Source organism: Bidens hawaiensis, unplaced genomic scaffold (genome assembly GCF_021521415.1).
Source record: "Bidens hawaiensis isolate Kalapana, Puna unplaced genomic scaffold, B.hawaiensis_p1.1 tig00024618_1, whole genome shotgun sequence".
Classification (NCBI taxonomy): domain Eukaryota; kingdom Viridiplantae; phylum Streptophyta; class Magnoliopsida; order Asterales; family Asteraceae; genus Bidens; species Bidens hawaiensis.
This window is the reverse complement of record NW_027493885.1, coordinates 269,240-341,328: the sequence shown is the minus strand read 5'-3', so window position 1 is coordinate 341,328 and position 72,089 is coordinate 269,240. Positions and strand designations below refer to the sequence as shown.

At 38.8% G+C, this 72,089-nt stretch overlaps 3 protein-coding genes across 3 annotated transcripts; 1 reads left to right on the top strand and 2 right to left on the bottom strand.

Moving 5' to 3' along the window:
• Nucleotides 1-30,108: 30,108 nt before the first annotated feature.
• On the bottom strand, nt 30,109-30,900 carry LOC143569572 (uncharacterized). The gene has a single exon (XM_077055449.1). It carries the CDS (start codon nt 30,898-30,900, stop codon nt 30,109-30,111), a length of 792 nt encoding a protein of 263 aa, XP_076911564.1.
• A 6,897-nt stretch (nt 30,901-37,797) lies between these two features.
• On the top strand, nt 37,798-46,753 carry LOC143569573 (calcium-transporting ATPase 3, endoplasmic reticulum-type-like). The gene is made up of 34 exons (XM_077055450.1): nt 37,798-37,873; nt 37,943-37,993; nt 38,066-38,099; nt 38,242-38,259; nt 38,327-38,463; nt 39,049-39,123; nt 39,394-39,439; nt 39,566-39,625; nt 39,743-39,823; nt 40,615-40,700; nt 40,977-41,078; nt 41,214-41,267; nt 41,464-41,565; nt 41,806-41,864; nt 42,031-42,175; nt 42,398-42,505; nt 42,654-42,806; nt 42,894-42,998; nt 43,104-43,300; nt 43,447-43,558; nt 43,670-43,768; nt 43,839-43,984; nt 44,058-44,115; nt 44,199-44,291; nt 45,063-45,113; nt 45,188-45,319; nt 45,403-45,504; nt 45,573-45,627; nt 45,726-45,811; nt 45,897-46,045; nt 46,128-46,233; nt 46,318-46,371; nt 46,462-46,510; nt 46,603-46,753. The coding sequence occupies exons 1-34, from the start codon at nt 37,841-37,843 to the stop codon at nt 46,653-46,655; spliced, it is 2,991 nt and encodes a 996-aa protein (XP_076911565.1). The 5' UTR covers nt 37,798-37,840; the 3' UTR covers nt 46,656-46,753.
• Nucleotides 46,754-61,520: 14,767 nt separating this feature from the next.
• Nucleotides 61,521-62,132, bottom strand: LOC143569571 (uncharacterized). Its single transcript, XM_077055448.1, has one exon. It carries the CDS (start codon nt 62,130-62,132, stop codon nt 61,521-61,523), a length of 612 nt encoding a protein of 203 aa, XP_076911563.1.
• Between the last annotated feature and the right edge of the window lie 9,957 nt (nt 62,133-72,089).

Here is a 72,089-nt window from a genome sequence, read left to right as displayed (position 1 = left end):
GAGTCCTCATCTCAGCCCGAGCCGATGGCTCCACCTGTCTGGGGCCTTCCTAGACAGGAGCGGGATGCGGCAGCCTGGCTACGAGTGCTCACAGAGCAAGTAAATGAGCACTCAGCCGCCCTGACCGTGGGGTACAGAGACGGGTGTACCTTGGGGACCGCATACTGGATTGCCAGTATGCAATCGACCGGTTGACAAGGGAGTGCTCGTACTCCCTATTGATGGTTCAGCGGTTAGAGGCGTGGCTCCGGGGGGTGATGGCAGTAGTGGTGGCGTTGGTGGCAGTGATGATGTGGTGGGCATACCACCGTGTTTAGTAGTTATGTTTGGATGGGGATAGTCAGGGACCATTTTTTTTTGATACTCTGTGTAAGTAGTTAGTGGTGATACTAACACGGAGTGAATCTTGTTTAGTTATGATACAACCACTAGCCCCTAGGGTGGGTCTCTTTGGGGCATATCTTTATAGATACTTTTGGGTATCATTCAAGCACTGACCCTTTTACTGGTTATGTCGAGATGATACCGACATAGGGCCCTTGTATTAAAACTTAGTTGTGTAATGTTGACTGGAAAGTATGTAAACTGATGTTTGTGTAATATGTATCAATGTTTACTAATGAATGAAATATGTATTGTGTTTTATAATTTGAGATGGTATTGATTATATGTATTTCTTGATGTTGTGTAGAATGGCACCGAAACGATCAACGAAAATATCGGAAGTAGATGTGAGCCGTTTGATTGCTCAACAGTTGGAGGCGGCGATACCGGATATAGTATCGCGCATCGCCGCCAGTATTAATAACTCGACCAATCCAACCCCTCCGAGCAATCAAACGCCCATAAATAATGATGGGGAACAAAATGCTAATCCTCCAAGGAATGATAACACTATTCCGAGTAATGACGCACCGCCTAGGGTGGTCGTTACTGACAGCAATGGCCCTATACCTACGGTAGAGACAAACCGTACTGAACCAATTCGTGCATCCAGGGGATGTTCGATCAAGGATTTTATGTTGTGCAAGCCATTAGAGTTTAGCGGGTCTGAAGGACCGAATGGGTTAGTTAAATGGATAGAGAAAATAGAATCAGTGGTGAATATCAGCAACTGTCCCGAGGATTGTGTCGTTAAGTACGCCACCTGTACATTCACCGACCATGCCTTGACATGGTGGAACAGCATAGTACAGACACGAGGTCAGGCGGCGACAAACCACATGACCTGGACGGAGCTTAAGGCTCTTGTGTTGGAACATTTCTGCCCAAAGAATGAATTGCAGAAACTGGAAAATGAGTTGTGGAATCTGGAGATGAAGGGGGCAGACCACTTGGGTTATACCAATCGGTTTAATGAACTGTCACGATTAGTACCGTGGTTGGTCACCCCGGAGACGAAGAGGGTGGAACGTTATATTTGGGGACTTACTCCAGTAGTGAGGAGTATAGTCAACGCGGGTGGACACCAGACGTATGAAAGGGCAGTGACACAGGCTGGCATTGTCACGTATGATTTCTTACGGAGCGGATCACTAAAGGTGACAGGAGAATCCGCTGGGGGAAAACGGGGTACACATGATCATAGAATCCAGGAAAAGCAGCAAAGCAAACGAGCTAGGCCCGCTGCCCAGAGCTATGCCATGACTAGTTCGGCGGAAGGCAAGAACCGCAGAAAGGAACGTTTCCTAAGTGCGGGAAATGTGGTTACCACCATGGTGGCGTGTGCAAAGAGGTGGTGTGCCACCGGTGTGGCAGGATTGGACACTACGCACCAAATTGTAAGACAAATCTGAACAACCTGAACCGGCAACCGCAACCTATTCGTGCGCAACCATTTAGAACTCAACAAGCCCGACAGCAGAACCCGCAAGGAAATCAGATGGTGACCACTAGCCGTGCTTGCTACGAATGCGGCAGCACGGATCACTTCAAAAGGAACTGCCCGAAACTGAACCAGGGAGGAAACGGGAGACAACTAACGGGTCAGGCATCGTCGTCCAATCCGGCGCGAGGCGAGCATTCGTGATGGGGGCGAACGAGGCACGCCAGGACCCCAGCGTAGTGACAGGTACCTTCCTCGTCTCTGATCATTACGCTTCTGTATTATTTGATACAGGCGCCGATAGAAGTTTTGTCTCCGTTAGATTCCTTTCGATAGCAAACCTTCCTATTGGTGAAACCATAGAACCTTACACCGTAGAAGTCGCTAACGGTAAAACCATGATAGTTAATCGGATAGTTCGGAATTGCCCTTTTATTCTGAACGAACAATCCTTTCTGATTGACTTGTTACCGGTAGAATTGGGTAGTTTTGACGTGATAGTGGGAATGGATTGGTTGGCACGTAACAGGGTAGAAATAAACTGTGAAAAGAAAACCGTCAAGATCCGGGTGTCGGATGACGAGGAGGTATTAGTGCAGGGAGAAAAATCCGGCACCATGATACCATTTATATCCCACCTCAAGGTGTTGAAATATATACGTCAGGGATGTGTGGCGTATCTAGCGAGCCTGACGGCCGCTGATTCTGAGGAAAAACGGGTGGACGATATTCCCGTGGTACGCGAATTTCCACAAGTTTTTCCAGAGGAACTTCCTGGATTACCGCCAACCCGACAGGTCGAATTCAGAATCGATCTGTTACCACAAGCGGGCCCTGTTGCTAAGGCGCCCTACCGACTTGCACCATCCGAGATGCAATAATTATCCAACCACTTGCAGGAATTGTTGGATAAAGGATTTATACGTCCCAGTTATTCCCCGTGGGGTGCACCTGTTTTATTCGTGAAAAAGAAGGACGGGAGCCTTAGAATGTGCATTGATTACAGGGAATTGAACAAGTTGACAATCAAAAATAGGTATCCTCTCCCCCGAATCGATGATCTGTTCGACCAACTTCAAGGTGCGAGCTACTTTTCAAAAATAGATCTTAGATCGGGATACCATCAGGTTAGAATTCAGGAGGAGGATATCCCAAAAACTGCATTCCGAACTCGCTACGGCCATTACGAGTTCTTAGTTATGCCTTTTGGGCTAACAAATGCGCCAGCAGTATTCATGGATCTCATGAATCGAGTCTGTAAACCCTATCTTGACAAATTCGTCATTGTATTTATTGACGATATTTTGATATACTCGAAGAGTAAAGAAGAGCACGAGCAACACTTAAAGTTAGTTTTAGAGCTCCTGGATCAGGAGAAATTATTTGCAAAATTCTCCAAGTGTAACTTCTGGTTACAAGAGGTGTAATTCCTCGGTCACGTTATAAACCACCAAGGAATACACGTTGATCCGAGTAAGGTTGAAGCAATTAAGAATTGGCAAGCGCCTAAATCTCCAAAGGAAATCCGCCAATTCTTAGGCTTAGCTGGATACTATCGTCGATTTATAGAGAACTTTTCCAGCATCGCCCAACCTTTAACCCTCCTGACTCAAAAGGATCGGAAGTATGAATGGGGTGAAGAGCAGGAAACGGCGTTTCAAACGCTAAAACAAAGATTGTGCCAAGCGCCAATCTTAAGTCTCCCCGACGGAGACGATGGTTTTGTCGTGTATTGTGACGCATCTCGGAGAGGGTTAGGATGCTTATTGATGCAAAATAGTAAGGTTATAGCCTATGCTTCTCGACAATTAAAAGTTCACGAGAAAAATTACACTACTCATGACCTGGAACTGGGAGCGGTCATCTTCGCACTTAAAATCTGGAGGCACTATCTCTACGGTACAAAGTGCACCATCTTCACTGATCATAAAAGTTTGCAACACATATTCGATCAGAAAGAACTGAATATGAGACAACGAAGATGGGTCGAATTATTAAGCGACTATGACTGTGACATCCGTTATCACCCCGGCAAGGCTAACGTCGTAGCCGATGCCTTGAGTAGGAAGGATCGGGTTAAGCCATTGCGAGTGCGAGCGCTGGGGATGATAGTCCAGTCGAGCCTTTCGGATGTGATTCGAGCTGCTCAACGCGAGGCGTTGAAAGAGGAACAATTGGAAAAAGAGGGACTTTACGGTAACGAAAAGAATTTCGAACAGCGTGTGGACGAAATTCTCTATTTCAAAAATCGGATTTGGATTCCGACCCTCCACGACCTTCGTAATTTGATCATGGACGAAGCACATAAATCAAAATATTCCATACATCCGGGATCAGATAAAATGTACAAGGATGTGAAAGAATTTTACTGGTGGCCAGGTATGAAAAAGGATGTAGCCACATACGTCGGCAAGTGTACGACGTGTGCGAGAGTTAAGGCGGAGCACTAGAAACCCTCGGGAATGTTACAACAACCGGAAATTCCCGAATGGAAATGGGAGCAAATCACGATGGATTTCGTGACACACCTCCCTAAGACACCCCGGGGACATGATGCAATTTGGGTAGTCGTGGATCGATTAACCAAATCGGCACATTTTATCCCGATTAGAAATAATTATAACACAGAGAGACTTGCGCAGATTTATATAAGTGAAATAGTGTCTCGTCATGGCATCCCCATCTCGATCATCTCCGATAGGGATAGCCATTTCACCTCCAAACTTTGGCAAGCTGTCCAAGAAGCATTGGGAACACGTATTGACCTAAGCACAGCTTACCACCCTCAGACCGATGGTCAGTCTGAGAGGACCATTCAAACTTTGGAGGATTTGCTTCGTGCCTGCGTACTGTACTTTAAGGGAAACTGGGATCAACATCTCCTACTCGTTGAATTTTCCTATAATAACAGTTACCATAGCAGTATAAAGGCAGCACCTTATGAAGCATTATATGGACGAAAGTGCCGATCACCACTCTGCTGGTCTGAAGTGGGTGACTCGCAGGTCATTAGATCGGATCTAGTCCAGGAGACGACTAGCAAGATTATTGAAATCAAGAACAACCTGAAAGCCGCGCGGGATCGGTAGAAGAGTTATGCCGATACCCGTCGAAAACCGTTGTCATTTGAGAAGGGTGAAAAGGTATATTTGAAAGTATCACCGTGGAAGGGTGTGGTTAGATTTGGAAAGGCGGGGAAGTTAGCCCCGAGATACATTGGACCATTCGACATCACTGCAAGAATCGGTCCGGTAGCTTACCAATTAGAACTGCCTGAGGAACTAAGTGCAGTTCATAACGTGTTCCATGTGTCAAATTTGAAAAGATGTCTGGCGGATGAGACATCGGTGTTACCCTTAGAGGGTGTTCAAATAAATGATAAGCTCAACTTCGTAGAAAAGCCCATTGAAATAGTGGACGGTAAGATCAAGCAACTTAGACACAATAAGATCTCGTTGGTCAAAGTTAGATGGAATTCGCAACGAGGCCCAGAATTTACTTGGGAACGAAAGGATGAATTTCGGAAGAAATACCCCCACCTATTTCCTCAAAAGGGAGTAGTTGACGTGTAAAATTTCGAGGACGAAATTTTTATAACGGGGGGAGAATGTAACGATTCCGGCAAATCCAGGTATACCCTAGCCGGTATATACTACTTACGTGTCATTTAATATTGATTATATGAGTTATAGTACGTTTATACGAGTATATATGATTCATAGTACGAATCATACTCGATTATATAGTGAATCGTATTGGAATTACAATTAACCAATGAACGATTATTGAAACCCGAACGAATCGGGAATTACATTATAGACGAAGTATATAATGTTTAGTGATGTTTACGAAGTATTAGTGCTTCGGGATAAGTGAATTATGGCACAGAGAAAGGATTTCGATTTATTAGTACATCGGTACAATAAACGAAACCTTTAACATCAAACCAAGCAAGAGACGATCGATCAAACCGAAAAAGATGCACAATGACCGACAATATGATGTTTTAAGTCAATAAATGTCATGGTTTAAGTTTTTTTAAAGTTTTTAAGTCGGTTTTATGTAAATTTTATTCTAACCCGAAAAACAACCATTTTAGGCTCGTTTTAAGCCGAATTACGAGTTTAAACGAGAAACAAACTGAACCAGATTATCCACAACATTATCCGGATTGCGTAATCCGAATGTGTGGCCTAGAATGGATGTGTGGGTCCCACCCCACCCATAAGGTGGACCGATCGGCCACCCTATCCCCATTATCAATTCATTTTCTTTTTTTTACCACATCAAACTCTCTCAAATTCTTCAAACACTTCAAGTGTGCATCCAAATCCATCCTTTTTATCCAAGAACACAAGGTATAACACATGTTTTGATGCTTGAATCTTGTTTCTAACTTCATGATCTTGAGAAAAGGAGGTTTCAAATGTAAAAATGGGTGAAAACCCGGGTTGAAACCGATTCTCGCATGATCAAGTGATGTATACAAGTTAAACAAAGGATCTTGATCCAAGTGATGAGTTAAAAGAGTTTAGAATGAAATTTTACGGTTGAAATCTTGTAAAATGAGTTTCTATGTGAAAGACGGGTGAAAACCCGAGATGAAACCGACTCTTGCATGATCAAGAGATGTATACAAGTTATACAAGGGATCTTGGTCCAAGAAATGAGTAAAAAGAGTCGAGAACGGATTTTTACGGTTAAAACATTTGTTTTTATATCAAAACCGACACTATGAAAGAAATGGTTTGATTGTTGGTGTAACTTGCTTGGTATAGTGTTATTGTGCTTGTAAGTGTTGTATCTAGTGGCTAGCAAAGGCTAGAAACCAAGATCCTTGCGATCTAACGCTAGAAAACACAAGATAGTTCGGTTTTCGTGTGATTTAGTGATTTTGGACAGATTGTAGTGTGCTTAGAGTCGGGTCATGAAATTTCACAGAGATGATCTACACATGAAAATATGAGATCTGTGAATTTTGGTAATTTTTGGATAAAAGATGAATATTTGGTGAATTTAATGCTCGGTTTTGGCCAAAAATGGTGAAAAATAGCTAAACTTGATGAAAAATTCTGAAAAATTTAGGATAAGCTTTTTATAACATATAAAAGTCACACACAAAATTTGAGCTCAGTTGGAGAAGTCTAAGGGGGCTTTTCGGTAAAACGAGTTCTAGAGCTTTCTAGCTCGGTTTTTGTGAAAATGGCTTGAAAAATGAGTTTTGGGTTCTGGAAAAATTCCAGGGAGTTATGAGGATGGCAGGGATCATCCCAGAAAAATTTGGGATTTTTCTAAAGTCTTTTGGTATTTTTTACATATTTAGTGTTTTAATAAGGTTTAAAAATAGATAAATAAATGTAAATATAAGAAATTAAATCTGGAAAAATTTTATAAAATTTCTTACTGTCAAAATAAGTTTTGTGCAAAATTTCAAGACCCGAGACTAAACGGGTAATTATTTGTGCTAAAAAGAACATAAAAACAAATTTTTAAAGCTTAAAACGTGTAAACCGGCAAAACTCGCATAAGCGAGCTGACTGGTATATGAAAACCCTAAAAATGGACCATTTCCATAAAACTAAGTAAATTAAGTAAAAATGAATCATCCGAAAATAATCCGGATGATTTGGGTAATTTTACCCGATTTTACTGTTTCCGGCACCTAAATGACGGAAACGGGCCCCGCGGCCAAACGGGGTGTCCAAACCGAGCTCTAATTTCATCACTTTAACTAAATTAACAGTCAAACACCATTTTTGGGTCGGGAGTGACCAAACTCATTTTTGAAACTAAAAACGGATAACCGTGCTAGGCACGCAAATCAAGGAAATCATAAAAATGATAATTTTGACCGTCAGACTCTAAGCAATGTCACAATCTGAGTCCTTAGAAGTGTCACGGGGTTAACATTGTCCCCGAATCGAGTACAGTACTGGGCTAACAATGTCCCCAGATGTACCGAATGATACGTATTTAATTTATGGGAATTATATAGTAACGACTAGATATTATATTACAGATCCAGGCTTATAGCAGTTCATTGTATCACGTCCCGACTCACAGAAAGGTGAGTTTTCACGAGCCCCTTTTACTGAACTGTTTTAAAAATTTCCCGGGGCGGAAAGCATGTCTTTATTAAAGTATTTAAGTACATACCGATCGTATGGAAACACTTGTATATTTAAATATATATATGGTTTGATGGATAGAATATATAAATTGTTTATCGTGTGGGATTGTTCTGGGGTAACATAGTTCCCAGAGGTTATTATTATTGTTCTGGGGTAACATAGTTCCCAGAGGTTATTATTGTTCTGGGGTAACATAGTTCCCAGAGGTTATTATTGTTCTGGGGTAACATAGTTCCCAGAGGTTATTATTATTGTTCTGGGGTAACATAGTTCCCAGAGGTTATTATTGTTCTTGGGTAACATAGTTCCCAGAGGTTATTATTGTTCTGGGGTAACATAGTTCCCAGATGTTATTATTGTTCTGGGGTAACATAGTTCCCAGAGGTTATTATTATTCTGGGGTAACATAGTTCCCAGAGGTTATTATTGTTCTGGGGTAACTTAGTTCCCAGAGGTTATAAATGTTCTGGGGAAACATAGTTCCCCGCATAATTACATTGTTTAATAATGATTATTAAAATGATCTGTCAGTGTTTATTTAAATTAGTGAAACTCACCAACTATTCGTAGTTGACCCGTTTTCTTTACATGTTTTCTAGGTATGCCCAAGTTGGAATGATTGATATGTGCTTAATGATCTGTGCTACTTGTTGAAAGCTGGCTGATCTATATTTTGTAATGAACATATTAATGTCTTATCGGTAAATTTTGTGTGTAACACCTAGACAGTAACGAAACTAGCAACAATGTAATATGATATAAATTAATATAGTGGTATTTTCTTTATAAGCAATGCTGTTGATATCAGATGTGTCTGTTGCATCCCCGTGTACGTTTCCGCTGCGGTTACGGGGTGTTACATTGGGGCAGGTCCGTGGGCGGGGATATGCCACGGGGGTTGTGTGTGATAGTCAGAGGTTTCACTTGTGGGCTCAGCATAATTACATCGTGTTTCTGGGTTAACATTGCCCCCGGAATGAGTACGGTACTGGGTTAACAGTGTCCCCAGATAATATTATTTTATGATAATGATTTATCATGGTTTACTCGAATTGTGAAACTCACCAACTATTCGTAGTTGACCCGTTTTCTCACATGCTTTTCAGGTACAACTAAGATGAAGCGATTGCTTACGTGCTAAGTGCTTGATGTGTGTAAGATTTGCGTGCTGGATGTTAGGATACATTATAATAAATAGAATTATGTATCATATTGTATGTTGTGTGTAACACCTAGACGGTAATGAAATAAGAGATAATGTAATTTGAAGTATATTAATGTATTCAGTTTTCTTTATAAACAATGTGGTTGATATCAGAGGTGTCTGTCGCATCCCGTTTACGTTTCCGCTGCGGTTTCGGGGTGTTACACGAATCCTTCATTGTAAGTGGGTATATGTATTGTATTCGAGTCTCTTTATTGTAATCGAGTTATATAAATGTAATCGAGTTTACACCTTGTATTCGAATCTATCCGTTGTATTCGAGTACGCCATTGTAATCTAACATTAGTTGTATTCGAGTGTCCATTGTAATCGAGTCTGGGTATGTATTCAAATCTATGATGTATTCGAACATGCATAGGGTATTTGAATTGATCAGTGTATTGAACCTAACTTGTATTCGAATATATATAGTGTATTCGAATGACCTGCTGTTACTTGTTCTTTTATCATCATTTCATTACATGTTTTAACATTTATACCCTCATTAAGGTATGGTATCAACCCATAAACGTTCCCACATCCCTTTTCGGCTAAGACCTAGCCCGTTTATCCATAAAACGTTCAAAGGCTATATCTAGGGTTTCTTTACGAGCAGTATACATACTAGATTTCATTAAGTACATTACAAACATCAAGTTTACATTTTTATGTTATAACTACACCCGATTTACTATCCTACTAAGTTTCATGCAAAAACCGACTTTGTTTACCCGTCCTTTACACAAACCGAACACTACTCTTTTTACCCGAAATGAAACAACTAACCCGTATGCTATCAAGTTCATTACTTTATCAATAATCATGACCCGATCTATCATCCTACAAATTTTCATGTAAATCCATTTATGAAAAGTAAGCCTTTTTAACAAAAACGTACCTTTGAGGTTTCTATCTGAAATCACTCGAGAAGCCCAAAACCGTTTCAAACGAACTCCGATTTAAGTGATTCAAGCGGCCATGGAACCTTCTTGTCCCGATCTACAAACCCATTAGCTCGCCTTCGCCGAAAACCGCTGCTATAGTCACCGGAACAGCTGAACAATCGCCAAAATCTTCACTTTTGAGCTACTATGGTTTTGCTAATTAAAACCAGATTTCCCGAGTTCTGATCGAAGATCTAATCGGTGGAAATCTTCATTTATATACCATGAACACTTATTTAAAATTTGAGACCGATCCGACTGTTAAATATCCGGAATATTTGTGTCTATGTGGGTGGTTTTCTAAAAACGGGAATTGGAGAAGTGTGTGTTTTTTATGGTGTAGGTTATGGTGTAGAAATGTATGAAAATGGAAGGGATTAGGGTTTTAAGGGGTATTTATATTCCTTTAAGCCCATGGACCTTAGGCCCATCTTTCCTCTTTGTTCCATAGTTAATTACATCTACTTAGCCTAATTATCCTTCCATCTTTATTATTTTATTACTTCTCTACTAACTCAAGTAATTTTTTCCACCATAATTAAATAATATATTAAATATTATTCTTAAAAATTTCGGGATTTTACAAGTCTACCCAACTTATAAGAGGTTTCGTACTCGAAACCTGCTTAGTCCTTGTAAAAGAACATACTTCTTGTATTCACATAATTTATTTAGCTTCTGACTTACCGGTTTATCCTTAGCCTTACAATCAACGAGTGATGTTAATTAATTTTAGCTTTCTTAGGTAGATTGTCTTGAAGTTCTCGATGATATGTTTCCTTATCCAGACTTTGCAAGTCTCCATCATTTCCTTACGCATGATTTTCTTTCTTGTCCTTCAAACGGAAACGTTACAATTACTATCACAACACTTAGCTCTGGATGACCCTTCCATCCAATTACAACTTTTATCAAACATACCGATTTGCAATATGGTTAAAACATATTAATTCTAAAAGGAAACTTTTCCAGTTTCTCCTGAAGGATTACTTCTTAAAATCCCCTTTATCTATTCCTTGAGATAGAACACTCCTTGCCATTCTTGAGCACATCCATTGTATAACTTGTCGGAAAACTCCTTAAGTTACCACTTAAACCTTCTTTCGTTCTCAGCTCTGTATCAACACGTAGGGTTCATGAGTTATAAGTGAGCAACTTTCTTTAAATGGTCCACGATCACCCAGGTAGTATCATGTAACACCCCGTAACCGCAGCGGAAACGTAAACGGGATGCAACAGACACATCTGATATCAACAGCATTGCTTATAAAGAAAACACCACTACATTAATTCACATCATATTACATTGTTCCGAGTTTAGTTACCGTCTAGGCGATAGCACATAAGTTTTACCAACATTACATTAACATAATTAATACAAAATGATCACTAAGCTTCCACAAAAAGCACGCATCATCAAGTATGTAGCACTTATTCCAGTTTGGGAGTACCGAGAAAGCATGGAAAGAAAACTGGTCAACTACGAATAGTTGGTGAGTTTCACTAATGTAAATAAACATTGACAAATCACTATGATAAATCATATATTAGCGATGTAATTATGCTGAGCCCACAAGTGAAACCTCTGACTATCACACACAACCCCGTGGCATACTCCGCCCACGAACCTGCCCCAAACCGCTATGCCTAACATTACATAGCAAAATAAATATAACACCCAATATAGACATGTGCAACTGGCTGGGATACATCAGCAATTCCATGCCGGACCAGTTGGGTTTGTCAGACCAATAGTACTATCCACACTCTACCGGCTTTCAGTTAATCACTCGTGTTCCGGGGCCTTAGAATGTTAGCAACTCAGACAATTACCATCTTAGTACATTTCCGTACGATTCCCGTACAATAAAATATATATAAATCCACGCAAATCCATGCGTTCAGTATGTACTTAAACATTTCAGTAGTAACATGCCTCCGCCCCGGGAAAATATTTAAAAACAATTCAGAAAAAGGGGCTCGTGAAACTCACCTTATCGCAACAAGTAGGTATCACAGTACACCAGCTATTAGCCCGGATCTGTAATACGATCCCTAAGCTCGTTACTATACAATCACTATTAATACAACTTTAACCCAGAAACAATTTTCCAGACTCAGATTGTGATTCGTTTAGAGTTTAACAGTCAAAATTACTATTATTTTGTTTTCCCCGATTTGCGTGCCTAGCACGGTTGTCCGTTTTTACGTTTCAAAAATGAGTTTGGTCACACACGACCCGAAAATAGTGGTTGACTGATATTTTATTTAAAGTTGTGAAATTAGAGCTCGGTTTAGGCGCCCCGATTGGCCGCGGGACCCGTTTCCGTCTTTAGCGCACCGGAAACTGTTAAATCGGGTAAAAATTACTCAAATCATCCGAATTATTTTCGGATGATTTATTTTTACTTGTTTAGCTTAGTTATATGAAAATAGTCCATTTTTAGGGTTTTTATACACCAGTCAGCTCGCTTATGCGAACTTTACCGGTTTACGCGTTTTTAGCTTTAAAAGTTTGTTTTTATCTTCTTTTTAGCACAAATAATTATCCGTTTAGACTCGGATCTTGAAATTTTGCAAAAATCACTTTTTGACAGTGGGGATTTTTATAAAAATATTTCCAGAATTAATTTTTATATTTAAAATTTATTTATCTATTTTTAAACACCATTTAAACACTAAATATGTCGTAAATACCAAACGATCTTAGAAAAATCCCAAATTTTTCCTGGATGACCCCTCCCATTGACATAGTCCCCTGTAATTTTTCCAGAACCAAAATCTCGTTTTACATGCCATTTTCACTAAAACCGAGCTAGAAAACCCTAGAACTCGTTTAACCGAAAAGCCTACTTAGACTTCTCCAACTGACCCCAAATTTTGTGTGTGACTTATACATGTTATAAAAAGCTTATCTGAAATTTTCCAGAATTTTTCATGATATTTAACTATTTTTCACCATTTTTGGCCAAAACCGAGCATTAATATTCATCCTTTGTCCAAAAATTACCAAAAATTCACAGAACTCATATTTTCATATATCTAACACCTCTGTAAAATTTCATGACCTAACTCTAAACGAGTCACAATCTGTCCAAAACTTAATCATCACACAAAAACCGAACTACCTTGTGTTTCTAGCTTCTAATCGCAAGGATCTCGCTTTCTAGCCTTTGCTATCAACTAGATACAACACCTTCAAGCACAATAACACCACACCAAGCAAGTTACACCCACAATCAAGCCATTTCTTTCATGGTTTCGGTTATGATATAAAAACAAAGATTTAACCGTAAAAATTCGTTTTTGGTTCGTTTAACTCCTTTCTTGGACCAAGATCCCTTGTATAACCCGTATACATCACTTGATCATGCAAGAATCGGTTTCATCTCGGGTTTTCACCCTTTTTTCACTTGAAACCTCATTTTCTTGAAATTAAACTCAAGAAACGAAGATAAACACGTACATAACACGATCTTTACCTCGGTTTTCTTGCTAGGATCTCGGGTTTTAGTTCAAAGGTTGAGAGAGAGTTGAAAGATTGATGAATGTGTTGGATGAAAAAAAGAAAATAATAAGGGTATGGAAACCCTTGTTTCCGATCGGACCATTTGGAGGGTGGGGTGGGACCCACATCTCCATATTAAGCCACATATTCAGATTCTCGTAATCCGGATAATGTTTTGGATAATCTGGTTCAGTTCGTTTTTCGGTTAAATGTTTAATTCGGCTTAAAACGAGGTTAAAACGGTCGTTTTTCGGCTTAAAAATGAAATTTATATAAAACCGATTTAAAAACTTCAAAAACTTAAACCATGACTTTCATTAACTTAGAACATCATATTATTAATAATTACGCATCTTTTTCGGCTTGATCGATCGTCTCTTGCTCGGTTTGGTATTAAAGGTTTCGTTTAACGTACCGACGTACCGTTAAATTGAAAATTCTTTTCTGTGCTTTAATTCACTTATCCCGAAGCTTTAATACTTCGTAAACATCACTATATATTATATATCTCGTCTATAATGTATCCCCGATTCGTTCGGGCTTCAATAACCGTTAATCGGTTGATCGTATTTCCAATACGATTAACTGTATAATCGAGTATAATCCGTACTGTGAATCATACATACTCGTATAAACACATTATAACTCATATATTCATTATTAAATAACACATAAATAGTATATTCCGGTTAGGGTATACCTGATTCTGCCGGAATCGTTACATTCTCCCCCCGTAAAAGAAATTTCGTCCTCGAAATTTTTACGCGTCGACTACTTCCTTTTGAGGAAATAGATAGGGGTATTTCTTCCGGAATTCCTCCTTTCGTTCCCATGTATATTCTGGGCCTCGTTGCAAATTCCATATAACTTTGACCAACGAAATCTTATTGTGTCTAAGTTGCTTGATTTTCCCGTCTACTACTTCTATAGGTTCCTCTACGAAATTGAGCTTATCACTTATTTGGACACCCTCTAGAGGTAACACCGATGTCTCATCCGCCAGACATCTTTTCAAGTTCGATACGTGAAACACGTTGTGAACTGCACTCAGTTCATCGGGTAGCTCTAATCGGTATGCTACGGGACCGATTTTTGCAGTAATATTAAATGGTCCAATATATCTCGGGGCTAACTTCCCTGCCTTCCCAAATCTGACTACACCCTTCCAAGGCGATACTTTCAAGTACACTTTATCACCCTTCTCAAATGAAAACGGTTTTCTACGGGTATCGGCATAACTCTTCTGCCGATCCCGCGCGGCCTTCAAATTGTTCCTAATTTCAAGGATTTTGCTGGTCGTTTCCTGGACCAGGTCCGATCTAATAACCTGAGTGTCGCCCACTTCTGTCCAGCAGAGTGGTGATCGGCACTTCCGACCATACAATGCTTCGTAAGGCGCTGCCTTTATACTGCTATGGTAACTGTTATTATAGGAAAATTCAACGAGTGGGAGATGTTGATCCCAATTTCCCTTAAAATCCAGTACGCATGCATGAAGCAAATCCTCTAGGGTTTGGATGGTCCTCTCAGACTGACCATCGGTCTGAGGGTGGTAAGCTGTGCTTAGATCCATACGCGTTCCCAGCGCTTCTTGCACCGCTTGCCAAAGATTGGAGGTGAAATGACTATCCCGATCGGAGATGATTGAGATGGGTATCCTATGATGAGACACAATTTCATTTATATAAATCTGCGCGAGCCTCTCAATGTTATAATTATTACTAATCGGGATAAAATGTGCCGATTTGGTTAATCGATCCACGATTACCCAAATTGCATCATGTCCTCGGGACGTTTTAGGAAGATGTGTTACAAAATCCATCGTGATTTGTTCCCACTTCCATTCGGGAATTCCCGGTTGTTGTAACATCCCTGAGGGTTTTTGGTGCTCCGCCTTAACTCTCGCACAAGTTGTACACTTACCGACATACGTTGCAATATCATTTTTCATACCCGGCCACCAGTAGAACTCCTTCACATCTTTGTACATCTTATCCGATCCCGGATGTATGGAATATTTCGATCTATGTGCTTCGTCCATGATTAATTCACGAAGGTCATGGAGGGTCGGGATCCAAATCCGATTTTTGAAATAAAGAATTTCGTCCACGCGCTGTTCGAAATTCTTCTCATTGCCGTAAAGTCCCTCCTTCTCCAATTGTTCCTCTTTCAACGCCTCACGTTGAGCGACTCGGATCGGGTCCGAAAGGTTCGACTGGACTATCATCCCCAGTGCTCGCACTCGCAATGGCTTAATTCGATCTTTCCTACTCAAGGCATCGGCTACGACGTTAGCCTTGCCTGGGTGATAACGGATGTCACAGTTATAATCGCTTAACAACTCGACCCATCTTCGTTGCCTCATATTCAGTTCTTTCTGATCGAATATGTGCTGCAAACTTTTATGATCGGTGAAGATGGTGCACTTCGTACCATAGAGATAATGTCTCCAGATTTTAAGTGCGAAGATAACCGCTCCCAGTTCTAAGTCGTGAGTAGTGTAATTTTTCTCGTGTACTTTTAACTGTCGGGAAGCATAGACTATAACCTTATTATTCTGCATCAACACGCATCCTAACCCTCTACGCGATGCGTCGCAATACGCGACAAAACCATCGTTTCCATCGGGGAGACTTAAATCGGCGCTTGGCACAATTTTTGCTTTAACGTTTGAAACGCCATCTCCTGCTCTTCTCCCCATTCATACTTTCGATCCTTTTGAGTCAGGAGAGTTAATGGTTGGGCGATGCTGGAAAAGTTCTCTATGAATCGCCGATAATATCCAGCTAAGCCTAAGAATTGGCGGATTTCCTTTGGCGTTTTAGGCGCTTGCCAATTCTTAATTGCTTCAATTTTACTCGGATCAACGTGTATTCCTTGATGGTTTACAACGTGACCGAGGAACTGCACTTCCTGTAACCAGAAGTTACACTTGGAGAATTTTGCATACAACTTCTCCTGATCCAGAAGCTCTAAAATTATTCTTAAGTGTTGCTCGTGCTCTTCTTACTTTTCGAGTAAATCAGAATGTCGTCAATAAACACGATGACGAATTTGTCGAGGTAGGGTTTACAGACTCGATCCATGAGGTCCATGAACACTGCCGGCGCATTTGTTAGCCCGAAAGGCATAACTAAGAACTCGTAATGGCCGTAGCGAGTCCGGAATACGGTTTTTGGGATATCCTCTTCCTGAATTCTAATCTGATGGTATCCCGATCTAAGATCGATTTTTGAGAAATAGCTCGCCCCTTGCAGCTGGTCAAACAGGTCATCAATTCGAGGAAGAGGGTACCTATTTTTGATTGTTAACTTGTTCAACTCCCTGTAATCAATGCACATTCTAAGGCTCCCGTCCTTCTTTTTCACGAATAATACAGGTGCACCCCACGGGGAATGACTAGGACGTATAAATCCTTTATCCAACAATTCTTGCAACTGATTGGATAATTCTTGCATCTCGGACGGTGCAAGTCGGTAGGGTGCTTTAGCAACAGGGCCAGCTTGAGGTAATAAATCGATTCTGAATTCGACCTGTCGGGTTGGCGGTAATCCAGGAAGTTCTTCTGGGAAAACTTGTTGAAATTCGCGTACCACCGGGATATCATCCACCCGTTTCTCCTCAGAATCTGTGGCTATCAAACTCGCTAGATACGCCACGCATCCCTGTCGTATATATTTTAACACTTTGAGGGGGGATATAAATGGTATCATTGTGCCCGACTTCTCTCCTTGCACTAACACCTCTTCGTCACCCGACACCCGGATCTTGACGATTTTCTTTTCACAGTTTATTTCTACTTTGTTACGTGCTAACCAATCCATTCCCATTATCACGTCAAAACTACCTAATTCTACCGGTAATAAGTCAATCAGGAAGGATTGATCGTTCAGAATAAAAGGGCAATTCTGAACTATCTGATTAACTATCATGGTTTTACCGTTAGCGACTTCTACGGTATAAGGTTCTATGGGTTCACTAATCGGAAGGTTTGCTATCGATAGGAATTTAGCAAAAACAAAACTTCTATCGACGCCTGTATCAAATAATACAGAAGCGTAATGATCAGAGACGAGGAATGTACCTGTCACTACGCTGGGGTCCTGGCGTGCTTCGTTCGCCCCCATCACGAATGCTCGGCCTCTCGACGGATTGGACGACGATGCCTGACCCACGGTTTGTCTCCCATTTCCTCCCTGGTTCAGTTTCGGACAGTTTCTTTTGAAGTGATCTGTGCTGCCGCATTCAAAGCAAGCACGGCTGGTGGTCATCATTTGGTTTCCTTGTGGGTATTGTTGTCGGGCTGGTTGGGTCCTAAATGGCTGCGCACGGATAGGTTGCGGTTGTCGGTTCAGATTGTTCAGGTTCCTCCTACAACTCGGTGCGTAGTGCCCATTCTTGCCACACCGGTGGCACACTACCTCCTTGCACACGCCACCATGCTGGTAACTGCATTTCCCACACTTAGGGAACGTCCCTTTCTGCGATTCCTGCCTTCCGCCTGAACTAGTCATGGCGTAGTTCTGGGCAGCGGGCCTAGCACGTTTATTTTACTGCTTCTCCTGGGTCCTATTATCATACGTACCTCGCTTTCCCCCAGCAGACTCTCCTGCCACCTTCAGTGACCCACTCCTCAAGAAATCGTACGTGACGATACCAGCTTGCGTCACCACACCCTCAAACGTCTTGTGTCCCCCAGAGTTGACTATACTCCTTACTATTGGAGTTAGTCCCCATATATAACGCTCAACCCTCTTTGACTCTGGGGTGACCAACCATGGCACCAATCGTGACAACTCATTAAATCGGTTCGTAACCCAAGTGGTCTGCCCCCTGCATCTCCAGGTTCCACAATTCGTTTTCTAATTTCTGCAGTTCGTTTTTCGGACAGAAATGTTCCAGTACAAGGGCCTTGAGCTCTGCCCAGGTCATGCGATTTGTCGCTGCCTGACCGCGAGTTTGCACTATTGTGTTCCACCATGTCAAGGCATGGTCCGTGAACGTGCAAGTAGCATACTTAACAACGTAATCCTCAGGGCAGTTGCTGATGTTTACAACGGCCTCTAATTTCTCAATTCACTTAACCAACCCATTTGGTCCCTCCGACCCGCTAAATTCTAGGGGCTTGCACAACATAAAATCTTTGATTGAACACACCTTTGCGGCAGGAGTCGGCTCAGTGCGGTTTGTTTCTACACTAGGTATAGGACCATTACTGTCTGTAACGACCACCCTAGGCGGTGCGTCATTACTTGGAATCGGGTTATTGTTCTGTGGAGGATTAACATTTTGTCCCCCATCATTATTGGTGGTCGTTTGATTGCTCGCAGGGTCTGGATTGGTCGTATTATTAATACTGGCAGCGATGCGCGATACTATATCCGGTATCGCCGCCTCTAACTGCCGAGCAATCAGACGACTCACATCCACTTCTGACATTTGAGCTGACCGTTTTGGTGCCATTCTACACAACATTAAGAAAATACATATAATTAATACAATTTCCAATCTCAATACACAACACATATTCTATTCATTAATAAACATTAGTACATATTACATAAGCATCAGTACACATTTCCTAAACATCAGCCCATAGATCAAGTTTTCATACATCGGTCCTACATCGGCATCATTTCGACATAACCCGCTATGGGTCAGTGCTTGAATGATACACCAAAAGTATCTACAATGATATTCCCAAAAAAAAGACCCCCTATGGGCTAGTGGCTGTACTATAACTACCCAAGATTCACTCTATGTTAGCATCGCCACTAACTGCTTACACAGAGTATCAAAAAGTGGACCTTGACTACTGCCACCCTAACATGACTAAACATGGTGGTATACCAACCACACCATCACTGCCACCATCACCACTAACACCGCCATCAAACCCCGGATCCGTGTCTCCATCCGGTCAATCATCCACTGGGAGTATGCACCCTCCCTCCTCAGCTGGCCAATCGCGTACTGGCTGTCCAGTACGCAGTCCGCCAAGTGATTCCTCCTCTAAATTCCCACCGTCAAAGCGACGGTGTGATCAACCACCTGCTCATGGAGCACTCGAAGCCATGCAGCCTCGGAGGAGGGACGCTCATCCCTCTCCGGCCTAGGGGTACCCCACACAAGTTAGCAAACATATAGCTCCTTCTATAATGTAAATCATCATTAAATTAATATACACACACTTATAAAACCTTGTCACATAAAAATATTATCATATACTTACACATATGTTGCCGATTTTACCTATTAATGTTCCCCGTGACTTCCCCTGAATTCCCTCGTGCGGACAAGTCTGTTATTATGTTCCGGACCATAATAACTCACTTGTCCATCCAAGTTCATCCAGATCTCGTCACTATATATTATTAGTTGATATTCAGATCCTATAATACTTGAGCTACTGGTTATATTTTAGGTATCTTTTAAAGACATCCTAATTCTTTATAACCAATGGCTCTGATACCAAGTTCTGTAACACCCCGTAACCGCAGCGGAAACGTAAACGGGATGCAACAGACACATCTGATATCAACAGCATTGCTTATAAAGAAAACACCACTACATTAATTCACATCATATTACATTGTTCCGAGTTTAGTTACCGTCTAGGCGATAGCACATAAGTTTTACCAACATTACATTAACATAATTAATACAAAATGATCACTAAGCTTCCACAAAAAGCACGCATCATCAAGTATGTAGCACTTATTCCAGTTTGGGAGTACCTAGAAAGCATGGAAAGAAAACGGGTCAACTACGAATAGTTGGTGAGTTTCACTAATGTAAATAAACATTGACAAATCACTATGATAAATCATATATTAGCGATGTAATTATGCTGAGCCCACAAGTGAAACCTCTGACTATCACACACAACCCCGTGGCATACTCCGCCCACGAACCTGCCCCAAACCGCTATGCCTAACATTACATAGCAAAATAAATATAACACCCAATATAGACATGTGCAACTGGCTGGGATACATCAGCAATTCCATGCCGGACCAGTTGGGTTTGTCAGACCAATAGTACTATCCACACTTTACCGGCTTTCAGTTAATCACTCGTGTTCCGGGGCCTTAGAATGTTAGCAACTCAGACAATTACCATCTTAGTACATTTCCGTACGATTCCCGTACAATAAAATATATATAAATCCACGCAAATCCATGCGTTCAGTATGTACTTAAACATTTCAGTAGTAACATGCTTCCGCCCCGGGAAAATATTTAAAAACAATTCAGAAAAAGGGGCTCGTGAAACTCACCTTATCGCAACAAGTAGGTATCACAGTACACCAGCTATTAGCCCGGATCTGTAATACGATCCCTAAATTCGTTACTATACAATCACTATTAATACAAATTTAACCCAGAAACAATTTTCTGGACTCAGATTGTGATTCGTTTAGAGTTTAACAGTCAAAATTACTATTATTTTGTTTTCCCCGATTTGCGTGTCTAGCACGGTTGTCCGTTTTTACGTTTCAAAAATGAGTTTGGTCACACACGACCCGAAAATAGTGGTTGACTGATATTTTATTTAAAGTTGTGAAATTAGAGCTCGGTTTAGGCGCCCCGATTGGCCGCGGGACCCGTTTCCGTCTTTAGCGCACCGGAAACTGTTAAATCGGGTAAAAATTACTCAAATCATCCGAATTATTTTCGGATGATTTATTTTTACTTGTTTAGCTTAGTTATATGAAAATAGTCCATTTTTAGGGTTTTTATACACCAGTCAGCTCGCTTATGCGAACTTTACCGGTTTACGCGTTTTAAGCTTTAAAAGTTTGTTTTTATCTTCTTTTTAGCACAAATAATTATCCGTTTAGACTCGGATCTTGAAATTTTGCAAAAATCACTTTTTGACAGTGGGGATTTTTATAAAAATATTTCCAGAATTAATTTTTATATTTAAAATTTATTTATCTATTTTTAAACACCATTTAAACACTAAATATGTCGTAAATACCAAACAATCTTAGAAAAATCCCAAATTTTTCCTGGATGACCCCTCCCATTGACATAGTCCCCTGTAATTTTTCCAGAACCAAAATCTCGTTTTACATGCCATTTTCACTAAAACCGAGCTAGAAAATCCTAGAACTCGTTTAACCGAAAAGCCTACTTAGACTTCTCCAACTGACCCCAAATTTTGTGTGTGACTTATACATGTTATAAAAAGCTTATCTGAAATTTTCCAGAATTTTTCATGATATTTAACTATTTTTCACCATTTTTGGCCAAAACCGAGCATTAATATTCATCCTTTGTCCAAAAATTACCAAAAATTCACAGAACTCATATTTTCATATATCTAACACCTCTGTAAAATTTCATGACCTAACTCTAAACGAGTCACAATCTGTCCAAAACTTAATCATCACACAAAAACCGAACTACCTTGTGTTTCTAGCTTCTAATCGCAAGGATCTCGCTTTCTAGCCTTTGCTATCAACTAGATACAACACCTTCAAGCACAATAACACCACACCAAGCAAGTTACACCCACAATCAAGCCATTTCTTTCATGGTTTCGGTTATGATATAAAAACAAAGATTTAACCGTAAAAATTCGTTTTTGGTTCGTTTAACTCCTTTCTTGGACCAAGATCCCTTGTATAACCCGTATACATCACTTGATCATGCAAGAATCGGTTTCATCTCGGGTTTTCACCCTTTTTTCACTTGAAACCTCATTTTCTTGAAATTAAACTCAAGAAACGAAGATAAACACGTACATAACACGATCTTTACCTCGGTTTTCTTGCTAGGATCTCGGGTTTTAGTTCAAAGGTTGAGAGAGAGTTGAAAGATTGATGAATGTGTTGGATGAAAAAAAGAAAATAATAAGGGTATGGAAACCCTTGTTTCCGATCGGACCATTTGGAGGGTGGGGTGGGACCCACATCTCCATATTAAGCCACATATTCAGATTCTCGTAATCCGGATAATGTTTTGGATAATCTGGTTCAGTTCGTTTTTCGGTTAAATGTTTAATTCGGCTTAAAACGAGGTTAAAACGGTCGTTTTTCGGCTTAAAAATGAAATTTATATAAAACCGATTTAAAAACTTCAAAAACTTAAACCATGACTTTCCATGCAACTTCTAATGTTCTTCCTTGACTTGCAAGCAAGTCAAACGCATACTGATATATCCTATCACTGCGCTTTCCATACTAAGCCACTAGTATTCTATCCACAAGTCTTGATACATCTTGGTGGATCTCGCACGTCTAACGAATCCACATGCAACCAAATCTGATTCTCACATCATAAGTATTATCTTTCAAATCTCTATATAACCCGATAATTCATTCCTTTTCTTTTTTATTTTGCTCTCATTCTTTATAAGTTCTATTGCGTACCGCGGATCTCGCTCATGAAATCTGAAGTTCTAACTAATTTATACGACTTAATCGTGATAACCTCTTCAACTTTGTGACTTAGCGCGTCAGCGACCACGTTAGCCTCACCGGGATTATACTTGTTTTCACAATCATAATCCTTTATCAGCCTTACCCATCTTCTTGCCTCATATTCCTTTCTTTTAGCTTGAAGAGATATCCAAACTCTTAGGACATGTATTAATGGTACACCTTGAAAATCTAGCATACGAATACTCTTTCTTCAGCGTTTCCAACACTTCTCTCAAATGTTCAGCATGGTTGGACTTCTCACTATCGTCTGTGAAGGCAATGACATATTTGTCCGAAATCAGATGACATGCCCTATTCATCATAACCATAAGTGTTGTTGGAGCATTCTTCAACCCCAACGATATCACGAGAACTTTTAGTGTTCATATCATGTCTAAAACGTTGTCTTAGGGATGTCTGCCTCTTTCATTCTCAACTGATGATAGCCTGCTCTAAGTTCTATTTGCGACCAACTAGCACCTTGCATTTGATCAAACAAATCATCAATTTGTGGCAGCAAATATCTATTCTTCACCGTAAGCTTATTCAACTCGTAGTAATCTATGCACATTCTCGTATTTCTGTCTCTCTCCTTCACGAATATCACCGGTACACCCTGCAGGGAAATACCCGGCATTAAAATGTCACACCCCGAAAACCATAATGATAATCAGCGGAAGACTTAGGTTAAGCCTTTCGGGATGTGGAAGACGCCGTTAGCCAATCACAATACAACACAATTTATTTATATTAAAATAAAAATTTTTATTTAAAATATCAGCGTCTTGCGTGTCTAGAGACACGGATAACGTTATTTAAACATTAATATATTACAAACAACATCTTATTCAAACACCGACACTTCGTTCCTGCTCCCTCCTCGCGAAATCCTCATTTACCTAAAAAGCATATTAAAATAATTTTGTCAACACGAATGATGGTGAGATTCTCGATAAAAACAGTTTTCGTATAAATATATATATATATATATGTATATATAATAACACAGGAGAATATAATAGTTTGCAACCTACCATATCCCCAACGGTACCGATCAAACACGGTACATACACCATACCGATCACACACGGTACACATAATAGTACCAAACACGATACTCTAATGACCAACGGATTGCCTTTTACACAAAAAAGTGTTAATTGTAAACTAGCTAAGAGTACAACGCGTGTATGACTGCCAATTTGATAACTCGAAACATACCATACTCAAAAATATTCCCACTTTTAACCCAACGCGAATGGAAGTGGGGGGCGTCACCCCGATAGATCTACCAACATTTCTGTGTCCGTTACCCCAGTTAACAGTTATTTAACCAAATTGATTCGTTCCACTTTAACAACAATCTGTAAAACAATTCGCGTTTTCTAACAACAATACAACAAAAACAGTACAATACACACACACACACACACACATATATATATATATATATATATATCAACATAAATATGCTTTTCCCCAAAACAATTTATAAAACAATTAAAAAGAGGGGGGCGTAGAGAAAACTCACTGTTACTTCCATAAATTGTCTAAAATCTCGTGTCCTGAATTAGTACAAGTTTGTTAATTTTTTATAGCTTATTTTTGAATGATTCAGTGACGACTCTTTCCTATATGACCTCATTCTAAGTGATCACACAAGCATACAAGCACACAAGGTTCTTATTCAATCACTTAGCAATTATCGATTACACAAGTAAAGAATTACTTATTAATGATCTAATAAATTTTCATTAAATAATAAAATATTATGTAAATTGTGAAAGTAACATTTTGGTTGCTGGAATATTTAGAAAAATATAACTCTTGCCATTTTATTACTTTTAAACGGTTTTTGACGGTTTTGACGGTTTTGCTTTCAAAGACGAACTTTTCGTATAAAACTTGGATTTAAAATTACCAAAAATCAGGTTATGTATGATTTTAGTCAAGTTTCATATGTTTATTCATAAAAATGTCATGGTTTTTATTTTTTGTTTTATTTTCTCAAAAACGTCAATTTTAACATTTTCGTGTCGGTTTTCGCGACACGAATCGTGTAAGAGTCAAGTTTTGCTTTCTTGACCTTTTCTTATACTTTAACTTATGTTAAATATAAGAATAATATGGTTTTAGGGGCTGATTCAAAGCAGTCCCGAAAACCCCTTGTCGGTTTACTTTAAAAGTCGAACTTTCCGACCGTTAATATCACTGACAAGCTATATTATCAAATCAAATCATCATGTAAAACAATTAATCATATAATAACAGGTATTTTATCATCATACAACACTTAATACACATCAAACAATCATCCAAGTATCCATGCTCAAGCCTTAGCTTCAAGTTTCAAATAAAGTTTCCTATTTTAGTAACTTTGTAAAAAAAATCATATATTAATCTAGTTCAAGTTCTAAAGCATCAAGATATATATTATATGTTTTATCTTATTCAACTAGTTTGACAAAAATCAATCCAACTTGTTTCGTAAGCTTGTTTCATCTTTTCTACTAGTTAACCAAATAAAGTTTCTTGTTTTAGTAAGTGTCGGTTCTTGCAAATCTCTAACAACTTAATATTTCTTCATATAAATGTTTATAAACACATTCCTAAGCATGTATTATAAGCTACTAATGTATGCATGTATCAAGTGACCATTAAAACTTAAACCACAAATTTCATCAAAATAAAGTTTCCTTTAATAGCATGTTTGTCATTAGTAACAACTTGTTTATTCAATTCATGCCACATGAGACACAATATCCTAACTAACAACTTAATCATGTATTAATCCAACAAGAAGTTTATGTACTCATTATCTTGTCTATCACCATTATCAAGATATTTTCAAAAGTCACTTTTCAAACAATCATCAATATTAACTTTATGCATGTATATCTTTAAAGTTTAATCAAGTGGGTTTAGCAATAGAGATTATTATAGTATCATGTAGTCCATATTTTACCAACTAGAGTCATTCCCGACCCCAAGCCATGGCTCACGGCCCATGGGGGTGGGTTCATCCATGTTCCATTTCAATCTTTACAACCAAGACTCATGTTAAGTTATTATTCTAACAAAGTCTTTTAGCAAACTCTTTCAAGTTCCATATAACTAAGTGAAATCAATCTATCAAGTGACCATAACCCATGTTATTATCAAGCAAAACAATTACTCTCACACACACACACACACAAACCCATGGCCATACATGCATGCATAAATCAAAATCGAACTTTGCATTTTTGTGACCAAAATCATTATTATCAAGCTCTAACTAATCCATAAAAGCAAAAACATCCAATGTTTAACCACATTACCTTAGGGTTTCGGATTAGAGGTTCAAGAGAAGAAAACAAGGGCTTGAATGTGCTTAAACTCTTTCCTAAGCTCTCTTGATCCTATCCTTTGATTATGTTAGCATAGAAAGCCTTTAACTTGTATAATATAGGTATTCTTGAATTTTGAAAGAGGTGGTGGTGGAGAGGGAGATAGGGGGAGGCCGGTTTTGGGAGGAAGAAGAAGAAGGGGTGGGGTGTTTCATGGGGAAGTGGGGAGGGTCTTAAATGGTTAATTTAATTTCTTCCAAATATAAACAAAATATCTTTACAATGATTGTCTAATTTGTTGATTGGCCAAGATGGGAGGTGGGGTGGCTATATGTTGGCCGCCATTTTTGAGGTAGGGGGAAAGGTTGGTTATTAAATTTTATCTGGTAAGTTTCGGTGGTAAAAATTAACGTAAAGTAATATTCGGTGGAACAAACGAACTCCGTTTCTAATAATTATTTGTCAGACATTAAACGAAATTGAATTTCGGTCTGTAACAGCCTAAAACTGATTTTTCTGAGAAATTTGACGGTTGGCTCTTACTGTGTCCTCTACTGACTCTTGATCGCTTATTTTCTAATTTTTGCGATTCAAACCTTCTAAAATTAAGTTGATATGCTATCTCTAATATTCCAATATTATTTTTGATTTTTCGAGGTCATTTTGTCACATTTATGATTTTATCTGTTTCTAAGTCGTCACCTGGTGTCATTCTGCGCAGTGCCCACTACGTGACAAATTTCAGCTTTTTCAAGCTTTATATTTTAAAACTCATATAAAAATAAAAAAAATACTTTTTAATCATATTTATTTTGTTAATTACTATTTAATCACGTTTACGGTAATTACCAGATCGACGGTCGTCACATTCTCCCATCCTTTTAGAAATTTCGTCTTGAAATTTAGGATGAGGTACAGGTTTCGGAATCTACGGGAAAAAGGTGAGGATATTTACGCTTCATTTGATTCTGTCGTTCCCACGTGAACTCGGGACCAAGTATAGAATTCCAACGCACTTTCACCAGCTTAATCTTATTACGCCTTAACTTTTAGATTTTCCAATCCATAACATCAATAGGTTCTTCCACAAATCGAAGCTTATCATCGATTCGGATGTCCTCAATAGGAACAATCAGCGATTCTTCAGAAAGGCATTTTTCAGGTTTGATACGTGGAACACGTTGTGTATCCCACGATGTTCTGAAGGTAGCTCTAATCGGTAGGCTACTGGCACTACACATTGAATAATCTTGAATGGTCCAACGAATCGGGGGCTTAGCTTGCCTCTTTTTCCGAATCTGACTATTCCTTTCCAAGGCGAAACCTTTAACAACACTCGGTCTCCTTCTTGAAATTCCAACGGTCTCCTGCGGTTATCAGCATAACTCTTTTGTCTGTCGGCCGCAACTTTTAACCTGTCCTTAATCTGAAAGACCCTGTCGGTGGTGTCTTGGATAATTTCAGGTCCTGTAAGCTGTTTCTCTCCGACTTCTGCCCGACAGAGGGGAGATCAACACTTTCTCCCGTAAAAAGCTTCGAACGGTGCAGCTTGAATACTTGAGTGATAACTGTTATTATAGGAAAACTCAGCTAAAGGCAGATAAGTGTCCCAACTTTTTCCAAAATCGACGACATATGCTTGCAACATGTCCTTCAATGTTTGGATGGTTCTTTCGCTTTGACCATCTGTCTGAGGATGATATGCGGTGCTCATGTCCAAGAGAGTTCCTAAAGACTCGTGGAGAGATTGCCAAAAATGAGAAAAAAAAACGACCATCCCTGTCGAAAATAATTGAGACAGATATGCCATGCTTGGATACAATCTCTTTTAGATAAATCTGGGTCAACTTCTCCGTTCTGTCCTTTTCTCGAATGGGTATAAAATGAGCATATTTGGTCAATCTGTCTAGTATTACCCAGATGGCATCATGGCTCCGCGGCGTAACTGGCAGCTTGGTTATGAAATCCATGGTAATATTATCCCATTTCCACTGTGGGATCTCTAGTTGCTACAAAAGTCCAGGTGGCTTTCTATGCTCGGCCTTTACTTTGGAGCATGTCAGACATGCTGACATAAACGGCTATGTCTCCTTTCAAATTGGGCCACCAATAATGCTCTTGGAGATCCTTGTACATCTTGGTTGATCCTGGGAGGATTGAATATCTAGACTTATGCGTTTCATCTAGAACAAGTCTACGTAGATTTCGAAAGAGTGGTACCCAAACTCGATCAATTAGGTACAATGCTCCGTCTGACTTTTCCATGAATACAGCTTCGAGTCCTCGCAACTTCTCATACTTCAAATTATTTGGCTTTAAAGCTTCACGTTGCACATCACGGATTTGAGTAGTGAGACTCGTCTGATTGGTTAGTCCTAATGCACGAACACGCCAAGGCTTTTCTCTCTCCTTTCTACTCAATGCGTCAGCTACAACATTCGCTTTACCTGGGTGGTAGCGAATATCGCGGTCATAATCATTGAGCAGTTCTACTCATCGACGTTGTCTCATGTTCAATTCCTTCTGGTCGAAAATGTGTTGAAGACATTTATGATCAGTGAATATGGTACATTTTGTCCCATACAGATAATGCCTCCAGATTTTGAGGGCAAACACAACAGCTCCTAACTCCAAATCGTGAGTTGTATGATTCCTTTCATGTACCTTGAGTGTCTTGATGCGTATGCTATCACCTTGTCCCGTTGCATAAGAACACAACCAAGACCTAGGCGAGACGCATCACAATATACTATGAATCCATCGGTTCCCTCGGGTAGAGACAAGATAGGCGCTACACAACTTTTGCTTTAAAATATGAAAAGCTTCTTCTTGCTCTTCCGTCCATTCGTATTTCCTTTCTTTTTGGGTTAATAGCGTCAAAGGTTGAGCTATTTTGGAGAAATTCTCGATGAACCTCCGGTAATACCCAGCAAGACCTAGAAATTGTCGCACTTCCGTGGGTGACTTGGGTGTCTCCCAGTTTCTGAGTGCTTCAATTTTTTAGGGGTCCACGTGTATACCTTGCTTGTTAATTACGTGTCCAAGGAAACGTACTTCTCTCAACCAGAACTCACACTTCTAGAACTTTTCATACAGGTTCTCATTTCGAAGTAACTCCAAAATTTGCTTTAAATGCTGCTCATGATCCTCTTTGGTTCGTGAATAGATAAGTATATTGTCGATGAATACTATCACGAATTTATCCAAGTATGGCTTACAAACTCTATTCATGAGGTCCATAAATGCAGTGGGGGCATTTGTTAGACCGAAAGGCATGACTAAGAATTCGTAATGACCATAGCGGGTCCTGAACGCGGTTTTGTGAAAATCTGCATCAGCAACTCGCAGCTGGTGATATCCAGATCGTAGATCTATCTTTGAGTAGTAACCGGATCCTTGCAATTGATCAAACAAATCATCAATCCTCGGTAAGGGGTACCGATTCTTAATGGTCAGTTTGTTCAATTCGCGGCAATCTATACACATCCTAAACGAGCCATCTTTCTTTTTCACAAAAAGAACTGGTGCTCCCCACGGGGAATAACTCGGTCTGATGAATCCTTTATCTAGCAATTCTTGAATCTGATTTGACATTTCCTGCATTTCTAATGGTGCTAATATATATGGAGATCGGGCTATCGATGCAGCATCCTGAACCAGATCGATTCTGTATTCAACTTGCCTTGATGGGGGTAAACCCGGTAAATCCTCAGGAAATACTTTAGGAAAATCTCTTACTACCGGAATATCTTAATCTTTGGCTCTTCTGCCTTTGTATCCATAACATTTACGAGATACGCTGGATAACCCTTGCGTAGCATCTTACGCGTCTTCATAATACTTGTAAGCTTTGAATCTAAATTCCCTCGCTCACCTTGCACAACTAGGGTTTCACCACTTGGGAGTGGCAAACGAACTTGCTTTTCCGAACAAATAATCTCAGCTTGGTTTTTGGATAGCCAGTCCATTCCCACAACTATATCAAAACCACCTAAATCAACGGGTAACAAGTCGATATTGAACGGATAATCTTCTAAAAGAAGATTACAGTTCCGTACAACTTCACCAGTTTCAATTAATTTCCCATTAGCTAGTTCAATTGAATATTTGGTATCTAGTTTACTAGACTCTATACCCAGAAGGGGCTCAAATTGCTTGGAAACGAAACTTAGATCGGCTCCGGTGTCGAATAGTACGTAAGCGTAGTTGTTATTAATAAGAAACATACCGGTGACAACTGAGGAATACTTCTTAGCTTTCTTTGCGTTCAACTCGAAGGCTCTTCCTTTAGCATTCTGGTTTCCAAGCTTCGGGCAGTCCTTCCGGAAATGTCCCGTACTTCCACATTCAAAACACCAGGTATTCGGCTTCCTGGAACCGGTCGATGAGTCCTTGCTAAAATAGTACTGAGTCTGATGTCCGAAATGATTGCACTTGAGGCATTTCCAACATTCACCGACGTGACTCCTTCCACACCTGTTGCACTGAGTCGCCTGACTCGCGTTTCCGCTTGAATTAACTGCGAACATTGTCACACCCTCAAATCCACTAACGGAGTTTTACCGTCAGAGGGTGTGAACTAACAGGATCAGATTCATTAGTTATAATCAAACCATAAAATGAAGTTTTCAAACCACAAAATGTTTACGAGTAATTAATGCGGAAGCGTAAAAACCATAAAACAAATGTTGCGTCACGCAGGACGACTTAAAACCCAATGATAACAGTTTAAAATAGTTTGCATAAACAAAAGCGTTTTCAAGCAATGCATGATCCTATACCGCGCGCCCGCCTCGGCTACCTGAGAATAACATACTAAAAGTGTCAACACGAGGTTGGTGAGTTCACAAGTTTATATAAAATAAAGCGTCTAGCGTTTTGCATTCAGCGTTCTGCGTTCAGCGTTTTGCGTTTAGCGTTTAGCGTTTACCAGATAGTGTTAAATCAATTATATATCGATAGGTAGCTAGCCTATACAGCAAGTATTACTAAGTGTTCGACACCGAAGCTGACTGTTTATCAAGTGCCTTGCCACCAGGTCATCCAGACCATGGTAATGTGTTAGCCAAAATTACACCCACTCGACCTCCAGTCGAGTTTAGCGTTGGGTGGGGTTTGTCAAACCCAGTAGTACTACTCAACAGTGACTCGCTATTTTCCAATACTAAACGGTTCGATGTGTAGGACTTCAATTGTTTCGTTTGCCATTTAGCCTTTACAAGTGATATATAATCTACTAACAAAATCTTAAAAGCGTTTCGGAGTATGTTATCTTCCCCAAGTGAAAAGCGTTTAAAGAGTTTAAAAAAAAGGGTAAGTGAAACTCACTGTTTGCGAAGATTACTAAAAACCAAAGTCCGAGAGATGTGCGTCACAGAAAAATCCTCACTCGCGTTCTAAGACACAAAAATGAGATTTTTCTAAGTATCGGAACTATTATCGAGTCTCTAGACCCGACACATAATTCCTAAGCACAAAAATACGTTTCGTGTTCGTTTGTGAGTCGTGTGTGAATTAACAAGCATATTTGTGATACGTTACACGTGTGAGTAACTACTTACGTGTCAAGTGTTAATAGCGTACGTATCTAGCAATTATTCCCCGCAAGGGCAATTTGGTCAAAACATAACAATTAACTAGCAACTAGCACTTTTCATGAATTTTCACAAAGTTCAGCAGCTAACTTTACCGAGACAGATTACTAGTAGTAAAGATTACTCTAATTCACAGATCATAACTCATCAATTAATTCATCAAAAATCATCACAAGAGCAAACATGTGTTAGGTTTCCAGAACATATTTTATTGTATTTTTATTCCACATAAACTTCTCACAATGATCAAAACATTACAGCAAACTCTCAACAGTCAAATTCATGCGCAACAGAATGTTATTTGTAATTCCCGTTAAATGAAAAATCCAACAAATGCAAGACCAATTGGGTTAGGTTCTTAACTCAACAAGTTAACTTCCAGAAGTGGAACCAACCCATTTGCTCTTGTAGTTCATGAGATATAATATTTACAAAACAACCTAACAGCAGGTCTCACAATTCAGATTTGCACAACGTTTTTGTAAAATCATAAAAGTTAACTTTTACACGTCCAAAAATTGCAAATTTATATTCCTTAGAAACTAGACTCGACATTGCACCTTGTAGTATTAATAACCTCGACCAATTTTCACATTAACATTTAGTTACAGTCAATTGAATATCAACGACACAATCTGTCCAGAAACTGTTTGCATCCAAAATCAACATTTTAACCATCTATAGACCATAATCCGTTCATATGACATTCTAGACACCATAATCACTATCCATGCACATCAAATACACACCACATACATGATTAGGGTTTTACTTGAACTCAAAATCAAAGAAACAAGCAATTAACATGCAATAACATCAATTCTAGTTATCAAATCAACAATCAATACATAATTAACCATCATCTAATCAAAACAAGCCATATGAACACCATATATATAATTTTCGGATTCTAGGGTTTATAATTAACCCATTCAAACTCAAAATTAAGCATGTAAAATACATAGGATAGTTGTTTATACCTTCCTAGCACCTTAATCTTCGATTAAACTTGAAAGATCTTGTGTGTATGTGTGTGTGTGGTTGACGGCAGCCAAGAACAAGGGGGAGGGGGGGGGGGGGGCGATCGGTGTAGAGGGAGAGAGAGAGTGTTAGGGTTTTAGGTTAATATTATTATTTATAATAACACGTTACACTTTAGTCCCTCAATTTCTAGTTTGTACTTTTCTAGCTTATTTTAACTAGTTCTTGTTTCTTGTCTAGCATCACAGATAATATAATCTAGTAACACATATGTTAACACATAATTATCACATAATTATTGTTTTGACGTTTTTCGTTTATTCACCAATTGTTTGCGTCAACTCGTTTGCGTTTCGGTGCAATTCCCGAAAGACTACACATGTAGTAGTTGTCAAGCGTCATTTAAACCCTAGTTTAAATGTAATGAGATGTGCGTTATAGATCCAATGATCTTAAGTTTGAATTGACGGAGTTTGAGTTAACGGAGTTAACCTGAAATTGACGAGTGTCACAAACGTCCTTCCGGTATTCTGTCTCTTCCGGAATTGTCCTCCTGAGTTATCATTCCACTTTCTCTTCTGCTCGGCTGACTTCGAAATCGCTCCAGAATCCTTCTTTTTTGGGGCAGCGTCTGCCATTTTCTTACTCGTAACTTTCAGTGTTCCCATACGCACGGCATCATCGGTTAAGGTTTTTGCCAATTCTCTGGCAGACTGAATCGTGGACGGCTTCGACGAAGTAACCATGCCTCGAATTTCAGGTGCCAAGCCCCAAGGATATCTCTCGATCCTAACGTATTCCGGCGTGACCAGTCGTGGCACTAGCCTTTCCAGCGCGTTGAACCGGGAGGTATATGTATCATATCCGCACCTTCCATTTTCAGTTTCCAAAACTCGTATTCAATCTTTTGCAGTTCATTCCTAGGACAGTACTCCTTCCAATAATTCTTTCAGTTCATCCCACGTCAGACGGTAAGCCGCAACTTCACCCATATTTTGGATCAAAGAGTTCCACCATTCTAAAGCTTCATCCTCAAACGAACATACTCCATCCATGACTCGCTGTGCGGGGGTACAATCACTAATCTTCATAACCGACTCCATCTTTTCTATCCATCTTATGATCTCGAGAGGTCCTTCGGCCCCGGTAAAAGGTCTGGGCTTACACCCTTGAAAAGTTTTATAAGTGCACCCGGACACTACATTCCCTGTTTTTAACATAGTTTGCTAATAATTATTACTGATTATTAAAGGTTACTAGTTAAAAATCTCGTTGGAATATTTATAAAACTTTTATACCCTTTTATTTAAAACAAATATGCTTGGCATTCCAGCTCCAATACCGTTTTAGGCATTTCGGTTCCAGCTCCAATACCGTTTTAGGCATTTCGGTCCGCGTATCGGTTCACATTTTGTTCAAGTGCCGTATTGATGCGGTGAGCGATCAACTGGTCCAACTCCTTTTGAGATGACGGTAGTTGGGTTTCTTGATTAGTGGAGGCTCTCCTTGGTGCCATAATTCTTTTATTTAATAAAAGAAATGATTAGTTGGCAAATTTTTAAACAAACAACCATAATAATACTTAAACAACCATTAACTTCATAATCTTAGGGGGGACCTATAATCATCCCAAAATACAACAAAATTGGTGTAATACCTACTACACCCTAATAGTTTTTGGTTTCCCACCATTACAACAAACACAAAAGGTCCAAACGGTCATGACAACATACATATTAAAATAACAAACAAGGCAAGACAGGTCAATGGAGACCCATAAGATAGTGAACACTAGACTCCACCGCTTCTAGCCTAGCCTCCAGTCCACCGATCCTATTCTCCATATACTTCATGTGGCGGTCAAGAATGTGCACAAACTTGGATAAAAGGTCAAAAGCCCAGTCATTATCGGCACTCTTATATTCCATCGCCGCGAGGCGAAGCTTAACACCACATAAGGTGGAATCCTGCATAGCCAACATCTCGCTATGCTGATCCAGCCTATCATCCACGATGGGATATCTTCCCATACAAACCCTGTTTCGATGGGGGGTGGGGGTGGTGCTTCAAACACGGGTGGAACGTAAGCATAGTCATTTCCCTCGTACTCGTCACAGGTCCGTTTCCTAGAGCTTTCTCCCACGAGAGTCTCTTGGAAAACAGGCTCATGATGTGCCGGGGGAAAGTCTGGCAATGGTACGATCGGAGGCGTCGGTGCCCCTTCGGGATAATCAGCGGAAGACTTAGGTTAAGCCTTTCGGGATGTGGCAGACGTCGTTAGCCAATCACAATACAACACAATTTATTTATATTAAAATAAACATTTTTATTTAAAATATCAGAGTCTTGCGTGTCTAGAGACACGGATAATGTTATTTAAAACATTAATATATTACAAACAACATCTTATTTAAACACCGACACTTCGTTCCTGCTCCCTCCTCGCGAAATCCTCATTTACCTGAAAAACATATTAAAATAATTTTGTCAACACGAATGTTGGTGAGTTTCTCGATAAAAACAGTTTCGTATAAATATATATATATATATATATATATATATAATAACACAGGCGAATATAATAGTTTGCAACCTACCATATCCCTCACGGTACCGATCAAACACGGTACACACACCATACCGATCACACACGGTACTCAAATGACCAACGGATTGCCTTTTACACAAAAAAGTGTTAATTGTAAACTAGCTAAGAGTACAACGCGTGTATGACTGCCAATTTGATAACTCGAAACATACCATACTCAAAATATTCCCACTTTTAACCCAACGCGAATGGAAGTGGGATGCGTCACCCCGATAGATCTACCAACATTTCTGTGTCTGTTACCCGGGTTAACAGTTACTTAACAAAATTGATTCATCCCACTATAACAACAATCTGTAAAACAATTCGCGTTTTCCAACAACAATACAACGAAAACAGTACAATACACACACATATATATATATATAGGGGATGGTTCAAGAGAGAAATGGTTTTATTGCGAGAAGTGCAAGAAGTAAATTACAACCCTTGATTATGTTTGATCTATGGTCAACAATCACTGTGGCAATATTGTAATTTTTAGCTTCCTTATCTTAATGAATTTTAAGTTAAAAGGGTATTTTTCGTATTTTCTTTAATATTTATATAAGGCAGATTTTAACCCCCATATCATAAACGAATCCCAAATTTGTAGCCATCAATCTCTAAATGTCGAACATGCCAAAAAAAAAAATCACCTCTCACAAATTATCCTTGTCAATATTCATTCATCATCCAATTACATTTATGGTAACGAATTGGCTTTGACTCCTAACAAGAGTAACTTTCTTTAACATTAACTTTTAATAATATTGATTTAGTATTGAGCTTTAGTAATTTACCCAATTTAAAATATACCTATACCTTAGTATGTATTAATATGTACGTATTTGGATATTAGTTTTAACATACATATAATTCGGTCATGATTATACATTTAACATGTATAGGTCGTTACTAATTTGTGTATGACTACCAATTTGATAACTCGAAACATACCATACTAAAAAATATTCTCACTTTTAACCCAACGCGAATGGAAGCGGGGGCGTCACCCCGATAGATCTACCAACATTTCTGTGTCCGTTACCCCAGTTAACAGTTATTTAACCAAATTGATTCATTCCACTTTAACAACAATCTGTAAAAAACAATTCGCGTTTTCAAACAACAATACAACGAAAACAGTACAATACACACACACACACACACACACATATATATATATATATATCAACATAAATATGCTTTTCTCCAAAACAGTTTATAAAACAATTAAAAAGAGGGGGGGGGGGGGGCGTAGAGAAAACTCACTGTTACTTCCATAAATTGTCTAAAATCTCGTGCCTTGAATTAGTACACGTTTGTTAATTTTTTATGGCTTATTTTTGAATGATTCAGTGACGACTCTTTCCTATATGACCTCATTCTAAGTGATCACACAAGCATACAAGCACACAAGGTTCTTATTCAATCACTTAGCAATTATCGATTACACAAGTAAAGAATTACTTATTAATAATCTAATAATTTAAAAGTTTCGTTTATATATATTATAGAATTATAATTTTCAGATAATTTTTTGTTACTTTTTTGGATCTTTGAAATATTTTTGAAAGTAGTTATTTAGGGTGTGTTTGGGATTGCTTATTTAGGTGAAAAAGGACTTTTGATTAAAAGGACTTATAACTTATAAAATTTTAAAAAGAAGTTCTTAAAAGAATGTTTGGATTATCTTATGTGTTGGGAAAAACCAAAATGACCAAAATGGACACACTTTTTTAAAGGAGTGTAATGAGGTTTAAGGGTGAGAGGGGTTTAATAGGTAAATCAATCTCATTAAGTTAATAAGTTGCATATTCCTAACTTTTCAAAACCTCTCTATTTTGCCTTCACTATAAGTTAAAATCCATAAGGCCTTATGGTTTGCCAAACACCTTATACACCTTATTAACTTTTCAAAAAGTTTATAAGTTATAAGTTGATGAAAATATGGAATCCCAAACACCCCCTTAATTTTGTATTTTATAATAATTATTTTTTTCTTTTAAAGTTCAGGTAGCAATTTGGATATCCGAATCCGAAATCCGAAAAACGGAAATACAAAATCCGAAAGGGAATGCTAACGCTATATGTTCGGATACAACTCAAGAGTCTTGTTCACTTTTGACCTAATTATAAATGGTTTGACCGCATAAACCCTTAACTTACTTGCCACTGAAATCAAAGTGGTAATTATTAATTAAATAAATAAATAAATTAATATAGACGCAAGCAAAGGCGTATCATTAATCAATCACATGATACAAAAACCCTAGATCTTGATTTGATCTTTTTCAGTCTCTGATGGAGGACGCATTCGCTAGATCTGTTCCAGAGGTATGTCTACTGCTGCACATTGTAATGTAATGTAATTCCAATTCTCATATTGTTAATTAATATATGCAGGTCTTGGATTATTTCCGAGTGGATCCCACTAAAGGTCTCACCGATATCCAGGTTAGTCCAATCATCATCATCCTCATCCTCTGTCTCTGTTAGTTTCAGTCTCTGATTTTGCATTATTTTTAGGTCTCAACTCATGCTCGCATTCACGGCAGAAACGGTATGCTCTCTAATCCATATGATAATAATAATAATAATTTAAACTTGAGCTGTATAGCAAAACATTAATTGTTAGCTATAATAATTTTATGCCTCTCTTATTTTATTCTATTCTTTCTAACAAGTTGCTCTTTTTGTTGCAGTGTTGCCTCAAGAAAAAAGTGAGCCTTCATTTTCTGCTACCACATGAATATTTGTCTTCAAGTGTATTTATCTCACTGAATACAGGCACTCCATTCTGGAAGCTGGTTCTTAGTCAGTTCGATGACTTGCTTGTTAAGATCCTGATAGCTGCTGCCATTGTTTCTTTTCTTTTGGCATTGGTTAATGGAGAAACAGGCTTAACAGCTTTTCTGGAGCCTTCTGTAAGACACACTTTTATCATCATCTACTTATTCTCTGTGATTTTCTATTGCTATTGCTGTATTCCTGTTTTCAAGATGCATCTTGTCTAGTTGTACTTTTTTGGGATCTTAAAAGAACTTTTATAAAGCTAGGTCAATATTTGAAAAAAAAGGTTCAGTTTATCAACTAGAGTTTATTCAGGCATGTGCTATCTCCTTATGTTGGTTTTTGGTTTGTAATTTAAATGCTGCAGAAAAGGACTAAAGTTTATGTTTCAAAGATTATGTAATGTGATTAGACTGAATTTGACTTCAAAGATTTTTATTTTAAGGCAGTCCTTAAATTGTTATATGCTTTAAAAGTTATGTTATGTGGTTTGTTCATTTGGTTGTAAGTTTGACCATATATGATGCAAATGGCCGGCCCTGGCACAGATAACACTGAGTATTCAAAACATGTTTGTCTTTGTTGTAACAATGGAAATGTGATTTACGCGCTTTATTGCTCATCTATCTTTATATTCTGCAAGTTTATTTTATGTTTTTTCTAAAAACCTTTTCAGTTGTTTTGGCTTACGCATAACTATTTATCATACTGGCTTCCAGGTTATTCTCATGATACTGGCTGCAAATGCTGCTGTAGGAGTAATTACAGAAACAAATGCTGAAAAGGCCTTGGAGGTATGTCAGTGTACTGTGTATATGAAGATTTATTGAGAATGCACGACATGACTTCATATCATTAAAAATGGAATCTTGTTAGTCAACGCAACCTTTTTTTACTTTAATGTTTCATGTCTGTTACACGCTGTTAATTTCAACCTCTAGTTCTCACCGAATCTTTTTGCCTTAGTATGCATTAGTATTTTTATGTATATTTTCTGAAATAAAAAAGTTTATTTTAGTTCTTTTATAGGCTAAGTTATTGCTTGCCTTTTCTACTTGATGCAGGAGTTGCGTGCCTATCAAGCGGATGTTGCAACAGTCATGCGTAATGGTAAGTATTTGACGCTATCATTTCTGTATAATGTATGCATGTGTACAGTGTATAGGTGCGCACATGGTTTCTTGATTTCCTTTACTTTCAGTTTTCAGTTTTTATCATTTTTTTTTTCATTTGAAGGCTGCTTTTCCATCCTTCCTGCTACAGAGTTAGTTCCAGGGGACATTGTAGAAGTTAGTGGTATGTTGGATTTTATATCTTTAATAAAAACAAAATAATCGTAGAAAATCCACAATACCATCATCAAAGAATAATATATATGTATTGTTTTTTTCTCATGGGTTATCCAATGAATAGTTGGTTGCAAAATTCCAGCAGACCTGAGGATGATTGAGCTGTTAAGTGATCAACTTCGTGTTGACCAAGCAATTCTTACAGGTATGGTCTTAATTTGTTATCATTTAATTTCTTAAATCTATGAGTCTGTTCACTCTGGTTTTGTTATTGATTGTCGTATATGCTATTCATTGTTGTAAGACATTTCAACAAGTGACTATTTTTTAGCGGTGCTAATCATTTAATTTCTTAAATCTATAAGTCTGTTCACTCTGGTTTTGTTGTTGATTGTCGTATATGCTATTCATTGTTGTAAGACATTTCAACAAGTGACTATTTTTTAGTGGTGCTCTAGTTCTAGTCTTACATGCTTAACTTGAGCATCATTGATGTACCTTTATTTAAGTTGACTGGTGACATAGACCTGTAGGTAATTTTTTGACAATTTTTTAATGCCTAATGGGTCAAAAGGATAAACTTTAGCTTCTAATAGAATGGAAAGGTCACCCAAAGTGTCATTTTATTGCACAAAACCTATTAAAATCAGTTTAATAGAAAATATCAGATTATTATTGAAATAATGTAACTTTTGTAATTGTATTTGAGAGTAATTGTTTTAAAAAAAAATGGGCATATAGTGTTTTACGTTAAATCATCCTGATATTACACATTTCTGAATCACCCATGTTGACTCGTTATCCAAACTTCTCATTTAGCGACAAGCTCTCGTCGCAGCATATATTGGAAAGTTACCGCATAGTTTTACTTTTTTAGTTCTAGTGTATTCTATAATAGTATTATCATTGTTGCTAAATACTGGCTATAATCTTTTGTTGCTAGATTGTTTTGTAGAGAAAATAATGAACCACACACGTGTCTAATTTTGACAACAGGTGAGAGTTCTTCTGTGGAAAAAGAGCTTGAGTCCACAATAATGACTAATGCAGTGTACCAAGACAAAACTAATATCCTCTTCTCGGTATGAGTTTAAAATGGTTATTATTGAGACTCTATTTTATAGACAACTGAAGATATAGTTTTTTTTGTTTTGTTTTTTTATACTAAGGATTAAACTGAGAGTCAAATGTTTTTCACTTTTTTTATTAGAGTGTTAGTTCAATTATTTTATGAGCTGTCTTTTTCTCATGCTTTCTGATATGCTTTTTCATGAGAGGTAGCCCAAAAGTTTAGAAATAAGTTCCTTTCATATTATTGTCCCATAAGAGAATTAATGAATTGATGATGTCATGCCCAGGGAACAATAGTGGTTGCTGGTAGGGCAAGAGCTGTTGTGGTTGGAGTTGGTTCTAATACTGCAATGGGCAGCATACGTGATTCTATGTTGAAAACTGAGGACGTAAGATTGTATATATGTGTGTGTGTGTGCGCGCGTGTGTACTAAAATCTAATTGCTATATATATGTGTGTGTGTGTGCGCGCGCGCGCGTGCGTGCACGCGTGTGTGCTAAAATTTAATTGCATTTAAATGCAGGAAGCAACACCACTCAAAAGGAAGCTTGATGAATTTGGTACTTTCCTTGCCAAGGTTAAAGACCTTTTATGATTGCTTTCTATATGAAACATGTATCAAGGTTCATTAGTAGCATACCCATCTTATTATGATAATAACAACATTCTCCTAAGTCCTAATATTTAGAAAGTAAGCGTTAATATAAGTAATTTGCATGGCACCATCTAATTAACTTCACATTTTAAAGTGAGACTGAAACTTCTCATTTTAGGTGATAGCTGGTATTTGTATACTGGTGTGGATTGTTAATATTGGCCACTTTCGAGATCCTGTACATGGAGGCTTTTTTCAAGGTGCTGTTCACTACTTCAAGGTAAATGTCTATGCATTTATGTTCTAGATGTGTGTTTAGCATACCTAAGTGTTAAAATTTATAAAAGTCCACTTATTAGATGTATGAAAAATCGACTACATGTTTAACTGAATCATGTTACAATGGAGAAAGAACCCTCAATATATACAAGAAATAAAACCCTAGAGAAACCTATCTTGGGCCTGTGAGTCGTATTCATTTGAATGTAGTACCTGCAACAATTGATCTTTACCTGAGTAGATTGCAGTTGCTCTTGCTGTTGCTGCAATTCCAGAAGGTCTTCCAGCTGTTGTTACAACGTAAGTGATCCACTTTTATTCATATTCGCAAACTTAATTATTAATTAGAAACAAGCAATGGATGTGTTTTGTGAGCTTTGAAGCTGTTTGATGTACCTTTAATGTTATTATCTACAAAAAGATAGACTTACTAACTGATTGTTTATCTGTTATATTTTCTTAACAGTTGTTTGGCTCTTGGAACAAAAAGAATGGCTCGTTTGAATGCTATTGTGAGATCATTGCCTTCTGTAGAGACGTTGGGCTGTACTACAGTGATTTGCAGTGACAAAACTGGTACTCTGACCACTAATATGATGTCAGTTTCTAAGGTGGTTTCTATTTCTAAATGTATTCTGTATTTCAAATTCTACTTGTTTTGTTTATCTTTTTGACAATGCTGAAATTACATAACTATCCCTGAACTTCTGGAGTAAATTTGGATGTTAATGCTTCTTATGTTCTTGATGATGATTTAACATGCCTCTGGACCTTTGGGAATATTATTAAATTGCTCAAATACCTATTATTTTTTTGTTTATATTTTTTTCAAGATTTTTGTGCTCCAATCTGCCAGTCATGGAGTTGTAGCTGCAGAGTACAGTGTTAGTGGTACAACCTATGCTCCAGAAGGTTCTATTTTTGATAGCATGGGATTGCAGGTAATATATTTATATATGTGTGTATGTGTGTGTGGGTGTGGGTGTGGGTGTGGGTGTGGGTGTGGGTGTGTGTGTTTTGAGTAATACACAAATAAATACCTCTATTAGTGTGGTATTCATATTAGTATTTGTTTATAAACATTTGCAGCTTGATTTTCCTGCTCAATTTCCTTGTCTCCTTCATATTGCAATGTGTTCAGCTCTGTGCAATGAGTCAGTTATACAGTACAATCCCGACAAGAAAAATTATGAAAAAATTGGCGAGTCAACAGAAGTTGCTCTTCGTATTCTGGCAGAAAAGGTTGACTCTTATATCTAACTCACCAATTGGATGCAGTTATTTTTCCTTATTTCTGTTTTGTTTGATTTGTGTGACTGGTGTTATCAGGTTGGTCTTCCTGGTTTTGACTCTATGCCTTCTGCTCTAAATATGTTGACCAAACATGAACGGGCAGCTTACTGCAATCATTACTGGGAGAACCAGTTTAAGAAGGTTTTGATTTTTGTGATTTTTATTTACTTCATGTGTATAAAAGTTCACTTAATATTGCGTATGTGTACCATGATATTTGTTTATTTATGTGTGGAATTCATGCAGATATCTCTTTTGGAATTTTCTCGTGATCGCAAGATGATGAGTGTTCTTTGTAGTCGAAAACAGATTGAGATTATGTTTTCCAAAGGTGCCCCAGAGAGCATACTTTCTAGATGCACAAGTATTCTTTGCAATGATGATGGTTCCACTGTTCCTCTAACTGCAAATATTAGGGCTGAGATTGAATCCAGATTTTCTAGGTTGACTATTTTTTTTCAATAAGTGTTAATAGTTAAGCCTACATTAAAGTATTAGTTTGTCTGTTTATAACCTCTTTTAGTCCTCACTTTAACTTAAATCAAAGTGTTATATTTTATTTCGTATGACTAAATTCTTTCTGTTTCAGCTTTGCAGGAAAAGATACCTTAAGATGTCTAGCACTTGCATTGAAAAGGATGCCAGCAGGTCATCAGAATATTTCTTTAGATGACGAAAAAGACCTTACCTTTATTGGGTTGGTATGCCTTCTGCCTTCTTTCCATAACAACCAGTGTTCTGCACTTCTGCTGTACCAGTTGTCTTATGCTTGAGGGTATATCTGTAATTTTGTTTTTATAATTTGCTTATAGGTTGGAATGCTTGATCCACCAAGAGAGGAAGTAAGAAATGCTATACTGGCGTGCATGACAGCTGGCATACGTGTTATGGTCGTGACTGGGGATAACAAGGTAACTAAATTACTTTTTTGTTCAAATTAAAAAAGGCGATTCTTATTGTAACTATAGATGGAATTTCCAGACTACTGCAGAATCACTGTGCAAAAAAATAGGTGCTTTTGATCACTTGGAGGATTTCGGGGGCCGTTCATTTACTGCTTCCGAGTTTGAAGACCTCCCACCTTCTGAAAAGACAGCCGCACTGCAACAGATGACACTTTTCACTAGGTATCAATATCATAGGTTCTGCGTGTAATGACTTTTTTACCCTTGGATTCTGTGTTAATATTGTACCATTCAGGGTTGAACCATCCCACAAAAAGATGTTGGTGGAAGCACTGCAACACCAAAATGAAGTGGTAAGTTTAATGATGTAATGTCTTATCATACTATTTTGTTTTATTTAATTGTTGCACAAATTATGGTAGATATTTGTTTGAAGGTTGCTATGACCGGAGATGGAGTGAATGACGCACCTGCATTAAAGAAGGCGGATATAGGAATTGCAATGGGATCAGGAACAGCAGTTGCCAAGGTAATGGATAAAAATTGGTTAATACTTAGAACAGGCCATTTAATAGTCGGATCAAAATCTTTTGGGTCGGGTTGGCCAGTCCACTAACCTTCTTTTGTTAGTTTTTTTTAATAAGGCCACATTTCTTGTAAATAAAACCTAGGAACTTCGAAACGGTTTGAAATTCATCGTTTTACTGGTTATAAAATGCGCGCATAATGTGTGATGCGCATGATGCGTTGATGAGATTGCATCAGATGAAGTGTTTGTACTGCGATTCCCTAATGCGAAGATGTGCACTTTAAATCGCATAATGCACGAAGCCGTTTGATGCGTGCATTTTTGAGTTAAAGTGAGTTTCTGCATAAATTACTTGTATCTTATGCATAGACTGCTTGTATGCATAGAGATAAAGACTTACTTTTGTTATACATAAAACTTCTTTGTTGCTACTATAGTTTTTCTTTTGAATTTTATTTATTTTAATCTCTTCTTTTTTAGTGTTTAAAAGTTAACAAATAAAAAACATTACTTGTACATAACTTTTTAGTATTTTTCTAATTACAAACATCTCGCATATGTGATGCGTGCGCATCAACATCAGTTTTTTTTTAATTAAAACGCATCAGTGCGCATTGCGCATTTTAAACTATGATCATTTTAGGTTTTTTTGTAGGGCCTCATTGTAGCATATATTTATTGCAATGATACTCTTGCTCACTTTTTATTGGAGCAAAACTATAATTATTAACACTTCGCTAACTGAATCATTGTCAATGTGTGCATTATCAGAGTGCTTCCGATATGGTTCTAGCTGATGATAATTTTGCTACTATTGTTGCAGTAAGCTTCTTTCTTGTCAACCATTTTATCATTTGCAGTAACTTTTCTGTTAATGATCTAATGTGGTCCTGCAGGCTGTTGCAGAGGGCAGGGCTATATACAATAACACAAAACAGTTTATAAGATATATGATTTCTTCGAACATAGGAGAAGTGGTTTGTATCTTTGTTGCAGCTGTACTAGGAATACCTGACACCCTTGTCCCTGTAAGCTGCTTCCAGTCTTGTACTTTGGTGATGTTATACATTATTGATCCCATCTTTTAACGTTTTCTGTTAACGTATTCCAGGTGCAGCTTCTATGGGTGAATTTGGTTACAGACGGATTACCTGCTACAGCTATTGGCTTCAATAAGCAAGATTCAGATGTTATGAAGGCTAAACCGCGAAAGGTATTCTTTTTGTTATATAACTTTTTTTTTATACAGCGTATTATGGATATATTTATATTTTTTGACAGGTTAATGAAGCTGTCGTGACTGGATGGCTATTTTTTCGCTATTTAGTGATTGGAGGTAGTCATAAATTTTATATCATTATTTAATCTTTTTTCAATATTTTTTTCTGAATAAAATAAATGGTTTGATATGGCCGAGTCACGTGACAAATGCAGCTTATGTTGGACTTGCAACTGTGGCGGGTTTCATATGGTGGTTTATTTACTCAAACACTGGCCCAAAGATACCATATAACGAACTTGTAACGTTTTAGTTGATCCTATTTAGTATCTCTTTGTGATGTTCTTTCTAATCAGTGATTTTTAAAACGCTTGTTCTTGTCGCAGATGAATTTTGACAGTTGCTTGAAACGTGAAACTGTATATCCTTGCAGTATATTCAGTGATCGACACCCCTCAACTGTAGCAATGACAGTTCTTGTTGTTGTTGAGATGTTCAATGCTTTGAATAATCTCAGCGAAAATCAGTCCCTCGCGTGAGTATTATTTAATTAATAGTTTACTATTCCTTTATTTTTGTTTGATTTTGAGTAGTTAACTAATGAATATATCTGACAGTGTTATACCTCCTTGGAGTAATTTATGGCTTGTGGGGTCTATTGGGTTGACCATGTTACTTCACTGCCTCATTTTGTATGTGCCGCCGCTTTCCGCTCTCTTTTCTGTAAGTGTTTATATATTTCATGGAACTAATATTTTAATTCTTTATTTTCTTGTATGCATGTGAATATTAAGTTTTCCATTGCAGGTGGTGCCATTAACATGGGATGAATGGGTTACTGTCTTGTATTTATCTTTTCCTGTAAGTTGTTTAAGTCACAGAGTTAAATAACCATTTTTTTAATTTTTTTTTTCACATGATTAATGTTTTTTCGTCTTTTTGATTATTCAGGTAATTATTATTGACGAGATACTGAAATTTTTCTCGCGAAAATCTAGTGGTATGTTTTCAGTTCATCATTATCTTTTTTACACATCGATCAAGTGGGTTTGAAGTAGTTTTGTTAAGATTGGACTTGTGTTATGAATGCAGGGATGAGGCTGAATCTGAGACTGAGGAGGAAAAGGGAAGTACGTGATAAATGATGAGTGTGATAAAAAGGTAAAATACAAGGGTAAATGGACTGGCTATATACAAGATATTGTAATAGAATATGGTAGAATTTTTAGTAGACATTTTTATGTTTTATATTCAGACAGACATGTTACTAGCTTTTTCTTCAGTTCATTGATTTATGCATTCAGTATTGCAATAAATGTTTTCGGGACTTCAATTTTACCAACAAACTTGACAATAAGTCCGTCCAATCGACCAACTCGTATATGGCTGAGGGTTTTTATGGCCAAAGGTATTTGCGTCCATATATGAACACATACTTCATATTACCATACTAACCATACAAAATGGCGTAACACCATATTTTTTGAAATTAGAAAACATTCCAGATAGTGTAAACACCTTAAAACTACATATTCCTCCATTTTGATTCTTTCCATCTGTATTATATGTCTCACCCTGACACAGGAGCTGGATCGTTTGAACGATAAATTGGTATCAAATACAAACTTGCGAAAGGTATCAATCAATCAATCATACCCAGTAAAATCCCACCGACAGCAGAGCTATAGGTAGGGTCTGGGGAGGGTGGGATGTAGGCACACCGTACCTCTATCCAAAGGAATAAAGAGGTGGCTTCCAGAGAGACCCTCGGCTCTAAGAACATGTGTATGAAGCAAAAAAAGGAAATCAAAGTTTTAACAGTTATATAGAAAACTACTACTAATTATAATAATATTAATAAAAAGGTCACAGTTTAACCGCAATATAAAAGCTAATAATAATAATAATAAAATATGTAAGGGAAATACCATTATGGTATGTGACCTAAATAAGTTAAGCCTAAGCCCTAAGGTATTCAATTCTCTCTAAAAATCCTTAACTTTAATTCTACTTCTCCACGAATTCCTATCCTCAACCATGTCCTCGGAGAGGTTTAGGTCTATCAAATCATGCCTAATCCTCTCATCCCAAGTCAATTTCGGTCGTCCTCTACCCCTCCTCCCCTCTATAGTAATGTTTTCTACGGATCTAACAGGATTCGTCGTCTGTCTTCTCTTTACATGTCCAAACCATCTCAATCTCCACTATCTTATCTTGTCTGCTATGTTCGCCACCCCTAATCTCTCGCGAAGCACAACGTTTTTTATTCTGTCTAGCCTTGTGTGCCCACACATCCAAAGTAGCATTCTCATTTCTGCTACCTCCATCTTCCGCACTTGTGCCTTCTTGATGGCCCAACAATCTGTTCCATATAGCATTGCAGGTCTAACTGCCACCTATAGAATTTTCCCTTCAGATTAGTCGGGAAACTCTTGTCGCATAATATACCTGTGGCTGCTTTCCATCTACACCATCCTACCTGAACTCGGTGGGTCACATCACTGTCTAATTCCCCATCGCTCTGTACAAATGATCCTAAATACTTGAACTTCGTTACCTGCGGGACCACCTGCCCTTCAATTGTGATGTGTGCGTCTTCACTGTCGTTTATCTCACTAAAATCACAGTGTAGGTACTCCGTCTTAGATCGGCTAATCTTTAAACCTTTTGTCTCTAAGGTTGTTCGCCACTCCTCAAGCCTCATGTTTAGATCTTGTTTTTTCTCAGCAAGTAACACAATATCGTCTGCGAACATCATGCACCACGGGAGAGTCCCCTGAATCGACTTTGACAACTCATCCAAGACTACTGCAAAAAGAAACGGGCTCAACGCTGACCCCTGGTGAAGACCTACCTCTACAGGAAAGAAATCAGTATCCCCCACTGGCGCACAGACACTTGTTTCTCTCCTGGTATACATATCCATAATTATCTCTATGTATTTCCTGGGCACTCTTCTACCCTCCAAGCACTCCCAGAGCACCTGTCGTGGCACACTGTCGTAGGCCTTTTCTAGGTCAATAAACACCATATGTAGATCACGCTTCTTCTCCCTATACTTTTCCATTAATCTTCTTATAAGGTGTATTGCCTTTGTGGTGGAACGCCCCGGCATGAAGCCAAATTGGTTGACCGTAACCTGAATTTCTCGTCTAAGTCTAACCTCAATCACTCTTTCCCATAGCTTCATAGTATGACTTAGTAGTTTGATTCCTCGGTAGTTACCACAACATTGGGCGTCTCCTTTGTTCTTATAGATAGGAACTACAACGCTGCTCCTCCACTGGTCTGGCATCTTACCTGATTTGAGAATACTATTGAACAGAGTAGTTAACCACATGACTCCTTCCTCCCCCAGACACTTCCACACCTCGATGGGTATGTTGTCTGGGCCAACCGCCTTAGACCTTCCCATCCTCCTAAGTGCGTCCTTCACCTCTTCTCGTGTGATCCGTCGGCAGTAGCAGTTATTCGATTGTTGTCGATGAAAGTTTGTGTTGTCATGTTCTTCTTGGTAAGCTCTCCCATTGTTAAAAAGATTGTGGAAGTAGGTTTGCCATCTTAGCTTGATGTCCTGCTCCTTGACCAGTACATGCCCATCTGTATCCTTTATGAACTTCACCGGTCCTAGATCTTGCCTTCTACGCTCCCTGGCTTTGGCAATCTTAAACATAGCATGTTCCCCCTCTTTTGTTTCTAGACTTTCATACATCCGTTTAAAGGCCGCCTTCTTTGCTTCCGCCACTGCCTTCTTTGCCTCTATCTTGGCCGTTTTGTAGTTGTCCCTCAAATCCACTCGCTCCTCCTCATTCGTGCACCTCATTAGCTCCCTAAAACATCCTTGTTTGTCCCTTATCTTGTCTTGCACTGCGTCATTCCACCACCAAGACTCCTTATGCCCACTTGACTTTCCTGTTGTGACCCCGAGAGTCTCCTTTGCTACTTGGATGATCTTTGTCTCCATAGCTTCCCATATATGAGTTGAGTCCCCATTTAGTCGAGCCCGCGTATGCAGTATGAGTTTATCCTTAAACAGAAGGAGATTTTCGTCCATCAAATTTCCCCATCGAATTCTCGGTGTACCTTTCTTCTCTCGAACAGTCAGCTTATTTCTGAAGGCTATATCAGTCACTAGTAGTCGATGTTGAGTCACAACTGCCTCCCCATGTATGACTTTGCAGTCCTTCCACCAACGTCGGTCTCCTCGCCTCATCAAAAGGTAGTCAATTTGCGTGTCGCGTCCGCCACTGCTAAAAGTGATTAAATGAGAATCTCGTTTCCTAAAAAAAGAATTTATAATACCTAGGTCATGTGCCACCGCAAACTCTAGAAGATCTGTTCCGGTCTCATTCCTATCACCAAAACCGAAACCCCCATGTACGGCTTGAAAACCATCGTTAGCCTTACCAATGTGTCCATTAAAATCACCTCCTATGCAAATCCTCTCCCCCCTATGTATGCCCCCTACCACTGCGTCTAGGCAATCCCAAAATTCTCTCTTTTCCTGATCCCCTAGGCCTACATCAGGCGCGTAGGCGGAGACTACTGCCACTACTTCCTCTCCTAGTACTAATTTCAACACCATAATCCTGTCATTATGTCTTATCACCTCCACCACACTAGTGTGTATTTCCTTAGCCACTAGAAACCCCACTCCATTCCTAGCTCCATCAGACCCCGAGTACCACAACTTATACCCATTACACTCAGCCCCTCTATGTCCTTTCCACTTAGTCTCCTGGAGGCATGCTATCTGAACCCTACGTCTTTTAAGCACATCTACCAATTCTAACAACTTACCATTTAATGTTCCTACATTCCAAGAAGCCAAACGCAATATACGCTCCCTATCTTTACTCTTTCCTACACCCCTCGATTCAGGACATGGTCTCAGGTAATAGTCATGGTTCCTACGCTCTATGGTTGCAACTAATCACACAAACACAAGCAATAGAACACCAAATCAATAATAATAATAATAATAATAGTAGTAACAAAAACTAATAATAATAATAATAGACACACGGCACACAGTAACAGATAAATTGGACTGATTACTCTAGCAGCATCAAGGCCTATTGCCAACAAAAATAAAAGATATGAAACGATCTCACCGGGATTTTAGCAAGTCACCAATATTGAAACCGGGACGAGACACCGTGAGCTAACGAGAATAAGCTAGAAACGTGACACAATCTACAACCCTTGAGTTTCGGCGGCGGCGGCGTTGAGCGGCGGCGACGGCGGCGCTCCGGCGACGTGTTACGGTGGCGGCAGAGGGTGAATCAGCTAAGATCCTTCAATGATAACACCTCGCAGCAACCCAGCAACCTCCACAGAGCCTTAATCGTTTTTCCGGCGGCGGCAATAGACGACGGCGGCGGCGGCAGTTAACAACAGTAACCGGAAACAACAGTACAACGAGAATAATGAGCTGCGGTGGTGTTATGGACGTGTTGGAGAGCTCCGGTAAGGGTTAATAGGGCTGTTGTTACCGGATCTTGAAGAAGGAGCTTCGTATCGTCAGTGGCCGGACGGAATGCTCTACTAATGAAACTAAATCGATCCGACACTTCAAACCGATGGCGATAAAAGACCTTACGGCAGGCAGTCGCCGGAAGTAGTGAGTGTTGGTCAGAGTTGCGGATGTCCAGTCGTCGGAAGCTGTGAATATTCGAGATCAGAGTTGCGGCTAGGGTTCTCCAAATAGTTACATTATTTATTTATATACAAACTTGCGAAAGGTAAATGGTATAAATTCATTTTTTTTTTTTTTTTACATTATGCTAAGACTAATAGCAGGTTAAGGTGTGACTTCCAAACTCTCTTCTCTTTGACACCGTTGCAAGCTGATATTAGTTCTTATAGCAATCCAATCCCCTTGGCTTCTATAAGCTCATTGTTTATGGTTCGGCCATACGCCTCTATCCTCGAAGTGTTGGTCAAATAATTAATACGAGGAAGCAAAAGTTATAGCCGAAAGATGTACACTGAAAGCGTCGAGAAGAGGCCAATCATCTTAGAGTAAGGCCAATAGTTGAGCTGGATCAAGGGGGATCATACGAGTAGAGGAAGGAAATGTCCATACATTAGAAACTTTCTGAGAAGGTAGAATCTAACAGGCAAAGGGGAATGTATTGAAGAATTTACATTACTAAATTTGTTGCGATGCTATATTTGGGAGTTCCAAGTTGAATGGATCAGGCATCGTCAAAAGAAAAGAAATTTTTTCGAACTAAGTTACAGTTTTGAGGAACTAACAAAATTGTTGAATCCAAGATAATACAAAAATGGAGAGAGATTCAAAATATTCGATGGGAGTACATTAATCCCCACAACATATTTTCCTAGAGTTAAGATACACTTGTAAATTCACAATCACGGTCTAGAACCGTAATCATTAATTTACTTTACAAGATTACTCTGTAAATTCACAATTGCGTACAAGATTCCATCATGAATCTTTGCTAGGGTGTCCTATAACACATAGTATTCTGCTTCTAGTTAATCTAAAAGCTAAGTGAAAAGGTCGCAAGTAAATCGAGCATCACTTGAATAAGAGTCTATGAAAGAGATCTAGTATGAAAACTAGAAGGGTAGTCCACTGTTGATTTTGAACATGCTTGGTTCCTCTCCTCGGTTTCTTCGTCAATTGGAGCGTTTGTTTCTACTAATTTCAATTCAGGTGATTGAGAAAATAAATCAATATGAACAAGGGATAGTGCGACCGGTTAATGGAAGAGAGTTGACTCGTCACTCGGTTAACGAAATAAGTAGAACTAAGGGCTAGAAATGCCAAGAATTAGTAATAATTGATATTACTATTTAAATGCTTAAGTCCTATTGTCTTCAAGATTAATATTACTAACTAATAATGTCCTTAAGAGATCCTGCTTATAAATTAGGTAAACTCTAAAGGAACTCTAGGTCTTAAAGACAACCCAATTATCTATAATCGCATGCCCTGATACCAACCTGTCACATCTCGGCCGGGAGGTGTGACATATAGTTTGATATGAGATTGTTGCAGAGGGAATTTGGTTAATAATAGTGTTTGGATTCAAAGCATAAATATCTTAGTCTTACAATGGTACATCAATGCTATTACATCTATTTATAAATAATTTAACAACCTAAGACTTCTAGATTGGTGATGACGCCAATTTTACATTTAAGCATTTTTAACAGGCGTTGAATCTATACTTTTAACTACATCAATCAAAGCAAAGCTTGACTTCTAAAATAACTACCCATAATCCAAGTTCCAGTCACGCATTAAACAAGTAATACCTAAAATTGTTAAAAAAGAAAACATGTTTCAACTAAAAAGTTGGTGAGTTAATGTTTAGTTTTCTCAAAAGTAAATAGCAAATTTGAGTGAAAAGCAAACAAAATGATAATGCAATATTAACATTAACAAGCCACAAGTAAAACCTTAAAACACACGCGTCTCAATATTGAATTCCATATTCATAATAAAACCTCCAGCCCACTGAAGGGGTGAGGCGATCAATTACATGCCACAATTGGCCTGCTATCCTACTTGGTTGTGATTTATCGAAATTCATCGGTGTTAGATCACGCTTGTGGGGTTCTCACGAATAGTATACTACTCACATGACTGTAGGCTTACCAAAGTTAATAGTTGTGTAAAACCATGTGGGATAATTCACACAAACTTGATAATATTGATAACATTATCTGAAATATTTATATAAAACGTGCATGCAACCAACCCAAAATCGGTATAACATTTAGAAGGGGTTTCACACGAAACACATCTTAGTCTCAAAGTACGCTATCAGTAGCGCCTTACTCTTACGATGTCCTATAAACGAATAGGACACTTTTAATAATCGAACACTAAGGTCGATTCTTACAAGTTGTTCATCCCAAGCTTGAAAGCTTTTGTAAATACGTTTTTCATTAAAATGTATCATTTAGACACTAGTTGTTACTTTAGACATTGTTAAGTTTCATACTTAAAACCCCCGTAAGGCACACACTTAGTCACACTTGTAACTATATGTTTCATGACATAACTTATTTCAGCACATTTAATGTCAATTTCTTAACATTGTCGGTTACTCGTTAACAACCGAACAGTCTTGTGAAGTAACTGACTTTCACATTTTTCGACACGTAAAGGTATCATACAACAAAACACCCCACTTTATCCATATTTGCATATATTTAGCTATTATATCTCTAACATGGACATTAAACTTGAAGAAACACGGATCTACTCACCACTAATGGGTCCTAGATCCGATGAGTCCACAGGGTAGGATACGGTTAACTGCCAATACGATATGAACACAATTCCCAAAGTCCAATGACGTGAATCCTGCAAAACAGAACAACGTGAGCTCGTTACGGGAAGGACAAGGTGGGGGGTCTTCTCGTAACCACCCTCCGGCGTGAGAATAAGTACAATTCTGACAAAGAGATAAAGTACTTAAGTAAACTGAGAGAGTACAGTGATAATGAATGAATACCTCATGATGATTGAGAGGGTATTTATAGCCGAAGAGTGTCGGAAGGTGATTGGGCCAGCTGTCCTTTTGGGAGATGCTCTTGCAACCGTCTGGACATGTGTCCTCATACTATAGGTCTAGTTCATACGTTGCATGTGCATGCGTAACAACCTGGACACGTGTCATCATATGATAGGATGATAGACAATCTTGGCCATGTGCACGGTTATAACGGCCTGGCCAGGTGTCCTTCACTGATTGGTTGATATGTCACGTATTGCTCAAGAAAGCATCTTGGTAAATCTTCTAGAGTGTTACCGGTTAATGACAGCTGTCCCGGGGCATTACCTCGTAGCTATTTACGCGGACGAGCGTTCTGTCCTGCGGACAACTTTTGAGGGTGCCAGGATGCTTCTGCATGCCTTGTGGGGATGTTTCTTCCGCCCACGGTTATGCGGATGACTTGTACGCCCCGCGGGTGCCTTATGAGGGACTTCTGGTTAACCCGCGGGTATCACTTAAGGGCATTTGGGTCTTTTTGGTACCCTACCTCTATAAGTCCCCCCAGTCCAGTGTTTCTTCCGTGTGAAGTATTTTATGCGGGTGACTTAATGTGGATTTGGAGATTTTTGACTTTGCAAGTTGGTGAGAAATATCTTTAGTTACTGTGGATAATCATGAAAATGACAAGTTGACTACTCGCAGGAGCGTGTGCAGGTGACAGGACGTTTATGACGGCTGTCACTGTACCCGACTGTATAACTTTTTCCCTTTTTCGAATTTCCCGCGTGACGTGGCGATCATTTACTGGATGGTTTTTTGTCCCTCCACTGTTCGCATCCCATCGCATTAATTGCTGTGGGTAGAAATAGAGGGAGTTAACTTCTTTTTGAAGTTTTATCGCCTTTGAATCTTTGATATTATCTTGCATTCTTTCTCTGAAAACCTTCAATCTGTCACTTGATCTTTCTTGGGATATCCTGATATTTCACCAAGTGTTTGCAATGGCGACTGCTCAATCTGAGTTTGATGAGATAGAAGTCCATTGGGACCAAGAGGAGTACCAAAAACTTATTACGACTTATGGAATTCCACCAGAATGGGGACCAGAGTTCCCTTCTGCCAGCTCTATAGCCAGCTTTCCACCACCTGGGAAGATGGCTCTATACGCCAACTATTTTGACCACGGGAACTTTCGCTTTCCAATCACAAAACTCTTTCTGCGGTTGTTAAGGCGTTTGGAATTCACTTATCTCAACTACATCCTCGTGTTGTCATGCGAATTCGTCACTTCGAGTTCGTGTGTATGGCCCAAGACATAGTTCCCCGGTTAGACCGGTTCGTTATGTTTTACAAGATGGCCAACCGGAATGGATGGTTCACCTGTCATAGCTTGCCCGATCGGGTTATCGGCAATGCGACTGAGGAAACATCTAAGGATTGGAAAAAAAAGTTCTTTTGGATCTCCGAGGATGTGGTGCCGGAGACCATGATCCGTCGTGCTCCTATCGACGCTCTCACTGATATTACCCCGGCTGCTCATGAGAAGCGCGACTGGTTTCGCACGCTTACTTCTTCACCAACATCGATGCGGGCACTTTCTGAGGAAGCCCTTGTATGGGCGGGCATGAGCCGCTTGTGGACTTCTCCTTTCATGGAGCCTGTTTTTATTGAGTTAGATGGCCGTGAGTTTTGCTCCCTTATTCTTCTGCCTTTCCGTTTCTCAGTTTTTATTGTTGACGTTTTTGTTTGTTTTCAGGTTTTGGATCAATGCTGAACGCCCTAGATGATGGCAAGGGCTGTGTGGGCCGGACCATTCGCGACGCAAAGGATACGCCTATCCTTGAAAAAACTGCCAAATACTTTCTTTTCCCAGTCAAAGTGCGTGCCGAACCAGTTATTTCGGAAGCTATCTTCGATTCAAGTGCGTACATTCTGAACCCTCCACCTCTTAATGCGCTAACCTCTGATGGGACAATCGCCATTTTAAGTGACGATTCTGCCATCCTTGAGGAAAAAAGCTCAGGTGATGCTTCTGAAATTTCATCTGTCTCGCATTTGCTGGCAGAACTTTACCGGAAGAGGCCTTTCGATGCATCTCAGGCGAGTGACGCAGGTACTAGTGTTGCGGACGCCGGGAAGGAGCCGAAGACGAAGAAACGCTGGACGCATCGTCCGAGGAAACCACTACCGCCCAACCTTGCGGAGCGTTTGGGGACAGTAACTGGTGAGTTCTTACTTGTTACTTTTTGTTGTTCATGATAATGAGATCTGATTACGATTTTATTATGCAGATCCGTCTATTGCTAAAGGTCGTGCATTTGGTAGGCTATCGACGCCGACACCGAATGTTGAAAAACAACCGTCGCCTCCACCAGAGAAGGAGGCAGATAGACCTGTTACCCCTCCTACTGAAACAACTGTGGAGGGGTCTAACGTTCAGTCGGTGACTACCGGATCCCTGGATTATCTTTTCCAGGGTGGGGATGCCACCGGTTTTCAACATGATAACCCTGAAGCCACTGCATAGGGCTTTAGATCTACTGAGTCTCCGATGCGACCTCCTCCTTCGCTATATACTTCCTCTTCCCCTTTTACAACGGGCGAAGGAGATGACTTTTATCTTGGACCTTCTGTCCATGAAGCTGGGGGAGGTTCTTCGCATGGTGCCCAAAAAGAGTCTTCCTCCACCCCTGTTCGTCTCGGAGCTTCCAGTTCCCAATATTTCGGGAACGTACAGTTGGGGAGACTATGACTTATTTGTCCCGTCTTGGGACATTGTCAATGGGTCTCGGGTCTCTAATCCCAAGACCTGTATGAGTTTTGTTGAATATTGTATGCTGCCTGCTGAAATGGCGTATCAACAAACTCGCTCCCGCCAGGAACTTCATTCTGACTTGGCTATTTCCTTGACTAACAGCTTAGCCTGTAGTCAAGAAATCTTACGAGAGTGGCGAACAATGGACGGGAAGCTTGGTGCAGCTTCCGAGGCCGTAAAGGTTGCGAAGAAGGAAGCTGAGGAGCACCGTAAAGAAGCGAGTGCAGCTAGGTGGAAACAGACTGATGCCGAAGCTGCACTCCAAAAAGAAAAAAGAGCGCAATGCTGATGCTGCTAAACGGTGGAAAGAGGCCTGCGAGAAGCAGAACACCGTTCTAGAGGCCGCCCGAGCTGAGACTCAAAAGAAGAAGGACGACTTAGCGAACGCACAGGATGAAGTGTCTCGCCAAGGCGTCCGGATTCAAGAACTTGAGGCCGAGCTGAGATTGCAGAAGGAGCAATCCGAACTTAAAGACAAGACTGCTGCTGAAATGCAGTCTGCATATGACTCACTCTTGCAATCTCAAACTGAAACAAGCAACCGCACCTCCGCCGAGTTACAGGAGTTTCGTTGCCGGGTGGAGCTTGCTGAACGGGAAAGACAGTGGTTCCTCAATCGCGGTCTTAACTCCGTGAGTTTTCCTTGTAAAATATTTTCTTGGTTGTGTATTTCAGGTTTTTCATGCTAACTTGTTTCTTATGTTCTATTGCTAGGTCATCCATCATGTCAAGAGAAGCACAGAGCTTACGGACTGTTTTGTGAACTTGACTACTGCTGCAAAAGCATTTGGCCGAGTGGAAGGTTTTAATGAAGGATTGGCGTTTGCCCAGTCCGGACAACCTATTGAGAGCCACCCTCTTCATAGCCTTGACGCGAAGCAAGAGTTAGACATGCGGGTGCAAGAGTATGATAATCTTGTGTTTCCGCTGCAGAATATGCTTCCGGAGTTCGCCTTTTCTGAGGATGGTGTGAAACAACTGCGAGTCTACATTGACGATGAATCCGAGGACGACGAGTCTGAAGATGATTCTCTAAAAGCTCCGGAAGACACTTTGGCCCCTAACCCATAGGATAGGTGTAGGAGCTTAGAATTTGTAATTTCCTTCCGTGTTTTTGTAATTATCTTTTTTGAATATTAATGAGAGGAGTTGCATTTTGATAATATCTTTTCGAAATATCTTTCTTTAAATTTTGAACTTGTGTAAGTTGGATAGATAGTATTGATGACGTGGCGGAGAGAGTGTTTTAGGCGGTGGTTGACAAGACGTGTAGAACGTCTGTTTGACAGCTTGTAAGCACTTTTTCGAATCTCCCGCCTGACGTGTCAGTCATCCTGTGGCCCACATTTTCTCTTTACTCTGTCAGTCAGACGGTCGCATTAATTGTGATGGGTATAAATAGGCCTTGATGTCTTCAATCCATTCTTATCGCTTACATATTTTCTCCTTTGCTTATATCAGAGAACTTTTGCTTTCTTACTTTCGTTTTTATATTCTACACAAAATGGCTGCCCAGAAGAAAAGTCCTCCTACTATTAATGAAGTTGGGTGTGAAATCAGGGAGAAGGAATTTGACGATATTAAAAACGTATATGGTTTCCCTTCGGAATGGGAGGCCGAACGTCCATCAAAAGGAGCCATCGCAACGGCGCCTCCGCCGAAGAAGATGACCGTTTACTTGGACCATTTCACCACCGATAAACTTCCGATTGCCCGTAACCAAGTTCGTACAATTGGTCTTGACGGCGTATGGGATTCATTTATCCCAGATTCACCCTTTTGGGATGCTAAGAATCCGGCATTTCGAGTTTTGCTGTCAAGCGCATAACTACGATCCCTCTGTTGGCATGTTTTCCGTACTGTACAAGATGACTTATCGTGAAGGCTGGTACAGTTTGCTACCACCGAAAAAGGATCTATTGGTTCTGAATGGCTTCGCAGTATCCACGGGTGGAAGACAAAATTCTTCTGGATCCGGGAAGATGTTATTCCGTTTACAATGACTCATCGGAAACCGCAGGATATACTACCGGAAGTCTCTGCTTCCAAATACAAAGGTCGTGCCTGGTTTCTTGCTCTGACTAAGACTCCGACACCCATGCGTCCCATCCACGAAGGGGCGATGGTGTGTGCCAAGATGAGTCGTTTGTGGCCATTCCCCACCTTAGAACCTTATTAGGAGAATACCGACGGGAGTAAGTTTTTACTTGTAATATTCCGGGTTCTCAGTTTACTTTCTTTAACATTCTTCGATTGCAGGTGAAGGTACGACCCTCTCCACTCTTGTGGATAACACAGAAGGCATGATGGTTCTCCGCCCTATTGCCCAGCATGACGTACCGTTTTTGGAGCGCTCTCGGAGCAACTTCCTTTTCTCCACTGCACTTACTCCGGAGCCTGTTGTCTCCGAGGCGATGTATGCACAAGGTGAGGATTTTGTCACGAAGTGTGAAGGTATTCTCCAACCTCGACCGATAACCGCCGCTACTTCGAGCGGGGTGATAGTACTTCTTTCATCTAGCGAAGAATCATCACTCTGTGAAGGAGGATTGTTAGTTGGTGTCACTAACCCTTCACATTCGACTGTAGGTTTGACCCGCAAGCAAGATTCGAAGGCCACCACCGATCCGTCAACAGGTGAGGAAGGTGGTCCTCAATCCGTTGAGGGCGAACCTCAGGTTACAGAAGCGGGTGCTTCAAAGGCTGCTGGAAAGCGGAAAGCACAGCCTTCCGATGCCGTGCCCAAGAAGAAGAAGAAGAAGAAGGAGAAGGAGAAGGTTGAAATCCCAGACTTGGGAACTCGTCTTCGAGAGCTTTCTGCCCAAGACGTTTCTAAAGGTAAGATTTGAACCTTTTCGATTATATTTGAATTTGCTACTTCTTGGTGACTTAAGGAATTTTATTTTGGAAATGTTTCAGGTTTGAAGGACTCGCGTCGTCCGACTCCCCCAACCTCACCGTTAAACACTGTTCAAGATCCGATCGATTTGTCGGATAATTCTCCTGACAAGGAGAAAGAGGTTGGTGGATCTGATCATCTTCCCACATCTCCACCTCATCAAGAGCATTTCTTCCGGAATCAAGGTGGGGTTAGTGTTTTTCACTATGGGGGGCAGGCTTCCTCATCTCAAGTGGAGGAGGATACTGCTCCACATAAACCTCGCTGGTCATTGCGTCGGAATTCCGTGTTAAATGATGCGGACGTTTTCCAAGAATATCTCCATGAAAGTCTCCCTCCCGTAGAGAGGGAGCGACAACGTCGTCGCATCCGCCAGGAACTTCTAGATTCCAAATCTTATCACACGGCGAACACTGTTTCCACCAATCACGAGATACGTCGTGATTGGTTGGCCATGAACGACGAGCTAGAGGAGACCGAGAGAAACTTGCTCAGCGCCAAGAAAGAAGCTCTTAAGGTGTTAACTGATGCCCAGGATAGTCATCGAAGCCTAGAGGAAGCTAAGATTGCTTTTCAAAAACAGCTGGACGAACAAGCTGAGCTGGTAAAGACCCTTCTGGCTGACTCGGCGGCCAAGGACAAGCGTCTATCCGACCTGAATGCCAAGTATCGAGACCAAGCCTTGGAGTGTGCTGGTCATAAGATGGATCTTATCTGGGCTCAGGAGGATAAGAAGTGGTTTCTATCGATGGCGATTCCCAAGGTATCAAGTCTTTTTGTTAACATAATCAATTCAGATGCGTATGTGCTTACACATGTTTGTTTGGCTTAACAGGTTATTACTGACGTTCGGAACAGTGATGATCTTGGGAATTGTGTTGCGGTGCTCCTCCGTGCCTCCGAGCAAGCAGGCCAACAAATGGGCTTTGAAGAAGGATATGAGTTTGGTTCCGTGGGCCGGATTCAGGAGGAGTATGTGTTGGCCGGCAAGGACACTGCCTCTATCCTTGTTGAGAAAACCAAGGAGTTTGATACCCTGAAGTTTTCCCTTTCTAACCATATATCGGAGCTCGCGGATAAGGAGGATGCCATAGAACAACTAAAAGAGCTACTGGATCTTGATGAAGATGAAGAAGAAGTCGATAATACTGTGGAAGGAGAAAATGTCGCCCCGTAGATGTATATATACACTCCTTTGTAAATTTTCCTTCTTTTGTAATCTCTTTTGATCAATAATAAGAAGTCTTGTTTTCTTCCGGTGCACTTTGTTTTATGTACTATAATATAAGTGTCTGTCCGGAACTTCGTTTTTGTCAATAAAAGATTACAACTTATCAAAATAACACAGAACTAACTCGGCGTTTTTCAGTACCATAAGTTAAGCTAAAGGTGTCTCCAAATTACTGGAGTTCTTTTGGGTGCGGAAGGCCCAGAGTACATGAGGCAGTTCGTCCACCCAATCCGTTCGTTTCATCTCTAGCCTTGCCTTGATCCCTTCCTTGATAGTTTGGTTGGTCCTTTCGACCTGACCATTTGCTTGCGGATGAGCTACGGACGTAAAGATTTGAATGACTTGAAGTTCTTTCAACCATCCTTGCAATCCGTTATCAGCAAATTGGGTCCCATTGTCACTTACCAATTCCTGCGGGAGACCAAATCGGCAAATGATGAATTCCCAAAGGAATTTTTTCACGCTTGAAGCCGTGATTGATGCCACTGGTTTGGCTTCCACCCACTTGGTGAAGTAATCAATGGCCACTATCAGGAACTTGACTCGTCCCGGGGCTTCTGGGAAAGGTCCCATAATATCAATAGCTCATTTTTGGAACGGCCAGGCAGATGTTACTGGAATCAGTTCGTTCTTTGGATGCAGGGTGTTGGGGGCATGACGCTGGCTTGAATCACACTTTCTGATTTCTTGCACAGCGTCTAAGTGCATGCCGGGCCAATAATACCCTGCGTTCATTATCTTTGCAACTGTCATTCTTGGTCCCGCGTGTAACCCGCAAATGCCTTCGTGGATTTCTCGAATTAGGTAATTTGCGTCTTCTGCGTCCACACAACGTAATAACGGACCAAGAAATGATCTCCGGTATAAAATACCATCAGTCAACTGGTAATTCAGAGCTTTTTGGTTAATCTTCCAGGCCTCAGCCTTTCTTGTTGGAAGTGCTCCGGAAGATAAGTAAGCTATAATGGGTGCCATCCAAGATTCAACACCAGTTTGAATTACCAGGACTTGGCTTTGTGGAACGGATGGATGGTCTAGGACTTCTACACGAATATCTTTGGCGAAATGCTCAAAATTCGTTGAAGCTAGCTTGTTAAGAGCGTCTGCCGATTTGTTCTCGCTCCTCTTAATGTGAATAATATTGAAGGAGGAAAATTGGCGAATCAAGACATGTGCTTGCGACAGATAAGAAGCCATGACATCGTTTTTGGCTTCATATGTTCCATTTATTTGTCCCGCAATTAGCATAGAATCCACCCGTGCTTCCAAATGTTTCACCCCAAACTTTTTCACTATCCGCAGGCCTGCCAGAAAGGCTTCGTATTCCGCCTCATTGTTGGTACGTTTGAAGTCCAACTTGATGGCGTACGTGAATTCATGCCCCTCAGGGTTGACTAACCTTAAACCTGCACCTGACCCTTCACTGCTTGAAGCTCCGTCCGTGAACAATGACCAAACTTGCCCTTCTTCCGGAGGTGCTTGGGGTTGTTATTCGAATAAACATTCTTGCTCTTTGTATTGCAGAACTTCCGTGACAAAGTCCGCGAGTACCTGCCCCTTGATCGCTGGTCTAGGCTTATACTCGATTGCATGCTCACCCAGCTCAATGGCCCATTTCGCCAATCGTCCGGACAATTCCGGTTTACTCAACACGTTTTTGAGTTTGTAACCGGTCAGAACGTTTATGGGATGTCCCTGAAAATATCTCCGAAGCCGTCGGGCTGCATAGACCAGTGCTAAGACAAGCTCTTCTAACATCGAATATCTGGTCTCTGGATCTGACAACGTCCTACTGACATAGTAAATTGGTGTTGGGACATTCTTTCTATCGGTCAGCAAAACGGCCCATATGGAAATATCCGAGGCATATAGATACGGTGTCAGAGGTTCACCCGCATATGGTGCTGTTAAAGTAGGCAACTCAATTAAGCATTTCTTAACTTCTAAGAATGCTTTTCAGCCTCTGCGGTCCACTTGAAATGTGCCTTTTTGAGGCAATTTCTAAGTGTCGACAAGAATGGATGAGATTGGTCGCGTGGTTTGCTATGAATCGGTTTAACACTACAAGTCTCCCATTAAGTGTTTGAACCTCTTTGAGGGAAGAGGGTGAAGGCATGCGGGCTATAGCCTGAACCTTATCAGGGTTGGCTTTGAAGCCCGCACCTGTTACTATGACTCCAAGGAATTTACCCTCTTCCATGCCAAACGAACACTTAGCCGGATTCAACTTCATATTGATGCTTCTTAATGTTTCAAAGGTCTCTTCAATATCTCTTAACATCTGATCCTCTTCAATGCTTTTGATTACCAAATCATCCATGTAAACCTCCAGATTTCGGCTTATCTGACCTTGGAAAGCTTGATCCATTAATCGCTGGTATGTGGCGCCCGCGTTCTTTAGTCCGAAAGGCATCATCTTATAACAAAAAGTGCCTTGATCGGTTCGGAATGCTGTTTTATCCTCGTCGTTTGCTGCCATACGGATTTGGTGATATCCCTTGTAGGCATCAAGGAAACATTTGAATTTGAACGGGGCCACAGCATCTACCTTGAGGTCAATCTCAGGTAACGGATAACAATCTTTCGGGCATGCTTTGTTTAGGTTTTTGAAATCAATACACATCCGCCATGTCCCATTGCTCTTTGGGACAATAACCGGATTAGCTACCCACGTCTGATACTTGCTTTCCCGGATGATCCCGGCGTGAAGAAGATCTTGTACCTGTTCGTTCATGGATCTCGTTTGTTCCGGGCCCATCTTCCGCTTTTTCAGAACAATCGGAGTAAACATCGGGTTTACCCTCAACTTGTGTTCAGCGATGCTCCGCGGGACACCAGTCATATCCGCGGGGCACCAGGCGAAGATATCCACGTTCTTGGTCAGTAGTTGTTTCAAAAAGGTCCTCACTATCTCCGAGATAGTAGGTCCTATTGTGATTGTCTGGTCCGGAAACTTCTTATTCAAAACCCATTTCTCAGGTTCAGTCCTCTGAGCCTGTCTTGGGACCTTGCTTGGTCTTGAACTTTCGGTTGGAAAACAATGTCGGTTTACATGAATTATCGCCACACCGGTGCGAGTTGGGACTCCTACTGCACCATGGGCTGTGGACGGATGGGCATTGAAGTCTCCGTTCGCCCCTCGTCCCAAAACAATGTCATGCTTAGAAGTTGCTGGTAGGTTCAAAAATTCAACTTCTTCTGTTCTTGAATGGGCTCCGTCACTGAGTGTTACCAGGAATGATATCACCCCGCGCGGATGCATTATCTCTCCCCCGAAACCAGAGACGGGAGCATGAATTGGTTTTAATCTTTCTTTGTCTTCCTCGTTCAACTGTTCGAAACACTGTTCGTATATAATGTCGGACGTACTGCCTGTGTCAAAGAACACATATTGTGACCGGTAATGACCAAATTCGGTAGTAATTATCAACGGGTTTTTATTACACGGGACCCCTCTGATCTGAGGAAAGATCACGGGTTAGTTCTTCCATTCCTCGTCTGAATAGTCTCTCCTTTTTCCTTTACCCGAATGTCCCCCCTGAATCATGTGGACATTCAGATCTTTGACTTGCCTTTTAGCTGGGCCCTGGCTGTCCTTTGCGGGAGGTTTGCCAGTCCCTGCTCGTATGCCCTTAACCAAAGATTCAGATCTTTGAATTGCCTTAGACTCACCTAATCATGTCGATTTCTTGCATTTTAACGGTAAAGTATTCAACACGAAAATGACATAAGCATGTTTAAAAAATTGGATCAGTTCCTATATTATATGTTGGGCATTTTATACTTGGAATACTATTTTAAAATCTGCCCAAAATTAGTTTTGTAGCTGCACTTGTTTTTAAGTCGTGTACTTGTCGCTTAACTGCCTTTTTAACCGCAAAACATACATACAAATGCATTTAAGTGCATAATTAGTTAATTTAAGTAAACATGAAAAGTTTTCACTTATAATACAGTAAGGTTTATGTAAAATTTCAATATCATAAAAATACACATTACCACCTTTAACGATTCGAAAACCAAACTTTTAAGCAACGTTAATCAACAAAACACATAGTTTGAAATCCAATCTTCAAACCTTGATATGTAACACATACCTATAGGTGAACAATACTTATTTTTCCAAAAGTATAATACATATCTAAGCATAATTCCAATAGTAATAACATAAATACATGTTCATATCATCAAATCATCTAGATCTACACATGCATGGATCAAACAAGCCATTGAACGAGTCCTTAACAAACGGATAACACATATACACGGATCTAAATACACATGAATGCTAAAATCAAGCATTTTCATGCTTTACAGTCTTATTTATAAATATATTTGGAAATCCCATTGATTTGGATGAACTTACTTGAAATAATCATGCAAATTGAAAGAATAAGAACAAGAATATGATGGGTGTTTGCCCTTGAAGATTTTTTAGAGAGAGAAAGTGAAAGTGATGAATAATAGCGGACTTGGTCTTGCTTGAGCTTATTGTGGCTTGAATCACCAAATAAAAGTCTTTAGTTCTTGATCCATGCATGTCATGAAGAATGACATTCGTTATAATTGGTTTTTGAAATCCTACTTGTTTAAATCTTTAATGAAATTGGCCTTTTTTGTATCATTTCGTTTGTTGATATTGTACGTTGTCCTTGTAATCCACTGATTATTTGTATACAATTATATTTTTCATCACCATTGTAGTATTGCATGCTTATTTAAAACATCCATAATCATGATTAGAGGTGCACAAAAAACCCGAACCCGGAACCAGACCCGAAAAAATACCCGGAACCGGTTTTTTTATACCCGGGTATTCTATACCCGAAACCGGAACCGACCCTACCCGTAGGGTATGGATAGTGTATGCTTTTTGAGCTCAATACCCGTACCCGGAACCGTACCCGATTTATACCCGTAAATACCCGAAACAGGTCATACCCCATACCCATACCCGGTTATACCCGATACCCGATAACAGTTTTCTAATACCCAAAATAATACATGAGTTTTTATAGTATATTTTTATGTTTACTTCACAACTATTATGTTTAAGTTTTTAAAAAATGCATATTATTAAGTAAATAATTTGTACTTAAGTGGATTTATGGTTTTTGTAATATAGTTTAGTTATTTTTATAAATTACAAAGCAAACTTAAATTTTAAACAAATTTAAAAATGAATAAATAATTTACAAATTCAAAACCGGGTATTAATACCCGGTCGTACCCGGTTCCAATACCCGAACCCGATTATACTTTACTCGGGTACATAGGGTTGAGTTTTTCTCGTCAATACCCTACCTGAACCTTACCCGATTTATCTCAATACCCGATTTTCCAATACCCGATCATACCCGAAACTGGTTTCATACCCGAACCCAAGTATTAGAAAAACCCGATTTGTGCACCTCTAATCATGATCGCTTATTCATGACTTTTCACATGCAAATCACTAGAATTATTATTGGAACATTACTATTAAAATACCATCTTTTCATATGTTGTAACTAACTAATAAAAAAACAATGAATGTTTTAATTAAATAAAATTGATTGAAATAGTTAAACACGTTAAAAACCCTTTAAACCATTTTAATTTTAATTTTAATTTTAATTATATAAAACATGATTAAATTTCATAAATTCTATAAACATAACAACTCTACAATTTCAATATTAAAAGAGGACTAACCCTGTATTTTTTTCACACCTCAACACATTCTTTTCTTAAGCCTGAGAGCATTAACAAGTAATTTTTATGATTTCTAGCATTTTATAGCTTTTGGTTTGCTTTTGTCTTAAATGTTCATAGTTGTTCACAAGTTGTTCTTCATGATCATTGTAATTTTATCATAAAAATATTATATTTGGGCTTTAAGAATCACAATTTTCATGGATATCCAGGATAAACACTTTGATTTTCTAAATATTGGATCAAACATAGTTATTTTGCAAGAACAGACATGGATATTTATCTAAATCTTATGACCTGTTGATCATCATAAACTTATAAATCTTTTATTTTAGATAAGATGATCTATAAAAAATTGTTTTATTTAAATATTTCTTATAATAGAACTAATATACTTGATATCTCTAAGTAATTAATTGCGTAAATTAATTTTTTTTCTTCAACATAAACCAGTATGTATAATTTCTTAAAATTATTCATACAAAACTTATAAATTAATTAATTATGTTACTTGAAATTAAAGCGTTTAGTCACAATTTTTTTTAATTTTGTTATTTAAGTTTGCATTAACTGTCACATCCCAACCTAAGGCGGAAATGCTGGGGTGTGAGCTAATTGTTCACAGCTCTCAAGGTACTATCATGCAATAATTAAAAGTGACAATACCTATTAACTTTAATTAATTATTCAAATAAAATTCAAACAACCAAGTACATAAACTTAAAAGTAAAGCAACAAGATAATTCAAAAGTTCAAATTTAAAACTAAGTCTTGATTCATTCTTGTAACAATAATATTCTCTAAATTCTTCACCAATCCTGATATCAGTTCAAACGATAACCTGCATATGCGTATAAAATAAAATAGTTTTGTCAACACAAGGTTGAGTACGTAAAACACCTTAAATTTAAGATACAATATAATATAAAAACGAAAAATTGTTCCTGTGAGATAAACAATCAAGCCAAAGAGCAAATAGTGAGTGTCGGTAAAACTGTTGCCTTGTGAAGTGGGCATTGGCTACTACGACGGTCGTATGATCATACAATTTATGTGATTATGATGGGCCTCTCTGAATACGGAAAATTAAGAAAATAAACATATATTAAGTTAAGAAAATGATTGATATGCACACAAGGTTAATAGTTTGCTAACTTGAATAGTAAATAATAGATAAATATAATACGATACGCATATGTCCCTAAAAGTATTGAAAATAAGTAAAAAGGATAGTGAATACTCACCTTATCGATAAGCGGAGATTGAAATATGATAAGAAAAGTAATACTATGAGTCACGCTCGCCGAGAATTAGCAAGAACAAAATCCTAAGCAAGAGTGATAGTCGGAGAAATACTACGAGTTAATAAATGGACTTATAGAGAATCGAGATGTGCACGGGTATTGGAGAGTTAAAATATTTCATTCAAAGTTTGTTTTATAACGGTTATTAAAATTATATTAATGTTAATATATAAATACTTTTACTTAATAAGTATTATAGTTGTAACAAATAATATATAAATTTGAGGTCGATCGGTATTTGTGAAATAATAAATTATCACATTTTATTATTATTAATAAAGATCTATTTTAAATTAATATTGTAAATAATAAATAATAAAATTTATATAAAATATAATCTTTTATAAAATACTTGAGCTTATAACTATGTATTAGTATGTTAATTAACATGATATATTATATATATATATATTATAAATTAATACCCTTTCCAAATCTTAATTTATCAATTTTAATAACTATAATATATGCATATCTATATGATTTTAACCAAGGTTCGGAGACGTGACCAATTAATATGTCGGTTTTAGTAAATTATCAACTGATTATTACATTTAAAATATCATTTAATTGATTAAAAGAGTTTATATGATACATAAATGAGTTAAAAAGAATAATTGCCAAAATATTGGGCTGGAAGTGGCTCGAAACCGCGCACCCAGCTAAGCCAACCAAGGAACACACACACACACCAGCCATGTGAGCTGGTGTGTTAGTTTGTTGTATCACATAAACAAAATTATATAACCAGACAGACAAAATAACCAGTTGATCTGTGAACCCTAACAAGATCAATCGGTCAAAACGTTAATCGTTTGGCCGATTAACCTTGGGCTTAATGAAGAGGGTTTAAAGACGAACACATCCATATATATATTACCTTAAAAGAAGTTAATTTGATGGTCAATTAGAACGATATGCGACCGACGATAACTTGATTAAGAACAGGCACTTGCAGGTTGATATAAACAAATTAACCATAAGGGTTAGATAGACGATGCTATGAGGGTGGTGTAGAAGCAACTAATTGAAATATAACACACTGATTATGCATATTACTGATCTAGGTTAGGACGGTTAGTTTAATATGCTAATACGTATATTAACGATCTTGATTTCCTAATTAGAGTGTTGGTAAGGCCGAATATGGCAAGAGGAATCATAAACATGATTCAATTCTAAGATTAGAACGACAATTGTGGCACAAGAAATCCTAATTGGGTATATCGGTGGAAAAACTGGATCATGGATACGGGTACAGGAAAACGAGTTTCTGGTTAATTGGATATATTATAATAATTTTAGTAGATATTGCAGATTAGTCCCTAAAGCATAAAGATGGAAACGAAACAAGGTTATGTATATTTTAGGGTTAAATTTGTATAAATTTGAAAGTTAATTATATATATTAAATAAATATAATAACAAGTAATAATAAAATAATAATAACTCGAATAACACGGTATTTTCTTGATAAAATTTCCCGAACATAAAAACGGGTCGGGTAACGGTTAGAAATTATTAAATGGGAAAAATCCGAGTTGTTACGTTAACAAGTTAAATTTATTCATTTACGAATCATTCTTCAACTAATAAATATCAAATGATTTATATAGCTTTTATTCATTTTTTTTAAACTCATTCTTAAATAAAAAATCCCTAAGTCCCATTTTTTCGTAATTTCCTTTTCGTTTAGACACTTTCAAATCTAGCATATGTATTTACTTGTTTAAGATAAACCACCACGATTCTCCTCCTCATTTGTTCGACTCTTTCAAACTATCATACCCATTTTCGAGGTATGCATTCATACCCTTTTTTTTCACTTTTACATTATGAGGGGTAGTATGCATTACCTATTATCAAACTCCTCATTTTATCTCTAAGTATTGTTTTCAAGATACATATTACAATTCAATTTCATGTTTGTGTGTAAATTACATGCTTTATGTTTATGCATGTCTCATTATATGCTTATTTGTGTTATTTGCTCATTTCTCATGGATTGACTCAAGTATATCTTAAACTTATATTGTATGATCATACCTTCTTCATATATGTTTTGGCTTTGGGTTAACGGCAATGAATACACAACGATTTTTTATTTATCCATTTTAAATAATGGACACACATTCCAGTTAGTTGTTTTACATATTCATCTATGCTTGTAACTGCGCTCAACATGTGAATTGTAGGTTTTCATTATATATACATATTCCAAACTTATGTTTACTCACTAGCTACTTGTAGTTGACAGATATTTTTATGCATGCTACATGTACACTTAAATGAATTGATTCAAGCGAAGACCATTTAGTTAGACCATTAGGTTACTCAAAATAAAAAGCTTAAATATTATTAGTTGATTATCTCTTTATTTCTAACAAATTTGATGTACTTGTGATATGTAATGAAAAAATGTAGTTATATATTGTCGCTTTTTAATAGTGCCATGTGTGTTGAGCAACTGTGATACGCACGAATGTATAATATGCTATTGGTGGGGTGTTACAGATTGGTATTAGAGCCTTGACTATATAATATGGGGTTAGACGTAATGACCTAGTTAATTTATAGTTGTAGAGTCCCAAACCGTGAGTTACCTCATGAATTGCATGTTCATTTTAACTGATTGTTTGCATACGTGATTATGTATGTTTATTTATTTTTATGCCACACCTACACCAACTGCACATAATATTCCTTACGATTTTGTCTACTCCATTTTCAAAAGTTTTGAACTAATTATATTTTCAGATTTTATTTTTAATTTTTGATTTTTCAATCACTTTAAACTATGGTTTTACGTGGTGGTTATGTAGTAACTAGAAGGGGGAAAAAAACCTCGAACCAAACCTTAACAAAAGGATTTTTAAAATACAAGGAAATTGATGCGCATAAATCCTAATCAAATGCATGAATTGGTCACTTTCCTGGAGGATTTGGGAACGTGTCCTAACCTTATTAGGCCAAAGAAAACCACTTTGATCGTCATACGAACCACAACTTTAAGCCGTCAAGGTAGCATTTTTGATAAAATGGTTACATTCCTACTCTCAAACTTACATACAAGTCATGGTGAATCATGCAATGTATAATTCCAATTCAATGTTTTTGTTGTGGTTTTGGCTGAAAACACAAAAAGCCATGGTGATACATGAACACTCAATTTTCAATTAATTTCAGTGTTTATATTTATTTTGGTTTGGAGTATGAAAATCTATGGTGATTCATGGATATTCCAAATTTCAAATTTGGTATATTTTTCATGTGATTTTGATGATTTTGAATTTTTAAGATTTATGTTGTTAAAATTAATTTATATTCTTCTTAAACTTTTGACCCCTCAACATTTCCTTATCTCAATCTTGTTCACCTCTTGTGACCATGCAACATGTTTTGGGTCTAAAGAATAGATAAGGAAACATTGCAGTAAGATATCTTATTCTAGTAAGGTCTTTACTATCTCGAGCAAGATATATTATTCGAGTAAGGTTATCTTCTAGAATTCTTCGAAGTGTTGAGCTTCGATCAAGCTACACTTCGTTGAGAAAATTTGTTCTTCTATCAAGAAAGGTTTGTATCCAAGCACACCCTTGATCATCTAAGCTTAAACTAAGTTCATGAGTAACCTGGTGGATAGAGCAAACATAGAATAAAAATGGATCTCAAGTATGCTTGAAGGGAGTTATTGGAAATTATTCGAAGTGTTACTCCGAGCATAGTTCAATCTCGAGCAAGCTACAATACCCGAGTATACTTAGTTTGTTCAAATAAGGCTAAGTCAGGATTGAAGAGATTTGAGCAAGAACTAGTTTGCTCGTGGTATATATTCAAGCAAAGTTTGAATTTATCATGAAGATTGAAGTCTGCTTGAGAAGAATATTTTCTTTGGAAAATATTCCAAGTAAAGTCTGTTCGAAGTAATGTTCCAAGCACACTCGAGGATTACAAGGTCTGCTCTATAGATAATATGTTTACTCGAAGACATGATTTACACCTGTATTTATTTTGAGAATGTTTAGTAATGATTGGGGTTTCTAGTAGGAATGTTAGGTGCCTATAAATAAAATGATTAGGTCATACTGATAGGTGACATTCAATATACCTTTTACTGAATATTACTGACAACCACACCTACACTTGGAGGTCTTCA

Coding starts and splice junctions, on each gene's coding strand:
- LOC143569572 (XM_077055449.1), bottom strand. CDS start 30,900: ATGTTCGCAGTTAATTCAAGCGGAAACGCGAGTCAGGCGACTCAGTGC.
- LOC143569573 (XM_077055450.1), top strand. CDS start 37,841: ATGGAGGACGCATTCGCTAGATCTGTTCCAGAG. Junction 38,464..39,048: donor CAGCTTTTCTGGAGCCTTCT/GTAAGACACACT, acceptor ACTGGCTTCCAG/GTTATTCTCATGATACTGGC. Junction 39,824..40,614: donor TGACCAAGCAATTCTTACAG/GTATGGTCTTAA, acceptor TTTTGACAACAG/GTGAGAGTTCTTCTGTGGAA.
- LOC143569571 (XM_077055448.1), bottom strand. CDS start 62,132: ATGGCTTCTTATCTGTCGCAAGCACATGTCTTGATTCGCCAATTTTCC.